At 43.9% G+C, this 68,095-nt stretch overlaps 2 long non-coding RNA genes across 2 annotated transcripts; both read right to left on the reverse strand.

Moving 5' to 3' along the window:
* Nucleotides 1–29,944: 29,944 nt before the first annotated feature.
* LOC131384342 (uncharacterized) lies at nt 29,945–36,221 on the reverse strand. Its single transcript, XR_009215088.1, has 3 exons — nt 36,176–36,221; nt 34,570–34,647; nt 29,945–30,020 (listed from the first exon to the last, which is right to left on the reverse strand). It is a non-coding gene; the product is annotated as an uncharacterized LOC131384342 (long non-coding RNA).
* Nucleotides 36,219–40,158, reverse strand: LOC116474270 (uncharacterized). Its single transcript, XR_004249648.2, has 3 exons — nt 40,072–40,158; nt 39,555–39,672; nt 36,219–36,418 (listed from the first exon to the last, which is right to left on the reverse strand). It is a non-coding gene; the product is annotated as an uncharacterized LOC116474270 (long non-coding RNA).
* Between the last annotated feature and the right edge of the window lie 27,937 nt (nt 40,159–68,095).

Raw genomic sequence — 68,095 nt, forward strand, 5'->3', positions numbered from 1 at the left:
CAACACGTATTGTCTTGATAAACATCTTAAACAACAGAAAACAGAGAACTGGTCTGACCTCAAATTTACCAGGGGAGATCTTTTCCCCACCCTAATAAGCCTGAGGGTACTGCAGGAGACCAGGGCGTATTTCAGTGCTTATCTCAACCGCATAAGACAGACGCTCCCAGAGTGGCCATTTATAGACCTCCCCCCCAGGAATGCAATTCTTTTCCTAGGGTCTTAATATTTAATATTCCTTGCTAGGAGAAGAATTTAGCGATATCTCTCCTACTTGCATGTCCATTTATAGGCTCTCTGTAAGAAGAAAAATATGGCTCTATTCTGGCCGACCCCACAGGCAGTCAGACCTTTGGTTGTCTTCCCTTGTTCCCTGAAATTGCTGTTATTCTGTTCGTTTTCAAGGTGCACTGATTTCATATTGTTCAAACACCCGTGTTTTACAATCAGATTTCATATTGCTCAAACACACATGTTCTAAAATCAGTTTGTACAATAGTGGTCCTAAGATGACATACATTCTCAGCTTATGAAGATAGTAGGATTAAGAGATTAAAGTAAAGACAGGCATAAGGAATTACAGGAGTATTATTTGGGAACTGATAAATGTCCATGAAATCTTCACAATTTATGTTCCTCTGCCGTGGCTCCAGCCAGTCCCTCTGCTCAGGGTCCCTGACTTCCTGCAACACTGTTTCATAGCATTTGTCTCTGAAATTGTCACCTTCTTTCATTTGTCTTCCCATTAAAATGTTAGCATCCAGGAGGGTGGAGAGTTTGTTTGACTTGTACACTGCAGTAGATTCACAGCAGCTACAACAGTACCTGATATATAGTTGGTACTCAATACATGTTTTTGGAATGATTAATGCTGAAGTTAGGGTCACAGGATGGGTAAAGCATGGGTCCCTCTGAGAAGAGGGAACAGAGATATAATGAATAACAGGATCAGGTTCATTGTCTGAAATTTGGGGTCTAGCTTCTTCATTCAGAGTATGAGGATATGGAAAACCACAATGAGACAACCAGTTCCAAATAATCCTTCTCTACCAGCTTCCTGTCCAATAATCTCTACTTTCTAAAATTTCTTGTATCTATCCACTTTCTCCATCACTTCTCTGGTACCAGTCTAGACTGGCATCATCATTGACCCAAACTTCTCTGCAATCTCCTTGTGGACTCTCCTGCCTCAGTACTACTCCTTCCAAGCAGTCCTCCACCAGGCAGCCACAGCCAACCTCTAGTTCTCATCAAGGCTGCTCAAGAACCTTCAGTGGCTCCCAGGTACCTATAGAATAGTTCACACTCCTCCACACATCCTCCAAAGGCATACAAAATCTGGCCTCTGGAAAGTCCTTCTACCTCATCTCTCCCACTCCACCTGCTCCAATCACATTCCTGTTCCTGTCCCACTGAACTTCTCTAATTTCCTCAAGTTCATCAGCCTCCTCCTGGCTTTTGTAGATTCTCTTTCCACTGTACTTACATCCTAAACTCAGGTCTCAGCTTAAAGTTGCTTCCTTGAAGCCACTTCTAGGAGAGTAGATTTAGACACTTCTCCTTTCTTTCTAAGAGATGGGGGTTCTCCCTGTAATCCCAGCACTTTGGGAGGCTGAGGCAGGCGGATCATGAGGTCAGGAGATTGAGACCATGCTGGCTAACATGGTGAAACCCCGTCTCTACCAAAAATACAAAAAATTAGCCGGGCGTGGTGGTGGGCGCCTGTAGTCCCTGCTGCTGGGGAGGCTGAGGCAGGAGAATGGCACGAACCCAGGAGGCAGAGCTTGCAGTGAGCTGAGATTGTGCCACTGCACTCCAGCCTGGGCGACAGAGTGAGGAAGCTCCATCTCAAAAAAAAAAAAAAAAAAAAGATGGGGGTTCTCCATGTAGCCCAGGCTGGAGTGCAGTGGCTATTCACAGGAACTGTCATAATGCACTACAGCCTCGAACTCCTGGCCTCAAGTAATCTCCTGCCTCAGCCTCTCGAGTAGCTGGGATTACAGGCATGCACCACCCACCTGGCTAGACAGTGTTTTTTTTTTAATAGCCACAGAGAGCAAATTGAAACAGAAGTTAAGAACACAGTTTTAGTGTTACATTTGAATCTCAGCTGTGTCTTTCTAGCTGTGTGACCTTGAGTGAATCACTTTATCTCTCTGAGCCACTGTTTTACCACCTGTGAAAAGAGTTGATGATATCCTCTTTACAACATTGTGGAAACTGAGATAAGCTTAAGCAGTGCACCTGGTCACAGTAAGTGCTCAATAGTTGAACACTGTTGCTGGTGAATGGGTTACAAGCTTTAAGCTTGTGTGGCCTTGGATAGGTAACTTTCCTTCTCTGAGCCTTTCCCACTCCCCTCATCTCCAGAATCTCCACTAGACGACTGCCTTTCCCATACACATCACATGGGTCACCAACTTCCCCAGTGAACCTTCCATAAGCCCAAGAAGACCCTGAGGTTGAGACTGCATGACTAAATCACAGAATCCATCCACATCTTCTGCCACATAGCAAAATGTCCCTAAGATGCCCACAGCATTAGTATGTATTGGCAAGCTCAAGGAGAAGGAGCTCTCTGATCTAACTTTCCTATCTTAACTCCAAATCCCATTAATTCAGGTTAACAAACATTCACCAAGCACCTACTCTGTCCCAGGTGCTGTAGTGAGGAATCAGAATGAACAAAACATGATTCTAACAACCCAGAGGCTGGGGGAGGATTAATCCAAAACTGCTTTTTACCCTTTTATCTGGGCTCCTTGAAGGTCTGCTGCATCAGAAGCCCAGTAGGAAACCAGAGGTGTGCTCAAATGTGGCAACTGAAGGAGTTTAACAAAGTGTCTTACTTATAAAGGCCGGGGCAAGGCTGCAGCAAACCAGAGGGTCAGTGCAGTATTCCAGAGCCACCACTTATAGGTGAGGGTTGGGGGTAGAATGGAGACAGACAGCAGTTGCCAAATCCAGACAAGGTGGCTGCAGCTTAGAAGGGGCCTGCCTGAGGATGGAGAAAAGGGCAGGAAAATTAGTCTGACCTCTGTCTCCTTCCACCCTTTGATCTCCTGCTGTTGCTTTCCATTGGCTAAATCCAATAGGAATTTAAAATGCAAGGAAAATGCATTGATGTGCTCTATAAGGGTTGGCCTCCCAGGACACAGAGCAGTAGGGAGGAGGATGGAGAGAGGATCTAGAGGAGCAAACAGAGCTCACCCAGCACACCTCCCCACTACAGAGAACTGGACATGACCTTGGAAAGGTATGACCTTCACCTCTTCCACACATGAAATTCCCTTCTATTAGCATGGGTTGTTATTTCCAGGAATGCATCACAGTGGGAGAGTTCGAGTTACAAAGTGCAGTTATTGAAATGCCCTGAGTGTCTCCAAGGCCCTGTTGAAATTCTCTCCCTCTCCCCAACTCTCCTGGTAGCATTGCAGGATTACTGCAGCTCATATTCATCCGTCTCCAAAAGATTAAACCATCCCCTGGAAAAGGCCACTGTTTCCCGAAGGAGGAGAGCCCATTTCTGCTCATTCCTGCAAGAAACTGACTTTTCAGAAAAAGAAAAAAAAAAAAAAAAAGCATACAAGCTGATTTCTTCCCTGGCCAGGGAGGAAGCAGCTTTTTTTTTTTTTAATCGGGGTTGGTGGGAGTGCACGATTGTGTGTATGCAAAGGAATTTTCTCACCAGTGTCAACCCACTCACAGAGTTCTGTTAGACAAAGCTAACAACAATAATAGCAATAATAATGACATATTTATTTATTGAACACTTACTCTATACTTCACACTATCTTGTCAAGTATTATACATGAATTATCTGATTTGATGGTCACATCTGCATGTTGTCTCTCCTACTAGTAATCCCATTTTATAGGTAAGGGAATAGACCCAAAGATGTTAAGCAACCTATGAAAGATGACACAACCACAAACAGGCAGAGTTGGCACTGGACTCAAGCCTAGGTCTCTCCCTAAAGCAGCGATTCTCAGCTGGGTGTTATTTTGCCCTCAGAAAACATGTGGCAATGTCTGGAGATATTGTACATTATCACAACTGGGGTAGGGGAGGACAGTGCTAATGGTATCTAATGGGTAGAGCCCAGGGGTATTTCTAAACCTCCAATAATGCACAAGACAACTCCCCACAACAAAGAATTTTGTGGCCAAAAATGCCAACAGCACTGAGGTTGAGGAAACTCTGCTCTATCTACAGTCTCCCACTACCTCCTTGCTATGGTGTGGATATTGTTTGTTTGTGCCCAGCTAAGCTCATGTTGAAATTTGGTCCCCTGCATGGTGGTGTGGTGAGGTGGGGCATAGCGGGCAGTCTTTGAGTCATGGGGATGGATTCCTCATGAATGGCTTGGTGCCACTTTCATGTTAGTGAATTCTCACTATGGCAAGGTTAGATTAATTCTCAAGGAAATGGATTAGTTCCCGTGAGAGTGAGTTTTTAGAAAGCCAGGACACCCATCAGGTTTTTCTCCTCTTCACATATGTCTGCTTCCTCTTTGACCTTCTTGGCCATGTTATGATGCAGCATGAAAGTCCTCAACAGAAGCCAGGGCCATGCCCTTAAACTTCTCAGCCTGCAGAACTGTGAGCTGAATAAGCTTCTGTTCTTTATGAATTACTCAACCTCAGGTATTCTGTTGTAACAACATAAAATAGACTAAGACACTCCTACTGCACCCATCCAGTCACAACTGCTCCTTAGCTAGAGAAAAGCTCAACAGGAGAATGGGGTCCTAGATCATGCAATGCCTGGGGTAACCCTTGTTGAAATGTTGATCTTTGGCCTAAGAACATTGGGAAGCCCTGAAGAATTCTCAACAGAGAAGCCATGTAGTGAATTTGAATTTAAAGAAGATAACTCTGGCGGTTGTGTGGAGAGTGTATGGGAAGGTATCAAGGGAGACTAGTGGGAAGTCTATTGAGATAATCCAGACAAAAGATGATGATAGACTGGATGGGGTGATAACAGGTGAGACAGAGACAAGCAGGTGAATTTAGGATCTGTTTAGGAGAAGGCAAATTTGCCAGGACTTGGTGAAAACAAGTGTGAGAGACAAGTTGGATATGGAACCATTTGCTTTGATTTTATAAGCTCATGCTCTTGCTCTTTCTTTCTTTATTTCTATCTCTATCTATTGATTATTTTCCATAAATATCTGTCTACCTAACAAGCAACTGGATGTTTCTGAGGAACGAGCATCTACACAGTTGCTGAGAAGAAGTTGAGACCCATTCTCAAGGCTGCCAGGGACGGTTGTGCAGGATGTCTGCAATACGAATGGTGCCCCCTAAGATTGAACAGACTACATAGCAGCCTGTACATTCTGGTATGTTAGACTTTCTGGCCTTAGCTCTTGACTCTGGATTGACCATTCCTCAGCTTTGGGAGCAAAACAATCAAAAGCAAGTTCAGTTGAAACAAGAGAAGACTCAAGTGAACATGGTAGGTACTACCTCCAGCTCTCTAGCAAGGCTCTCCTGTGCACAGGGAGGAGAGAAAGTCAGTGTGGTACCCACAAGATTGGAGCCCATGAGCCAAAGTGATGGGGAGGCATATTTCAGCTCAGTAAAAGAACTGCTTAACAATGAAAACTGTTGAAGCATTAAATGGTCTACTTGGTAAAGAAATGAGCTCCTTATCACCAGAAGAATCCAAGTTCAGGTATAACAACCTCTAGCCAGAGATACAGCAGAGGGATCCCAGCATCTACCAAGTAGGATGTTAGACCAGACGCCGTCAAGGACACCTTCTGCTCTGAGAGTGGGTAGTGCTAACAAGGCATGCTGATATCTCCATGTTAGCCTTTATAAAGACCAAATGAATTTCTCCAACAAACTCTTAGAGTGTCTGCAGCACCAGCTGAGAAAAATTACACCGACACTTCTGACCACATCACTTATTAAAAAACACTCCCTGCAGGGCAAGGAAAATCTTCGAGACATTTTTTTTGAAATGTATCAGTGATTTGCTTGCAGCCACTGACAGAACTTCAATAAATACTCCCTCAATGTAAACGTGCTTTCTCTCTTTTCCTTCTAACAAGCACTTTCTCAGCTTCCACCCACCTAAACACCTTCATATTTTTTCCTTGGGTAGGAGTCAAAGAGAAAAGAACAGACATGATTAAGGAGATGGAGCAGGGATACCCACACCCACCCCTTACGGTGAGTCATGAACTATCCTGAGGATCCAAACACAGATTCTCCCCAACTCAGAACATTTTCTTGGGTTCCAGACCCACAGAGCCAATTGCTTGTGAAGTGTCTCCTCTAAGATGTCCCACAGGCATCTCAGATTCACCAGGTCTTGAGTGTAGCTCACCACCCTCTCAAAGACATTCCTGCCCCAGAGTTCCAGATTTCAGAGAACATCATTCAAGCTGGACACATAATCTTTCAGCAGTATCTCTGACTCTTATCTCTTCTTCACTCCCCATAACCACTCACTTGTGCCTTAGTTTGGGTTTCCCAGAAGAAGATCCTGAGCTGAGGATTTAAATACAAATAGTTTTTGAGGGGATTTCAGAAAACCCAAGACAAGGGAGTAGGAACATAAGATAAGGAAGAGAATAAAGTCAGCCTGTGATACATATCACATATCAAGCCATCTGTGCTGTGGGCAATTGAAGCTTAATTCCACCTGAAAACTTGAGGAAATAAGGCCAAGCGCGGTGGCTCAAGCCTGTAATCCCAGCACTTTGGGAGGCCGAGGTGGGCAGATCACGAGGTCAGGAGATCGAGACCATCCTGGCTAATACGGTGAAACTCCGTCCCTACAAAATACAAAAAATCAGCCAGGCGTGGTAGCGGGCGCCTGTAGTCCCAGCTACTCGGGAGGCTGAGGCAGGAGAATGGCGCGAACCCGGGAGGCGGAGCTTGCAGTGAGCCGAGATCGCGCCACTGCACTCCAGCCTGGGGGACAGAGAAAGACTCCGTCTCAAAAAAAAAAAAAAACTTGAGGAAATGGTGTAGAAAAAAGCCTCAGAATGATAACATTTATTGCTTGAGGGTACTCTTGGGGGGGTGTTAATTCACTGGCACTTACATCCTGTCTTACCCACAGGCAGTTTCCTGGCTTCAGAGAGAGCCTTCGGGCAAAGAGATGCAGACATTGAAGTTGGAAGTAAGCTGGAAAGTGGTGGAACTCACAGAAGGCAGGCAGGGCATCCACAGAGTCAGCTACAACATCGAGTCCTGTGGTGTCTATCGCCTAAATGATGCTCCGATCATCTATATTCTCCCCATTCTAGATTCCTCTCTCTCTGTCCAGATCACCATCTGACTTTTGCAATCATCACTGACTGGTCTTCTTTCCTCCAGCCTGGCATCCTGCAATCCTTCTCCAAACTGCAGCCTAAGTGAGACGGCATGCATAATGGTTACAGTGCAGGCTCTCATTTTGGACTTCTTGTCTCCTTCTAGGTACACGACTTCAGGCAAAACACTTATCTCTGCACGTACTTAGTTGTTGTTTTTCCCAGTAAAAACCAGGCATGGAAATTGTAACTATCTCATAGGATTACCGAAAACATTAAGTGAGTTGATATATGTAAAAGGCTTAGAACAGCACCTGGCACATGTGGGTGTCCAATAAATATTAGCTATTATAAATTCTGTAGAAAGACTTGATCGTGTTTCTCCTTCAAAGCTCCCCTCTGGGAACCAGACTCTGGAAGGGTAAGCTTTGGTGATTGCTGAAATATTCAAAAGATAGGGAACCCCAGTGATACTCTTGGAGGACAACTCTTTATCCAAGGATCAAAGATTAAAGAGATTATTGATGCAATGAGTACCTCAGCAGAAAGGAGTCAGACAAAGATAACTACTTCATGAGTTTGCTCATCTTGGGGGCTGAATCTAAGAACCCAGGGACATAGAAGTTTCCTATAACTAGATCCTCCCCAAGCAAGGGAGAACTTGTGGTCCAAAAGGTAAAATTAAATAAGGAAAGCATTCTGTGTCCTGCCAGTACAATAGACCTAGTCCTGCAAGTAATGCAGAGACAAACTGATACATGATTAAAACCTGTCTCCAGTACTAACTTACAATGTATCCTTAGGGTGCTGACTTTCTCTCTCCAAATCTCAGTTTCCCAATCTATAAGATGAAAACAGTACCACCCATCTTAATAGAAATGTTGGGAGGATTAAATATTGTCACATACACCAAAACCCCATCATATCATAGGCTGTCAATAGAAGTTATATGTCTCCTTTCTCTTCACCTATAATTACTAGCTCTCCCAGCCTTGATCTCTTCCCATGAGTACGATGGGAATTACAGCATAATCTTAGATATTTCAGATGCCCCATCTCACATCCCCTCAACCCATCTTTTTACTCTAGTCCCTGCTTTTGCAACCACCTGTGTAGTTACAACTATCTCTGGGTGCAGCCTGACTGCACCAGCTCTCTCTCAACTTGCACCCATGACCTCAAGAGAACTTTCTCATGACCAACTAAACTGAGGCCTGGTTCACAGATATTTCAGTGTTCTTCAAAACAAATAGTAATGAATGGCAGTTGCACTACAGCCTTCACCAGGGTAACCCTGAAAGACAGAGGTGAGGGGATTCTTCACAGTTAGCAGAATTTTGAGGAGTACATTTGGTTGCTCACCTTGTATGGAGAGAGAAAGGGGCTGAGGTATGACTATAGATAGATTCCTGGAAATGACAAATGGCTTGGCTGGTGGATCAGAGGCCTGGAAAGACCATAGTCAAAGATTAGGGACAGGGAAACTTGGAGAAGAAGCATGTGAATGTAGCTATGAATGTGGATACAATACACGCAGATCTTTGTGTCTCACTCTATTTCATGCAAAAGATCATCCAGGCGGAAGAAGCATTCAACAATTAGATAGATAGGATGAGCCAACTAGTGGATATCAGCCAGTGTCCTTCCTTGACCACCTGAGCCTGTGTGTTGTGCAAGGGGCCCATGAACAGATGAAGGATATGCATAGTCTTACTAGCATGGGCTCCTTCTCACTAAGGCTAATCTAACTACTGCCACTGATGAATGCCAAAACTAACAGCAGTAGAGACTGAAAATCAGCCTTCAAAATGGTACCATGAGATCAACTAACCACTTCGTGGCAGATTAATTACACCAGGCTTATCTTATTGAACATAGGGCAGAAATTGTCTGTATAAGAATAGATACCCCCTCTAGCTATAGGTTTATCCTCTTTCTGCTTTGCCTGTAGCCAGCACTACGAATTATGGACTTAAAGAATATGTAACTTGCTAAAATGTTATCTACATATCACCTTGGACTAAGAGACTCATGAAAGAGCTGTAACAATGAGTACATGACTTCAGGACATTTGAACATGTAAATAATCTACTAAAGGCTTAATTAAAGGAGCCAACTCCGAAACAATGACCTGCAAGGCTAGGACACTGTCCTACAGGATAAGGTATATGAAACTGGGTCACTGATAGCTAGAATGTACAGGTCCAAGAATCAAGAGTACAAGTAGGATTGGTCTCTCTGACTCTCATTCCATGACACACTCATGATATTTATGCTCCCATTCTTGCATCCTGGTATCCATAGGATGGAGGAGGGAACCTTACTCTGAAGAGAGGGGAAAACAACCCACCAATATTGTCAGGGATAGTTGACCCTGATACTTCTGCTGTGTAATGGTGGTGGAAAGAAGCATATCTGGAACCCAGGGGACATACTGGGTGGGGGGTGGGGGGTGGGGCGGGTATCATTTCTTGGTGGTTTCATAGTGTGTAGTCACTGTAAATGGCAGCTGAAACAACCACAACTGACAACAGTAAGGTAATTAAGAGGTCTGACTTTTCAGGAGTAAGGTTTATGTTTCAGCACAAGGTAAGAAACCTAGATCTGCTGAAATATTTGCCAAACATAAAGGAAATCTAGAATGGTTTCTTGAGGAAAGAAATGATAAAGATCAATTATGGCCTTAGGACCTGCTGTAGTAGCAGGAATTATAATTTGATCTACTAATCTATCTATATTTTTTTTTTGAGAATTTTTTTTAGATGGAGTCTTGCTCTGTCACCCAGGCTGGAGTGCAGTGGTGTGATCTTGGCTCTCTGCAACCTCCACCTCCCAGGTTCAAGCGATTCTCCTGCCCCAGCCTCCTGAGTAGCTGGGACTACAGGCATGCACCACCACGCCTGGCTAATTTTTGTATTTTTAGTAGAAATGGGATTTCACCATGTTGGCCAGGCTAGTCTTGAACTCCTGACTTCAGATGACGCACCCGCCTTGGCCTCCCAAAGTGCTGGAATTACAGGCATGAGCCACTGTGCCAGGCCGATCTACTAATCTGTCTATATAGATTGTTTTGCAGAGATTGCAGCCAACTACTGCCTGCAGACTGTGATAGACTGAAGTTCATGTTGAGCACAGCAGATGGAAAGGGTGGACTGTGTCAGACTTTCTTTTACAACTGTTTCATTTCCTCTTGGTGTACTTTTTCGCCCCAGCTGTTGTGGTGGCAACCTACAGTCAGTTATATCCTGACAGAAACTTATCTCAGCTACATTATCTCTTGCTTTGCATCATGGGCTTTCTCTGCCCCCACAAAATGCTTTGGAAGCCCATTCAACCATTATCGTGCATGCATGTTAGTCAGGGTTCTCCAGAGAAACAGAACCAATACAAGATACATATACATATTAAAGGAGATCTATTATAAGAAATTGGCTCACAATTATTATGGAGGCTGAGAGGTCCCACAAACAGCCATCTACAAGCTGGAGGCCCAGGAGACTAATAGTGTAGCTCCACCCAAACTCCAAAGACCTGAGAACCAGGAAAGTCAATGGTAAGTCCCAGTCTAAGGACAGAAAATCAAAGTTTTAGCTCAAGCAATTAGGCAAAGAGAGGAAACTCTTCCTTCCTCCACTCTTTTGTTCTCTTCCAGATACATCTGATGGATTAGATGATCCCCACCCGCACAGGGGAGGGCCATTGGCTTTACTCGGTCTACCCATTCAAATGCTAATCACTTATGGAAACACTCTCACAAACACAAAGAAATAATGTTTAGCCAGATATCTGGGACCTGTGACTCAGTCAAGTTGACACAAAAAAATTAACATTCACAATGCACAAAACTGGAAGTGTGAGGAAATTATCAACTATGGACCAAAAGGGGACAGAAACTAGAACATAAATATTCCCCCTTCTGTATTTTCAGTAGACAATTTTGATGCCTATTCTACATGACTTCTCAAAGAATCTCCAGTAGAATTGAGCCCTAGTTGCCTCAAGTGCCAACCAGGTCAGTAACACACCCTTGGATGGGCCTCTCCCACCTTCCTTATTTCATTATTTTCAGACCCCCTCCATTCTCTATTCCCCGAGAATCACTCTCCAAAATAAACTACCTCCCTGTAAATTGGCTTGGAAAAATAACCTGCCCTCCCTGAATCTCAGTTTCCTCTGCTGTAAAATGGGAATAATAATCACCCCTCCCTCCCAAGGTTGCTGTAAGCTTTAACTGTGAAGTGCTGTACCTGGTGCCAATAGACAGTGAGGGCTCAGAGAGGTGAAAGAATTGAGATAATGGACAAAACAATGTTTGACAACTTCTTCAACAAACTATTAAAGTGGCTCATTTTCTTCTTATTCCACTTTTCCTTCTACTTTAGTCCCACTGGGTACCCTTCATGCGAATATACCAATTGGTACATTTTTCTCTCCAATGACAACTGGGGGCTCTGGCACTCCTCTGCTGAGGGAGTGGGGGATGAAGATTCAATTATTCTTCAGCTGTTTTCCAAGGGAGGACCCTCAAATGAAGATTCAGTTGCAGATACAGCCCAGGAAAAAGCTGGAGAAGAGTTCCCCAAAGACTGGGTCCGGCAGCAACTTCTTTTTTTTTCAGAGTCACTTGGTTGTGCCTCTGAATTCTTTAGGGATAGAATTTTGTGTTTCATTGGTGCTGGCATCTCTTATCCAGAGCCTTGGATGCTACATTCACAAGGGACTCATGAATAATGCATGGTGACCTAAAAAACTCCAGGCGGGTAAATTAAAGATGAGCATGAGAAACCTGGATGCTCAAGCTGAATTCAGCTGTGACCACAGCAGGCAGTTCTGCTATACATGATCCATCTAGTGGTTCTCCATACTGTACCTCAGATGCATGCCCCGCCTTCCCTAGGTTCTGCAGTGTAGAGTCCTCCACATTGGCCTGCCAACTTCTGCAATGCCTCATTTCTGACCTTGTTCCTCAGCAGCCTTCAAACGTTGCCCTTCTTATGCTCCATTTCCTCTACAGCTTATTAGGAAATTAAACTTAAGCCTAACGACTACTTCATGCAATGCAGGTAATGATGAATGATGCAATGTCAGCAGACTACAGTTTTTTGAGTTTTCCTAAAGGCTATTCCTGGACAAAGGTGTCATCAGGCACCATTGAGGTAGGAAAAAGAAGAGGGGCTATTTATGATATCAACCTGCTGGTCTTGCAAGACCTCACACGGTATGGGGATACAAGGGAGGCCTCGTCTTAGTCTGTTCTCCCTGTTGTCAATGCCTGGCTGAATCACCCAGATCAAGGGCTTCTCCTCTCTGGTTTCAGTTTTCCACTTCAAAGATGGAAGAACTGAGGCCCAGAGTACAGAAACGATTCTCCCATCCAGTTAGTGTCACACAGTCAACCAATAATGGAGCCTGAAAGAGAACCAGAACTTGTTTTTTCCCTCCCAGGGCAACCTTTTTCCTACCACTCTAAAATGCCCACCACTCTGTTCCCAAGTGAGCCATCCAGGGAAAAGGAGGGAGGGAAATATATTTGCAGGTGATTTAAAGCAGAGATGCTTCCAGGACACCCCGCTCCCTCTGGGTAATTTATGGATGTGTGAACAGGATGATGGGCTCATTGCTTACACCGTGTAATTCAAAAAATGCAGCTGCCCTAGAAAGATGGGTGAGAGGTATAAAAATATGTACATTTGATGGAGCATATATATGTGTTTGTAAATACAGTCTGTTATTGCTCAGTGTTATTATATATCCATCATCTTTCTTTGGGTTATTGGAAACATAAAAATCTTAAAGCACTAAAAACACAAAGAACGATAAGTCACCCAGGAAAGTATATCTTCTCAGGGATGATTTTATGTCAGGAACAGTTTGTGCCTTCGGAAAATAAAGTCCTTGCACTGCCAGGGAGGGAAAAAAAAGACAGAGGGTGGGGTGGGAAGATGGTACCTACAAGCCCATGGGCAGAAACAGGTCCCTGAAATGCCAGGACGGCCAGTGGAACAAGGGGTAAAAACAGTGGACCAGGAATCCAACCCAGTCTAGGTTCCACCATTTGCAGCTGTCTGAATTTGGGTGAGTCATGACCTTGACACCTATTTCCTCACCTATAAACTCAGGATGAGAATCCCCACTGGGACACATTGGGGTTCCACAAACACTAGTTCCCTCCTCCTCAAACTACCCTGTTCTGAGCAGGTGTCAAATGTGGCTGCACAAAAAATGACATTGATATATCAGCTCCCCACTTCTGGATTTCCTCCTCGCAGCCCAAGCATCTAAACCACAAAGTGGAAGCATAAACTAAATTCCAAGCAGCAGACATAGTCAATAGTACAGACCTGATTTTTAAGTGAAATTAATGATTTTTCGAATATAGATTTCCTCTCCAGGCCTTTCCCTCCTCAGCTTCGGAGATTCATGCTTCTACATGCATTTGGTAACATTGCTGAAGCCTGGGATTCTGTTACAAGTCAAATGTTAAGGAAGCCTCCAGGGAAGCATGGGGGTGGGAGGCTAGTGGCGTGGGGTCACGTGTGGAGAGGGTCATTTTACAGTCACAATGGAGGACACAATTGCACAGTTGGAGAGCAACCAGCTGGAGTGAACTGGTGATCAGGAGTCCTGGGGTTTGATTCAAGCCCTGCCCCTAAGTCACTCTGTGCCCAGCCACATATCCCCGACCCTATTCTGGGCTTCACTTTGTGCATCTGAAAATAAGGGGGTTGGAGTGGAAGTTCTTGGAGGTCCCCTTTAGGACTTCACTTTCAAGAAGAGGTTGGGATGATACATATAATCTTTCATTTGCCTCTGAATCCCCAGCATGTAAAATAGTAGAAAAGGGTTGGGTACATAGCGGAGGTTCAGTAAATGTTTGTTTCATTAATTAATTTTACTGGTATTCTTCAGAAATTCACGTAAGTGGCTTCAAGGGTAATAGATTGATTGCATTAATGGCCCCAGATAATGGCCTTCCTGTGTCCTCAGCCTTTGCAGTTTGCTCCCACTTGCAGGCTGTACTTGGCCATGTGACTTGTTTCCACCAACGGGAGAGTAGTGACCTGATGCAAGCAGAGGCTGGAAAAAGCGCTGGTATTTTTCCATCTCTCCCACTCCCATGGCCTGGCTGCTGGAGGATGTGAGAGGGATGTGGAGGAAAGACAAAGCATCACAGCCACAGCCATGCCAGACCAGATGTCAAGCTGACACACCAGCTGCCCACAGACATGCAAGCAAGCCCAGCACCACCCAGTCAACCCTGGAAACACGTGAGAAGTAATGTGCTGTTCGTTATGCTGCAGCAGCTAACTGCAACATTAGGTATTGGGCAATTTCAACTAAAAGTGCAATACCTGGAAAAGAATGCAACAGCCAGGCCTCAGAAGGAGCAGCAAACAAGCAGAGACACCACTGGGGCCAAGGTGGGCTTTGATTGTCAGCTGTGAAGTCTGGATCTTTGCTCTCAAGCTCTCAGTTTGCAGGGGTTTGGCTGTTCTCTTGCATCTGCTTGCTCCTTACCTCTCATGCCTCCTGCCAACTTCCACACCCCCTACCCAGATATAGCTTTCTTCCTTTCTCATTCCATCAGCTTACACCGTGGGAAAAGGACCCATCATCCTCATCCTGGCCTTTCTCTCTACATAAGCGCCTTTCTATCTCTGCCTTGCCACTAACTGCCTGAGACAGAGTCAATGCCACAGCCTCACTACACTCCTGTACTCACCGCTCAACTAAATTTACAAATGGGATACCACAGGGATACTATCTGTGTATATGCATTTGTAGATACATGTATATGTAAATACACATATGTATATGTATGTGTGTATATGAATACACATCTACATATGCGCGCACACACACACACACACACACACATATACACATAGAAAGAGAGGAGACAGAGAGGGAGAAGATACTCAGAACAAGGATTAAACTAGATAGTCTACAGGAGCCCAAGATTCTTAAATGCTCTCCTCCGAGGGAAGCACAGAGGGGAATAGTGGCTTTGCCAAGTTCACCCTGCAAGATTTGAATTCAGTTGTTCTGCATCTTCCCCCAACGTCTTTTCCAATACGCTAAATTACGTTTCCTGATGATCCCATTCCCAGTGAAATGCAGGAGCAGCTTCAAATAAAGCCACAGCATTTACGCGAGAGAACCACCCATAGCCCCTCGCATATTCCCTGATGGGCATGCCTGGAGCTCACAGCCTGGAATGAGTTCCAGTTGGTGTCATATTATTTACTAGATTTTCGCGCAGCTCTCAACCTCAGGTCTGCTAGTGATAATAAACTCCATTCCGACACAGCAACAGCTCAGAAATTTCTTGTCACAATTTTCAGGACAAAATGAGAGCTCCTACATGCGTGGGAACTCTGAGACTGTTCAGAGAGGCCTATTTCAAGGAGTTTATCAATAGCAGAAGAAAGATGCTAAGGGAACAGGGGAATTTTTACACCCTGCAGAGGACCAACCGGGCCAATACACACTCAATGGGCTCAGTAAACAGAGAGACCGGATGGAATCTGAATCTGAGAGACAAATTTTCACTCGGTCCCTACTCAGTAGCCAACCCTTGCTGGCCACTGAGGTTGCAAAAATGACTCAGACAGTCTCTGAAGAAGATTCTCACATTTGCTAACCATGTGACCTTGGGAAAGGTACTTTATTTCTGTCTCTGCCTACAAGTTCCTCAGCTGTAAAATGGGAATAAGAATTGTATTTGTCTCTAGGGATTCTTGTGGAGCTCAAATACGAAAATTTATGTTAAGTGCTAGCCCAGGGCCTGGCACATATGGTAGATGCTCAATAAAAGCCAACTACCGTTAAGATTATTTTGTAGAAAAACATTTAGAACATGAAGGAGGGTGGTATGAGAAGGGCAGGGAGACAGGGAAGCTTTTCTGAAAGAGGACATACACCTGAGCTAAATTTGGGGAAAAGAGTAAAAGGCAACCTGGCAGATATGGAGGAAGGGTATTACAGGTAGCTGGTGTAAGCAAAGTCAAGGAGGCATGAAAGATTTTCACATGTAAAGAAGGAAAAACTGGTATATGTATCTGAATGATAAAGTTCAAAGCGGGGGCAAAGTGGCAAGAAGTAATGCCGAAAAGGCAAACAGAGTCCAGAATGTGAAAAATCTTGCATTTCACATTAAGGAGCTTGGGATTGTTCCTTTAGGTACATGGGAGCCATAGAAGGATTTTGAGCTGAGAGATAGCATCATAGATAGACATTCATACTAACATGAGAGTGACTCATATGTCTTCAAATATGACCCGCCACTTTCTTACGAATATTTGCTACTTTATGAAGACTAATTCCTTTGGTGATAACAACAATAAGTGACATTTAGAAAATACTTACCATGTGAAAAGGACACTTTGTTTTTATTAACTCATTTAGACTTATAACAACCCTCTGTGGTAGATTGATATCTTACAAAAATCCTCCTCTTTTTCCCCAATTTACAGATAGGAAAACTGTGGTACTGCAAAGTTTAACTAAGCAGTGGATCTGGATTTTTAAGCCCAGAAAATCTGGCTCCCAAGCCCATGCACCTCAGCATTGCACCACAGTGCTCTTGATAAAAGAAGTCAGTCTAGATCCCTGAGGAATCGCCACACTGACTTCCACAATGGTTGAACTAGTTTACAGTCCCACCAACAGTGTAAAAGTGTTCCTATTTCTCCACATCCTCTCCAGCACTTGTTTCCTGACTTTTTAATGATCGCCATTCTAACTGGTGTGAGATGGTATCTCATTGTGGTTTTGATTTGCATTTCTCTGATGGCCAGTGATGATGAGCATTTTTTCATGTGTCTTTTGGCTGCATAAATGTCTTCTTTTGAGAAGTGTCTGTTCATATCCTTTGCCCACTTGTTAATGGGGTTGTTTTTTTCTTGTAAATTTGTTTGAGTTCATTGTAGATTCTGGATATTAGCCCTTTGAACTAGAAATACCATTTGACCCAGCCATCCCATTACTGGGTAGATACCCTAAGGACTATAAATCATGCTGCTATAAAGACACATGCACACGTATGTTTATTGCGGCACTATTCACAATAGCAAAGACTTGAAACCAATCCAAATGTCCAACAATGATAGACTGGATTAAGAAAATGTGGCACATATACACCATGGAATACTATGCAGCCATAAAAAATGAGTTCATGTCCTTTGTAGGGACACGGATGAAGCTGGAAACCATCATTCTCAGCAAACTATCGCAGGGACAAAAAACCAAACACCGCATGTTCTCACTCATAGGTGGGGAATTGAACGATGAGAACACATGGACACAGGAAGGGGAACATCACACACCGGGGCCTGTTGTGGGGTGGGGGTAGGGGGGAGGGATAGCATTAGGAGATATACCTAATGTAAATGATGAGTTAATGGGTGCAGCACACCAACATGTCACATGTATACATATGTAACAAACCTGCACGTTGTGTACATGTACCCTAAAATTTAAAGTATAATAAAAAAAAAAAAGAAGAAGAAGTCAGTCTTTAATGATGAGCCTCAGGCATGAGCTAGACTCCTAACTGGCAATAAAGGATGCTTGATGATACGGCAGAATGAACTCTGGGCTGAAGTAAATGAGGCCTGAATTCTAGACTCATCTTGATCTCTGAATCTCTGTGCAGCTTGGAGCAAGTTGCTTTCCATCCCTGGACCTGCACTCCCCATCTGAACCACAAAGTCCTTCCAGCTTTGATATGCTGTGGTTCTGGGGCTTTCTAGGAGTTTAGGGAGTAAATGCTCATGTGATGTTAAATTATGCAAATGAGAACTAATTCTCAAAGTTTAGGCAGGAAGGTCTGGGATAGAGAGAAAAGGGAGGGGTCAGGATCCTCTAGAGACTGAATCTGAGGCCAATGTCACAAGAAATGAGTAAGTCACAGGCCAGGGGAGATGCAAATATCTTCACTGGGACCCAATCCTAATTATGTAACAACCAGTATAGCTTCAGGACAATACTGAAGCAAAAAGATCTCTCAGAGGTTATGGTGTAAGTCAATGGTTTTTGCACTTAGCTTAAGCTGTTTTTAAAATCTTTCACAGCGTGCAAATAAAGCTGAGTTTTTAAAGCAATATTTTATTTATGTGAATGCATTTTATACATACAAATTATAACCTTTACTTATTATAAAGTCAATCAATAAGAACAAGGCTCTTTTGATTAAATAAATTGGATGCTCAGGTTGATACAAAACTGCAGTTATCACCCATAACCCCCTGACTTCACGTTTTTTGTGTTTATCAAAACAGCCTGATAATTTTCATTAGTTTGGGTTGTACAGTATCCTGAAAACACTATTTACACAGATGAGTGGCTGCAAATGCTGACAGGTTAAAAAAAAAAAAGGAGAAGAAGAAGAAAAAGTAAAGGTGGTTATACAATCTTCTAATTTTTTTTTAATTATACTTTAGGTTTTAGGGTACATGTGCACAATGTGTAGGTTTGTTACATATGTATCCATGTGCCATGTTGTTTTGCTGCACCCATTAACTCGTCATTTAGCATTAGGTATATCTCCTAATGCTGTCCCTCCCCCCTCCCCCCACCCCACAACAGTCCCCGGAGTGTGATGTTCCCCTTCCTGTGTCCATATTTTTCAAAGTGACTCACAGGTTTTAAAAGGAAGCCAAAGAGACCTACTTGAATTATACAAACTATCCTATTCCAGATCATACCCACAATGCAGAGGTGCATTCATTCACTCATTTATTCAGCAAATACCTCCTGAGTGCCTATGATGGGTTATGTACTGCTCTAAGCACCGGGGATATGGCAGGGAGGAAAACAAAAGCACTCCTCTCCTTTGAAGCTTAAAGCTTTGGCACGTGAGAGATGGAAAATCAGTAAAATAAATACACTAAGTAAAATCTATAGGATGATGGTGATGAGTGTTATGGGAACAAATAAAGCAGAAATGGGGCCTTAGGGACTCCAGGGTTAAGAGTGGGTCAGTTTGAAATAGGTCAAGGAGCCTTCACTTAGAAGGTTTATGCAAAAGTCTGAAGGAGTAAGGGAGCCAGCCCTGAGGCTGGGGCAAGAGCAATCCAGCCAGTGCCAAGGCCCCAGAGAGAGACGGAGAGACACCTGCTGGGCCAGCCCAAGGAAGAGAAAGAAAGCTGAGCAGATGGGGGAGGCTGAGCAAGAGGGAGAGCTGTAGAAAATGAGATCAGAAAGGAGGAGGGTCAATGCTAACAGGACAAATAAGGGGTGGCCTGAGACCAGACTCCAGGCTTTAGCCATACAGAGGTTATGGGTCATGGGTGACCTTGGTAAGTCCAGTTTTGATGGAGTAGTAAGAGCAGAAGCCTAACCAGGCAATTGCAAGAGGGAAATGGAGGAAGAGGGATTGGGATGGTGGTAAGGATGGATCTTTCCAGGATTTTTGTTATAAAGGGGAACAGAGAAATGAAATGACAGCTGAAGGGGGAGGTGAGGTGGGGATGTTTGTTTGTTGTCTGTTTTTGCACAGGGGAAAATCTTAGCATGTTTGTACAGTGATGTCAGGGATCCAGGAGAGAGAGAACATGTTACAATGTAGGCGGGAGGGGGAGAATTGCTGAAGCAGTGCCCTTGGATTCGTGTGGAGAGGGAGGTTGGCCTCTAGGGTGGGACTGTGCATCTGCAGTAACAAGAAGGAAGGCAAGGCACAATACACTAAGGCAAAGCGGCAGCGGATAGTAGGGACCCACAGAAGCTCTCCTGGTTGCTTTTATTATGTCTGTGAAATGAGAAACCAGTCATCAGATAGAAATGAGGGAGGGAGAGGAGGTGCTGAAGGTTCAAGGAGGAAGGAGAAGTCGTGAAAAAAATCATCTAGATGAGAGGGAGGGTGAATGGACCAGGGAAACGAATCATGGTTGCCAGGCAGCGTAACAGCCCACAGAAGACGAGGACTCGTGAATCACAAGGGAGGCAGCCAGCCTGCTGTGTGCTCTTCTCTAGCCTGTTCGACTGCTCTGGAGCAGACACCCAGTAGGCAGAGTATTGGTTATGACCAGCGTTGTGGTTCTGCCATATAACTGAGAAGGACAGGAGGCAAGAGTGTGGACTCCGGAGGCAAGATACCTGGCTACAAATCCTTGATCCACAACTCACTAGCTGTGTGACCTTGGGCAAGTTAGCTACCCTCTCTGCGCTTCAGTTCTTTCACCATGTCCTTAAGTCAAGATTAAATGAGCTTGTGTACGTACAGTGTTTAGAACAGTACCTCGCATATTAAAAGCTCTCAGTAAATGTTAACTTTTATTATTACTAGTACTGTTTGAAAGAGTCAGCAAATGGGTTTCTCCGCCAGTCAAAATCCTCACTGTTTGGCAGAAAACCCTTGTGAAATGTATCTTGTAACATTAGGAGCTGTTAAGCAAAATCATGTTTTAAATCTCATCTTGCCCATTTCCACTGGATACACCTTCAAAATTTCCAGTCTAATTTATCTTTTTCTTTTTTTGTAATGTTAAGGCTGAACATTAAGTTTCAATTTTCCTGCTGACACTTTATCAGCTGTCAGTACTATGACAACTAAAAGTCAGTCAAGTAGCACCCGAAACGTACAATAACATGATATTATCACAACATGATGTGATGTTCACTGCACAACTATTACACTGTGAGGAGAGCAGGTGCCTGACATGCACCCGAGCCTTGCCTGGATTTTCAGCTGACCTTAAAAAAACATTCTTTCTCAGCCTGTGAGTGCTGCACTAGGGTATATACTGAAAAACTTTCACAGAAACAGACATATACAGGAGCAATTTTTAAAGAGACATTGGCAGCTGCAATTTCACTAACTAACTATTCATTTACAAAGATCCGAGTATGTTGACAAAGTAAATGACCCCCAGTGCAGGTCGGAGGTAAGTGGGGAAAATGTGAACGTTCTTTTGTGAGTGCTTCCATTTTCTCCGTAGAATAGGCAGGCAGTCAGCATCATCAGCTGAGAGCGTGGATGAGGAAAACGAGCAGAAGACAGAAGCCCTAATGGAAGCTAAGATAACACCCTAGGGGCCTACAAAATGTTTTAAAGTTCAGAAAACAACACAATGGAATGCGTGTGGTATTTTGTACAGAGATTAAAAGCACCATCCCTGAACCAGCTGTGGGAACTTGGGCCTGTCATCTAACTTTTCTTAGCCTCAATTTCTTCATCTGAAAAATAGGGAATTATTAGAGTCCCTATTTCATAGGATAGGCATGAGAATTAAATATGTAAAGCCCGTGGGCAGCCTGTAGAACGTGCCCTGGAAACAGAATATGATCAAAGTGTTAGCTATGATTCTTACAGTGTTTTTTAAGGACTTAAATTATATTTTTACTCTGAGTTGGATTTCTGGAGCGCCCAAAACACCTCCTTGAACTCTTAGGATTCCTCTGAAAATAGTTTGACGGCCAGTGATCAAATCTAACCCTCTCTTGTTGTAAATAAGAACACCGGGACCCAATGAGATAAGCACACCTATCCACCACAGGGCGAGGAACACAGATCTTACGAGTCTTGACCTCAGGGCTGTTCTTCTGCCCTGGGGCAGGTTTTCTGAGCCATCCCTAGCTCTGGCATCCCTGTGCCTGCCCCAGGAAGAGTAGCCAGAGAATCTTTTAACTGATACATCAGAAAGAAGAGGCAGTAATACCTTGGAGAAACTTCTGGGAAGCTGGGTTCTAAGGCTTTGACCTCTCTCAACCCTCACTCCCATGATCAGACAAATTGAGCTATGGGAGAGTTTGCTAGTCGGGCTCCAGGGAAAAAGAAATAAGCCCTGGGTGGGAAGGTTGCGAGGGGGAGACTAGAGGTTGGGTCTTTCCTGGAGACTCATTCAGAAACAAAATATTCAGGAAGGTTCCAATGGACCAGCATAGGGGAAAGGGAGGGTAAACATATTTGGTGGAATGTATTCAAGAAGTAGTTAATGAACCAGCAGCATCAGTATCACATGGGGGACTGTTCAGACTGCAGGCTCCCAGGCCCCACCCCAGACTTGCTGAACCAGAATCTGCTTTTTGAACAAACTTCCAGGCAATTCCTATGTACCTTAAAATTTGAGAAGTAGCCGGTGCATCACATCATTATCCTGTTTCTTCTTCACAATGATTCTGCCTCAGGGCAGACCCTGTTATTATCCCCGTTTTACAGAAAAGGAAACTCAGGGGCTTAGAAAGGCTAACCTCCTGCTCAGTGACACAAGGACAGTGCACAGCACAGGGTGCGTCTGAACCCAGATTGTCCAACTCCAAAGCCTATGTTGTTTCTATGACCTTGAGCTGCCACCTTCTTGACAGGACCAGATATTGCATGAGCTCAGTTTGGGAAGGCAGGGAGAAAGGGGGAACACTGGACAGGAATCCTATGGAAACTTCTCATAACACAGTACAGGAACCCACCAGCACTACTAATTCATTCACTTATTCATTCAGCAAACATTTCCCCAGAGCATGTGCTAGGAAGTGGGGCACAGAAAAGAATGTCTCCAGGCTTGTGCTGAAGAAACTTAGATCTGGTTGGGAAGACAGAGGAGTAACCAACCATTCCTGTGTCCCACACAAACTCCTTCTTTGATATCTCGGCAGTCCTTCACTTCTTTTCCTTTTCCCCTTTCCTTCTTGTCCTCTCCTCCTGTCCTGTTCTTTCTCTTTCATGAGGACCCCACTGGACACCTCCAAAAGAGAAGCAGCAACAATTGTCACCCCTATGATGGCTAAGATGCGAGAACAAAGCCTGGTCAGAAATGGTGTTTCTAAGTCCTCTCTGAAGGCTAGGTATCTGGCATCCCTGTTGGTTTCAGAGAGCTGAGCCTCTAACTTTTGGCACCAGAAGAGTCATTACCAGATGAGTCTCTTCCAGCTGATTTCAATGTCCTTTCTTTGGCTGAGACTTCCCTGCTCCCAGGAAGCAAGTGGAGACCTGTTCCCAATGTAGAGCCCCCTACAGAAGCTCAGGTGCAAATGAGATCATTGTACTGATTCAGACTAGCCAACACAGAGTAAGGCTGGATTCTGAGTTCTAAAAACAATGGCAATATCAGTTGGAGGGACACAGGGTGGAAGGACTTAGGGGTTGGAATAAAAGAGGTCAAATTTATGACAGCACTGAAAGTATTATTTTTGCAGCATAGCCTCCAGAGACAGCAAGCAAAATGAATCCAAAGAGAGCAAGGCCATGTTCAACTATAGAGTTAAGTGAAAAAGGCAGTTTACAAAGCAGAATGAGCCCACATAAAGATACAGTGAGAATCTGTGTACATATGTGTATATAAAACATGGAAACGTCTGCAAGAAAACAAGTGCTCGTCTGTGTTGAGGATAGAGTGCCTTGGTACTAATTTAGAACAGGATGTGGCTCCAGGCAGGCAGGGGAAAGGATAGCTCTTCCCATTCACCACCAGTGACACAACATGAGCGGTGAACTTGACTAGGCAGACATCTGTCCATGCACTTTCCCTTCACTTTCAGCCTGTTGCTTAAGAAATTCCCATTTCTTTCTATAACTCTCTTCCCTGTGCTTCTTATGACTTCTAACAAGATTGTAAACTTCATCCCCATGCAACTCAAGCTTCTAACTTAACAGTTAGACCATTTGTAGCTGCTAAAACAGGACTCTCTTGGATCTGGAAGGTGGAGGTGGTCTGAAACATCAGAAAACAGCTTTGCTGCACTGTTTTGACCAACCCAAAGAAAATAAGACCCTGGAGGCATGAACCTGCAAAGCTTCCCATTCTGCTATAAATTTATGGAGAAGGAGTATCATAATTTATATAAAACAAACATAATAGCAGACAGGGGGGTTATTACAGGTTGACTAATGAATACAAATATACAGTTTGATCAGAGAAATGAGACCTAGTGTTCAATGGATCAGTAGGATGAGTATAGTTTACAATAATCTGTGTACATTTCAAAATAGCTAGAAGAAAATAATTCAAATGTTCCTAGAATAAAGAAAAGACAAATATTTAAGGTGATCAATATCCCCCATTACACTGATTCCATGCCCCTTAGCCCTCTACACTGGTGAATGAAGGTGACTCAAAATACTTTTCTACCCGAAGCATCCAATTTGTGTTTTCAGACTCATAACCACTTCATGAAGCAAGAGTCAGCAAGTTATTTTTGATTGACTGAAAGTGTTTCTTGATACAATCATTTCTGTTAAGCCATCAAAGTATGTTTTCAAGGGAACTGCATCTCTGGTGAGCCCTGAGGGGGCCTTTTCTCTCCTGGGGGAAGCCTAGCAGGTGACTTTGCTGCAGGCACACACCACTCTCCAGCTGCGGTCTCTCCCTAGCTTGAAGGATCAGCACAGGGGAGGCAGGGAGGGATGGGAGGTCCCCCTGGTGCTGTATGGCTGACACTGCAGTAGACAGGGGCGGAGCAAGTTAGAGTAAGCACTCCATGACTGTTTCACAGCATCCTTGGATGGCTCATCATGTCACCAGGTTGGGCAAAGGACTGCCTTCAGGCCTTCAACCTTGCTGTCTACGGAACGACTACAAGTCTCCAACTCTGTCCAAAGCATCAAAGATCCAGAAAGACAGCATGCAGTGACCAGTGGGAAAGCTGCCCTTGGCTGGCATCAGAGTAGGTGCCTCCCCTGCCTATATTCTAGGCAGGAGACTTGAAACTGAACTAGGGAAAGAGCATTCACATTTGCCTCTGGTTGAATACAGGTGAAAGGTGCATTCTGGGCAGCATTCAAGAGCTGATGGCCCTAACAGAGGTTATGAACCTTTAGCCAATGATTTTCAGGGTTAAGCATTGTCTTCAGTGCTCTCGCAGGTCACCCACTACAGATGGGGTTTTATGCTGGGCAGTAGAATGGCACCATCAGAGCAGCAACATATATGTCTTTGTGTGGTCTCATCCCCCTGCAGATCTTGGGCTATCCAGCCAGATTGCTATTTGCATACATCAATTTAATATTCAGTAGAGGCAAATGGGACCTCTCTTGATTGGCTTAGCCTGATTGAAATCCCATTAAGAATAAAAGGAATATAGAAAAAGGGAAACGCACTCAAAGAATTCAAAGAAACTTGGAGATCATCTCCTATTCTACAACCACTGCAGACTTCACTGACCTAGCATCAAACTCCTTCCCACTGAGCCCAAACCTGGCTTCATAGTCCTCATCAATATCCCAAGTCAGGCTGCAACCACTATCCACTGGAGTTGGCATGCAAAATGAAACTTACTTGACATCGCTGATAAAATCCAAACCTATCTTTTTACAGATGAGAAAAACAGGTTTTGAGAAGGAGAGTGACTTAGCCAGAATCATACAAGAAGTTCCAACCTTGGCAGTTAAAATCTGACTCCTATTCCAGTGTTCTTTCTACTGCACCAGTCAGTGTTCTAAAATCTTAGAATCAAGGTGAACAGGAAATAAGAGGAAGATGACATAAAAAGCTCATCCTATGGAAAGAACAGCAGCTTAGCATGAGGTGACTCTAGGTTCAAATCCTAGCTCCAACACTTAAAAGCTCTGTGTCCTTTGGCAGGTGACTTCACTCACTGGTCCTCAGCTTTCCCACTTACAAAATGGAGACAATAATGCCTCCTTTATAGAGCCATTGTAATGCTCAAATGAGATGATGCCTAGCACAGTGCCCAACACAGACCAAGTAACAGTGTATGCAGAGATTTACCCATGCCAACACCAGGCTCCTCATGGTGGCCACTTCCCTCCCTGCCTCATTCCCAGCCAAACCACCTCCTATTGGCTTGATTGCCATCAGTGATGAATGAGGCTTCAGTTTCCATGGTTGCCCGGACCTATTTATTGGACAGATGACTTTCATAGCCTGCAGGTCTCTGCTTGGAGTTGGCAAAAGCTGGGCCACTGAAGCTGCATTTCCAAAGCACCTGAGCTCTCTCCACTCCTGAGAGTGCCTGGGGATGCTCCCAGAATTGTAAGACTCCCTCTGTGGACTCTTGGTAAAGGTAGTGACATTTTCAGGAAGCTCCACATGGAATCGGTGTCAAGTGCCAGTTGAGCACATTATTAATTGGACTCCAAAAGGCTGTTCTGGTTCTCCCACAAGATCATCAGCTTCCCTAGGCAAGGCCAAGGTCACACTCAGCTCTGCATCTCCCATGTCCATGTCTCCTGGCATGCAGTTAGTGCACATGGTGAATTGCATTCTTGACTACAATTCTCCACCCTACCCTTCTTCCATCCACTTTATCTTGTAGCTTCACAATGCTCTCTTTCTATACACAAATCATAATCACCTACCCCAGACCTGGCCATGCAACTTGCTTTGGCCAAAGGAATGTGCATTAGTTATCTATTGCTGTTAACAAATTACCCCCAAATTTAAAAGCCTAACACTACACACATTTATTATATCATAGTTCCTGCGGACAAGGATCTCAGTATGGTTCACCTGGGTCCTCTGCTTCAGGGTCTCACATTGTACAGGACTGCAATAAAGGAGTCAGCTGACCTGTGTCACGTCAAGGCTCCACCGAGAAAGGTTCCACATCCAAGCTTACGCGCTTTATTGACAGGACTCAGTTCCATCCACGCTGTTGACCGGAGGCTGCCCTCCATTCTTGCTGTGCAGGCCACTTCAACAAAGCACACAAGCCAAGGAGACACTAAAGAGAATCTGCTAGCAAGACAGAAGTCATAATCTCTTGTGACCTAATCACAAAACTGACAGCCCATCACTTTTGCTGTATTCTATCAGTTCAAAGCAAGTCACAGGCTCTGCCCCACTCAAAGGGAGGGGATTACCCAAGGGTATGAATTCAGGAGGCCGGGATTATTGAGGACCATCTTAGAAGACTGCCTACCACAGGATGTTTGCAGATGTAGCAAGCAGTGTCTTGAGAAACACGTGTACAATTGGGCTTTCTTGCCTTGAGTAACCCACTAGTTCAAGAAGGAGCATGAGGGATGCATGGCAAGAACTAAACCCCCCAGGAAAACCCAACCTAGAGCAGAGTCCCCAGTAAAAGCGTGGGCACATGAGTGAGTCCAAATGAGACCAGCACAACTGCCCAGTAGAATCCAACCCACATCAGTCGCCACTGGCAGAAGTCACTGAAGTTTTGAAGTTGTTTGTGAGAAAAAGCTAATTGATACCATGAGCAATAAGTGTTAACACAATGCATAATTATTTATTTCACTTCTCAGTTTCCTCATCTATAGAAAGGGCATAATAATATTTATCCCTCACAAGGTCATTATGAAACATAAATGAGTTAGTTTTTACAAAATATTTAGAACAGTGTCTGATGCATAGTAATTAGGCGTGTTTGTTAAATTAAAATAAATCCATCAATAACAGCTCACCTGTTTTTGAGCGCTTACCACATGTTAAAAACTTTGCACACATTCTCTCATTTACTCTTCACAATAATCCTATGAGGTTGGTACAATTATTACCTTCATTTTTTAAATGGGGATTAGACCCCATTAAAAATGGCAAGACATGAACGGACACTTCCCAAAAGAAAACATACAAGCAGCCAACAAAAAATATGAAAAAAAAATGCTCATCATCACTAATCATCAGAGAAATGCGAATTAAAACCACAGTGAGATACCATCTCATCTCACACCAGTCATAATGATAATTTTTAAAAAGTCAAAAAACAACAGATGTTGGAGTGGCTGTAGAGAAAAGGGAATGCTTATACACTGCTGGTGGGAAAATTAATTAGTTCAGCCACCATAGAAAGTGGTTTGGAAATTCCTAAAAGAACTTAAAACAGAACTACCATTAGACCCAGCAATCCCATTACTTGATATATATCCCAAAAAATCCCAAATCTTTCTACCAAAAAGACACATGCACTCACATGTTCATCGTTGCACTATTCACAATAGCAAAAACATGGAATCAACCCAGGTGCCCATCAACAGTGGACTGGATAAAGAAAATGTGGTACCTATAAGCTACGGAATACTATGCACCATAAAAAAGAACAAAATCATGTTCTTTGCAGCAGTATGGATGCAGCTGGAGGTCATTATCCTAAGCAAGTTAATGCAAGAGCAGAAATCAAATATCACATGTCCTCATTTAGAAGTGAGAGCTAAACATTGGGTACTCACGGACAGAAAGATGGCAACAATAGACACTGGGGACTACTGCGGGGGGCAAGGATTAAAAAGCTAACTGATAGGCACTATGCTCACTTACTGAGGGGCGGGATTATTTGTATCCAAAACCTCAGCATCTATGCAATATATTAATATCATGTAACAAACTTGCACACATGTACCCCCTGAATCTAAGATATAAGGTGAAATTATAAAAGTAAAATAAAATGGGGCTTAGAAAGTTTGAAAAATTTGCACAAATCACACAGCTAGTATATGCGGAAGCCAAGGTTCAAATTAATAATCAGTTAAGTAAAGACCAAGATCAGAAAGATAAGTGGGCAGAGTCAGCAATAAAAAGGTTGAAAGACTAACGAGAGGTACAAGCAAGTGCCTGGGTTGATTCAGAACTAAGTCTGTAGCAGCTGGGCTGGTGCCAGGACAGTCCTTTAGTTTGTGCCCTTATGTGCCTCATGGGGGCTAAAAGAATGACAGGAGGATGATGGAACAGAGATGTTTAACAAGAAAATAGAAGTCTGAAGGGGTACCACGAGAGATGTTTTCAAATAAGAAAAGCCACTGGAAAGGGAAATTCATGTTCAATGTGACTCCAGGGGACAGATATAGGTCATTTAGGTGGAAGTTCAGAAAGAGGTCAATGTAAGGAAGAACTAGGTAGGAGTTCCAGGTACTAAATCATAAATAGAATGCCCGGGGTGGGCAATGAGCTTCCCTAGAAGTGCTCCAGCAGATTCTGGAGGACCACGTGCCAAGCATGTTGTAGACATTTCTGCGTTGGACTAGCAGCCAAATGATTTACCTTGCGAGACCTCTTCCGGCTCATAGTCTGAGCTTCCAAGAAAACAATTGCATAGATGGATGCACAGCCAAAACCTTGCTGATTGGGGAACTGTCACCTGGTTCATTTCTGTTGCCATGGCAGAAAACAAAGAAAATCTACAACAAAGCTCTATTTTTTCAAACAAAGAAATGAGTGAATAATTAATTATAATTCCAATGATTGAAGGTGCTCAATAAAGTTGCTCATCATTATGGTCCTCAACAGACAGCATGGCCATCATTAACCCTCACTTGGGTTGATCATGTTCAGAGACACTTCTCAAGCCCCTACTTAGCCTTAACCAAACTCTACTTCCTGACTTAACCTTCTTTCCTTTCCTTCCCTGCTGCACCTGGCTTCTCCAAAACTCATTCTTCTTGCAACTGAAAGCTGCATTTATTTTTTTCTGGCAGCCCCTTTCTCTCCTGGTTCTCTGCTGTGTCTCCTTCTTTTCCTTCTTGGGGTTCTTCAATGGCCACTGTCTCTGTTGTCCTCTTACATGTTGGTGAATCCTAAAACTCCACCCCTACCTTCCTTTCTTACCAATCCTCACACCTCCCATGGGTAATCTCAGCCACCCTAATGGGGTTTTAGCCACACAAATGCTAGCAACTCTTAAATCTCAGACTCTAGCCCAGATGACTCTGCTGAGCAAAAACATGTATGTCTAACTGCTGCTGGGCATCTCCACCAGAATGTCTCCCAGGCATCTCTGCTTCATCCTCTGTAAAATTTACCCTTTACCTTTCACCAAAATCTGTTCTTCTTTTTAATAGCATCAAACGGTGTCATTGGGTATCCTCCTTTCCCTTCCTGGGCTTCAGTTTTTCCATCTGTAAAATAAGGAAGTGGGAGTGATTTATTTCTAAAGCCCCTTTCTTTCAATTATGACATCTTGAGATTTACCTTAAGATCCCAGGACTTTTAATGATGCTGTGTTCTATTGGCTTGGAAAACAATATACTAATAATAGCTGAACTTTATTGAGCATTTACATGTGCTAGAAATGTTTGTAATCATTACCTATAGATCATCTCCATGAGATGGTCCCACCACCATCATCTTCATTTTGAAGATAAAGAAACAAATGCTAAGGGAGGTTAGGGGATCTGGCCAAAGACACACAGCTGGGGAGTGGTCACACTAAGAGTCAAATCTTCATGGTCTTACTCACATTCCTGGGCTCTAGACCTAGGTAAGAGTCTTGAGTTTCTGTCTTGGCTCCAGATTTTGTTAACTCTGTGTCCTTGGGCAAATCTTTTGCTCTTTTATGGCTTCGTTTCTCTTTCTCTGTCTTTCAGAGTAATACTAGCAGCTAATGTTAACTCTTGCAGACTTGCAAGATTAAATGAAATAACACTGTGAGTTACAATCTAAGGATGTTTCTACCCATATTCCTTTGTTCTCCATGGTGCTTAGCCCTTCTCACCCAGGCAGAAAGGTGGCTACTCTCCCAGGCATTCATTGATGCAGGGAAGGGATATCAGCTAAGAATTCATAGAAAAGACTTGAAAGCTTAGACCTTATGGGAGCTAGGATATTAATATTGATTTGAGGAAAACAATGTGGAGTCAAAACAGGGCTTCCTGTCCCCCAAGCAGAAGAAAAGATTCCTCAGAAGCAAAGAGTAAGTAGATGTTGGGGCTTTCAGAGAAGGAGTTCCCATCCTCCCCAGCAACACACATCTCTGTGTGTGGTAGATTGGAGGGAGGGTGACAGATGTTCTAGATAGACTCAGGAATGTGAAAGCAAAGGGGGCTTCTGTCCCCAACCACAGCTCAGAAATCTTCTCTGTAGAAGTAGCTGAGTCTCAGATCTAGGCAGAAGATCCTGAGACTACCTCCCAGCATTCATGCTCCCAGGACAGTTCAGGCACCACAGAAAGATCCTGGGGGCTAGAGCAGTGGGGACACAACTGAGGGCGTTAGAGGATGCCTTGCAATCAGGGTAAAGGAGAACCCAGCAGCAACCCACAGGACCCACAGGCTGAGAACCAGGATGTCCCAGGAGCTGGCACCATGGATAGATAACATACTTGATAATACATGCCATAGTCTCTCCCAGTACCCAAATGCCTCGATTTCCTGTAATACCCCTGGAACTGGCCAGGATCACACCCGGGATTCCAGAGCTTTGGGAGGCCAAGGTGGGAGGATCACTTGAGCCCAGGAGTTCAAGACCAGCCTGGGCAACAAAGCAAGACCCCATCTCTACAAAAATAAAAATTAGCCAGTAATATAGTTTGGATCTGTGTCCCCACCCAAATCTCATGTTGAATTGTAATCCCCAATTTTGAAGGTAGAGCCTGGCGGGAGGTGATTGGATCATGGTGGTGGAGTTCTCATGAATGGTTTAGTATCATCCCCCTTGGTACTGTATAGTGAGTGAATTCTTGCAAGATCTGCTTGTTTGAAAGTGTATAACATCGGCCAGGTGCGGTGGCTCACGCCTCTAATCCCAGCACTTTGAGAGGCTGAGGCGGGTGGATCACAAGGTCAGGAGATCGAGACCATCCTAGCTAACACAGTGAAACCTCGTCTCTACTAAAAATACAAAAAATTAGCCAGGCAAGGTGGCGGGCACCTGTGGTCCCAGCTACTTGGGAGCCTGAGGCAGGAGAATGGCGTGAACCCCGGGGGGCGGAGCCTGCAGATCACACCACTGCACTCCAGCCTGGGCGATAGCGAGACTCTGTTTCAAAAAAAAAAAAAAAGAAAGTGTATAACATCTTCCCTCTCTCTCTCTTCCTTCTGCTCCAGCCATGTAAGATGTGCCTGATTCCTCTTTGCCTTCCACCATGATTGTAAGTCTCCTGAGGCCTCCCCAGAAGCAGAAGCCACTATGCTGCTTGTACAGCCTTCAGAATCATGAACCTCTTTTTAATAAATTACTCAGTCTCAGGTATTTCTTTATAGCAGTATGAGAACAAACTAATACAGAATTGGTACTGAGGAGTGTGGCATTGCTATAAAGTTATCTGAAAATGTGGCAGCAACTTTGGAACTGGGTAACAGGCACAGATTGGAAGAGTGTAGAGGGCTCAGAAGAAGACAGGAAGATGAGGGAAATTTTGGAGCTTCCTAGAGACTTGTTAAATGGTTGTGGCCAAAATGCTGATAGTAACAGGGACAGTGAAGGCCAGGCTGATGAGATCTCAGATGGAGATGAGGAACTTACTGGGAACTGGAGCAAACATCACTTTTGTTACACTTTAGCAAAGAACTTTGAGGCATTGTGCCCCTGCCCAAGGAATCTGTGGAACTTTGAACTTGAAAGTGATGATTTAGGGTATCTGGTGGAAGAAATTTCTAAGCAGCAAAGTGTTCAAGATTTGGCTGGCTGGCTGCTTCTAACAACCTATGCTTATGTGTGAGCAAATAAATGATCTGAAAATGGAACTTATATTTAAAAGGGAAGGAGCGCATAAATGTTTGGAAAATCTGCAGCACAGCCATGTGGTAGAAAAGAAAAGCCCATTTTCAGGGGAGCAATTCAAGCAGGCTGCAGAAATTTGCATAACTAAAAGGAAAGCAAATGCTGATAGCCAAGACAATGGGAGAAAGCCCTTGGTGGCATTCCAGAGACTTTCATGCAGCCCCTCCCATCACAAGCCCAGAGGTCTAGGAGGACTAAATGGCTTTGTGGGCCAGGTTCAGAGCTCCACTGCCTTGTACAGCCTCAGGACACTGTTCTGCATCCTGGCCTCTCCATGTCCAGCTGTGGCTCAAATGAGCCAAGGTACATCTTGGGCAACTGCTCCAGAGAGAGCAAGCTGTAAGCCACTGCAGCTTCCACATGGTGTTAAGCCTGCAAGTGCACATAATGCAAGAGTTGAGGCTTGGGGTCCTCCAGCTAGATTTCAGAGAAAGTATGGAAAAGCCTGGATGTCCAGGCAGAAGCCTGCTGCAGGGGAGTGTCCCTCATGAAGCACCTCTACTAGGGCAGTGTGGATCATAAATGTGGAATTGGAGCTCCCATACAGAGTTCTCACTGGGGCACTGCCTAGTGGAACTGTGAGAAGACAGCCATCATCCTCCAGACCTCAGAATGGTAGATCTACCAACTGCTTTCACCCTGCACCTGGAAAAGCCACAGGCACTCAGTGCCAGCCTTTGGAAGCAGTAGCAGGGACTGAACCCTGCAAAGCCACAGGCACAGGGCTGCCCAAGGCCTTGGGAGCCCACCCCTCACACCAGTGTGTCCTGGATGTGGGACATAGAGTCAAATGAGATTATTTTGGAACTTTAAGGTTTAATGAATGTCCTGCTGGGTTTTAGACTTGCATGGAGCCTTAAGCCCCTTTCTTCTGGCTGATTTCTCCCTTTTGGAATGGAAGTATAATATGCCTATAACCCCATTGTATCTTGGAAGTAACTAATTTGTTTTCAATTTTACAGGCTCATAGGAGAAAGTGACTAGCCTTGTCTCAAAGAGACTTGGGACTTTGGACTTTTGAGTAATGCTAGAATGAGTTAAGACTTTGGAGGACTGTTGGGAAGGTATGATTGTATTTTAAAATGTGAGAAGGACATGAGATTTGGGAGGGATCAGGGGTAGAATGATATGATTTGAACCTGTGTCCCTACCCAAACCTCTTGTTGAATTGTAATCCCCAGTTTTGGAGGTGGGCCTGATGGGAGGTGATCGGATCATGGGGGAAGAGTTTATACAAATGGTTTAGTATCATATCCCTTGGTACTGTATAGTGAGTGAGTTCTCACTAGATCTGATTGTTTTAAAGTGTGTGGCATCTTTCCCCCCTCTCTCTTTCTCCTGCTCTGGTCACATAAGACGATCTTGCTTGACCTTTGCTTTCTGCCATGATTGAAAGTTTCCTGAGGCCTTCCCAGTAGCAGAAGCTGCCATTCTTCCCTGTACAGCCTGCAGAACATGAGCCAATTAGACCTCTTTTATTTATAAATTACCCAGTCTCAGGTATTTCTTCATAGTAGTGCAAAAATGGACTAATACAGCTGGGCACCAAGCTGCATGCTTATAGTCCCAGCTACTCAGGAGGCTGAGATAAGAGGATCGCTTGAATCTCAGAGTTCTAGGCTGTAATCAACTATGATCATTCCACTGCACCAGCCTGGACCACAGAGTGAGACCCTGTCTCTAAAACATTTAAATTTACATTTTAAAAAGACCCCTGGAACTTAGACATATTCTGAGGCAAGGTAGGACCCAAATGAACTGAGATTAGGTTTCTCCTATTTAGCAAACTGGGGGCTCAAAATGATAAGGAAAAGGAAAGGGAGTTTTATTTTAGTTCTTGTTCATCTGGGTTTATAGACTGAAACCACAGCTATTGCATATGTGAAGCACTTAGCCCAGTGCCTAGCATAAAGTAGACACTTGATGAATGAGAATTGGTTCTCTTACCACCTCCTGGAAGAAACTCCTCTCCACACAGGCTCTCTCCTGTCCCAGCCCTTCATGTCCAGTTGATATCTGTGCTCCCTAGGAGAGAAACAAAATGGAGAGATGAAGTAGATTTGCTCACTACTCTTTGCACCCACCATGATCTTTTATCTAACTCCTGGTGAAGAAATCACTTTCCTCTCCTCCTGACTGCAAATGTTTATTGATACTACTGTGAAAATTAAATGCTTTGCTGAAGATTACTCTTTAACCCTGGAATTCAAGTTGGTATGTGTCTGCTTCTTCATCAGTTAATTAGTTAATCAGTTCATTTATTTAGTAACAGCCAGATTCTATGAAACACAGCAAAGAGAAGGAAAATCCTTTACATTCACACTTCTCAAGCTATAATATGCCCACACATCATCTGTGGATCTTGTTAAAACAGAGATTCTGATCCAAAGTATAGAAAAAGGGCCTGAGTTCTACATATCTAATACACTCCCAGGTGATACTAATCTTGCTGACCCATGGACCACACCTAGAGGATCTAGAGTCAGACACACTGGGTTCAAATCCCAACTCTGTAGCTGTGTGACTTTAAGCAACTTAAATAACCTCTCTGAGCCTTCTTGTCATCTTTTATTAAATGGGACTATATATAACTTCTTACTGAGAGTTTGTATAGGTGAAGATCAAAGATAATTCAACAGAGCCCTGGCATGTCTTGGCCATCCTGCAAGTAGCAGTGTGAATTATGAGGATATTGTGGCCCCATTTATGCTAAATGTGGGGATGCACCTTTCTACTAGAGCCTTAGGATCCCTCTTGTCCTGACATTCTGCTATTCTGGGAGGACCGAATAGCTCTGGAATGAATAAAACTGTCACTGCCTATATGGAAGGGCAGCATCTTGTCTCTACTATCAGAGTGTGGTCATCATTCCAGACCAGCTATGGGGCATCTTGCTCTTGAGATGGGCTGAGAATCAGGATGTCCCAGCAGCCAGCAGCATGGATAGATGATGACATACCTGGTACTAAATGCCCACCTAGTCCCCAAATGTCTCAGTGTCCTGTAAGACCCCTAGAACTGGCTAGGCATGGTGGTTCACACCTGAATCCCAGCACTTTCAGAGACCAAGGTGGGAGGATCACCTGAGCTCAGGAGTTCGAGGGCAACCTGGGCAACACAGAAAGATCCCATCTCTACAAAAATAAAAATTAGCTAGGCATAACGGTGCATGCCTGTAGATCCTGCCCATTGCTGAGGCTGCAGCCTCTTTCCACTCCCCTCTTCAGAGATATTGATCCCCAGCCAGCTGTAGATGCATCTTTATTATTTGTGTGCCATAATCAGCACAGAGATTAGGGCAATTCCCTGGCCTGGGTCTATTTGTCCCCCCATGCTAGTCTGAATCTCTCTCTGAGGTCCCCAGAGTCAGTGACAGCTTTGCAGGACCCAACTCTGGAAATAAAATTTCAGTTACATCTACTGGAAATTAGATTAGATTTTATTACTGGAAGGAAAAAGGAAAGATGACAACAACCAAAGTCTGAGAGGGAAAAGACATGTGTATATCCACACACAAATACGAAATGAAAAGCCATTTTGCAGCCTCACTCACCAACCCAAAGGAGCCAAAGAGCATCTGTCCTGCTTGGGGCGACTAGAAGGCTGCCTCAGCTCCAGCGATGGCCGTGTTGAAATGGAGGTGGCTCTCACCTCTGAGAGGCAAGGCAAGGCTCTGAAAATACGGTGGTTCTCAAGGCGACAATCAGGGCTCACTCAAATCCAGGTTCTCCCACTCCTGAGCTGCATGGACGTGGAGACATGACTTCCCCACTACTGTGAGTCTTCATATTCTCACCTGCATTATGGGATGATGCTAATATCAGTACATAGCTCAGAGGAGAGTGAGATGAAACAGTAAGTGATGTTCTGTACATTCCCCCAAAAAGGCATAAACTGGGTGATCAGAATAAGAAATACACAACTCATGCTAAGAACTGTGTTTTATATCATAGCCCTGTACATGTACATGTATACATAAATAGACAAAAACATTAAGTATTACAAAATAAGTCATGTCAATAATTGCAACCACATATAGCATTTCTTATGTTCTAGGCTCTATTCTAAACCCTTAATAAATATTAATTCATCCCCATGAAGTAACTACTGTTATTATGCCCATTTTATACATGAAGGAAGTGAGACCCAAATTCCCTTGAGTAACTTGCCTGTGGTCCCACAGCCAGAAAATGGCAAGGCCAGGATTCAAAACCAGCTAGTCGGCCTCATCCACTGTGCTACCACACCTGGTAATTCCTCTTCTATTCTAGTCAGAGATCCCCTCCACTGATTTCATGACCACTAAAAAAATCCCAATCTGAAATTTGAAAAATGCAGCTCTAATATGTCCTCTAACTTTGGAATTTCTTCTTTGGAGAAATGTTTATTCAAGTCTTCTGTGTGTTTTTTAACTGGTTTGTTTTATTGTTGTTGAACTATAGGAGCTCTTTACCTATTCTGAGTATTAATTGCTCATCACATATATGATTTTTAAATATTTACTCCATTCTGCTTTTCACTCTGTTGATAGTGTCTTTTGATCCACACGTTTTTAATTTGATGAAGTATAATTCGTCTATTTTTTCTTTTGTTATATGTGCATTCATTGTCATATCAAAGAAATCATTGTTAAATCCAATGTCATGAATATTTTCCTCTATATTTTCTTCCAAGAGTTCTATAGTTTTAGTTCTTATATTTAGGCCTTTCACCTATTCTGGGTTAATTTTTGTATATAATGCAAAGTACAGTTTCAGCTGCCTTCTTTTGCATGTGGATATCAATTTTCCCAGTATCATTTGTTGAAAAGACTGTCCTTTCCCCATTGAATGGTCTTGGCATCCTTGTTGCCAAAATCATTTGGCCATGTATGTGAGTGTTTATTTCTGGGCCCTCTATCTTATTCCATTGGTCTATATGTCTTTCTTTATGCCTTTACCACACAGTTTTTATTATTATAGCTTTGTCATAAGTTATGAAATCTGGAAGTGTGAGTTCTCTGACTTTGTTCTTTTTCAAGATTGGTTGGCTATTTGGGGTCCCTAGTGATTACATATGAATTTTACGATGGATTTTTTCACTTCTGCAAAACACATCATTGGGGTTTTGATAGAAATTGTACTGAACCTGTAGATCACTTTGGGCAGTATTGGCATCTTCACAATATTAAGGCTTATAATCCACAAACAGGGGTTTATTTCCATTTTTGGTGTCTTCTTTCATTACTTTCAGCAACATTTTGTAGATTTCAATGTACAAGTCTTTTACTTCTTGGTTAAATTTATTCCTATATATTTTATTCCTTTTGATGCTATTATAAATAAAATTGTTTTCTTAATTTCCTTTTCAGATTTTTCATTGTTAGTGTATAGAAACACAGCTGATTTTTGTGTGTTGGTTTTCTATCCTGGAGCTTTGATAAATTTGCTTATTTGTTCTAACAGGCTGTTTGTGGAACCTTTAGGTTCTACGTATAAGATTATGTCATTTGAGAACAGATAATTTTACTTCTTCCTTTCCAATGTGAATGGCTTCTTTTCTGTCTTTTTTTTTCTTCAATTATTTAGGGCTGGAATGTCCAGTACTATGTTGAATAGAAGTGGGTGAGTGTTCCTGATCTTAGAGGAAAGACTTCCAGTCTTTCACCATTGAGTATGACACTATATGTGGGATGATAAGGATGTCTTAGAAACAAGTGCATTTCAAAAAACTGTTGATACGGTTTGGCTGTGTCCCCACTCAAATCTCATCTTGCATTGTAGTTTCCATAATCCCCATATGTCATGGGAGGGATCTGGTGGGAGGTAATTGAATCATGGGGGTGGTTACCCCCATGCCGTTCTCGTGATAGTGAGTGAGTTCTCATGAGATCTGACGGTTTTATAAGGGGCTTTTCCCCCTTTGCTCAGCACTTCTCTCTGCTGCCATGTGAAGAAGGACATGTTTGCTTCCCTTTCCATCATGATTGTCCGTTTCCTGAGGCCTCTTCAGCCATGCAGAACTGTGAGTCCATTAAACCTCTTTTCTTTATAAATTACCCAGTCTCGGGTATGTTTTCATAGCAGCATGAACAAACGAATACAACAGTTTTTAGTGATAATAATGAAAGCCCCTATGTGTCAGGATAGAGTTGACTGTTTCCATTTATCAAATTATAGAATCCTCACAGTGACCTGTGAGAGAGGAATTTGAATCCCCTTATCACCAATGCAAGGCTTAGAGAAATGTAGTGACTTCCCCAGGCTCACAGTGACAGCAAATGGTTGTGCTAATATTCAAGCCCAGGGCTGGGTGTGGCAGCTCACACCTGTAATCCCAACACTTTGGGAGGCGAAGGTGGGTGAATCAGTTGAGCTCACGAGTTCAAGGTCAGCCTGGGCAACATAGCAAAACTCCACCTCTACAAGGATTACAAAAATTAGCCAGGCATAGTGGAGCATGCCTATAGTCCCAGCTACTTGGAGTCTGATGTGGGAGGATCGCTTGAGCCTGGGGGCTTGAGGTTGCAGTGAGCGATGATTGCACCACTGCACTCAAGCCTCTGTAACAAAATGAGACTCTGTCTCAAAAAATATAAATACATAAGTATTAATCAAACTCAGAACTATTAGTTCCAACATGCTAGAACTCTCAAATTTCCTCAGCTTAGTAGATATGAGTCCTATAACCCTCCTTGTTAGAGGATAGTCTTATCATCCTTGGAGCCTGAAGGGCAAAGATTCTGTCTTTCTCATCAAAGACCCGGCCTTGAGTGGCCCTGGCTCCATCACTCTCTGATGGGATAACTGGACAAGTCACTGAAATTTTCTGAGTCAATGTCCTCAGCTACAAATCAGGAATCATAATAAAAGCCAAACATAAGTTTCCCCAGGGCAAAGGGGTTCCCCAGGATATAGAACTTTCAGTGCTAAATGCCAAAGTCCCAGGCAAACCTGGTCAAGTTTGGTTTGCCACCAGACATGATGGTTAATATGACCAATCATTCCATTGTTCATTCTTTCAACAAATATTGATTGAGTGTCCATTGTATGCCAGGCAGTGTTCTTGATGCTGGAGATATAGGGGGAAAAAAGAAAAAAGAATTGGCCTTCATGGAGTTTATATCCTAGCTAGGGCAGAACAGCACAAATAAAGAAGTAAGATATTTAGTATGTCAAGTAATGATAAATACAATGAAGAAAAAAAGAAGCAACAAATTATTCAAATAGCCCTAAACTGGAAGCCACCCAAAGTATCCATCAGCAGAACAGTGAATAAACTGAGATCTATTCATGCAATGGAATAGTGCAATGCAACAAAAACAATGAATTACTGATACACAAAATGTGGATGAATCTCAGACATTATGCAGAGAAAAACAAAACAGTACATGCTGGAAGCGTCCATTTACATGAAGTTCAAAAACAGGCAAAACTAAGAAATGGTGATTATAGTCAGAAGAGTAATTACCTGAGGGTGATGCTAACTGGAAAGGGCCTAAGGAAACTTTTGGGGCCCTGCAAATATTCAACGTCTTGGCCTGGATGGTGATCAGATGGAGAACACATAGGTAAACATTCATTTAAGTGGATACTTGACATAGATCCAATAAGTGCACTTTATCATGCATTAGCTGTACCTCAATTATGAAAAAAAATCTTAAATGGATAAATAAATCAACAAAGGTGAAACGGAGGCATGGAAGAGGTAGAATTAGGTTGGCATAGTTCATAGCGTGGAAGAAGAATTCACTACATGTTAGGTACATTTTATTATTATCTGGTGACTGTGAGGAGCCTATGGCCTATGCTTCAAAGAGCAGAAGCCCCTCTGTTGGCTCTTTGGGTTTCCCTCAGCTAAGCTCAGGACCCTGGTACATCTCCAGGAGCTCTTTGGGAAGGCTGTGCTTTAAATGCCTTAACACTGGTTTCTAAACCCAGCTCAACAACAGGCCTGGAAAGTTTCTGGCAGGACCATACTGGTTTGCTCTGCACAGTACATCCTAATCCCATGCCCCTGAGATTGTAGTGACAAAGATTTATAACATTTTCCTATGCAATGGGATTGAATTATCCCAGGGATAATGGAAAGGTATTTTTCATCTTTAGGGTGTTAATGAATATAAATGGGATTTAAAGCCCATTTCTCTGCTTTTTGTTCCCTCTGGGAAGTGAGATCATAGAAAACTTACTGTAGCAAAAGGAGAGTGAGAGACCCTTCATTCAACCCTCCCACCCAGAACACCCCCAAGAATGAGAAAGACCTCAAGAACCCCAATGCCTTCCCCTCCTTCCCAAATGGTCAAAAACTCCTCCAAGTAAAAAGTAATTGATCTATCATGTTACAAGTATTTTTAGCTACAAGGAATTGCTAACCAGCAAACTTCGAATGAACCAGGACCCAGGGAAGTCAAGATGTAAACCTCTTTTCTAGATGGAATACTCTCTCTGCTCATGGCTTTCTTCTGGGAAGTAGGGAAGGTGTTGTCTTGGTCCATATTAGTCCACGTCTCTTAGGGAATAATTCTGTCATCTCCCCACCTCTAATGCTCTATTCTATGCTGGAATAATTATAGGACCCAGAAAGGTCTTCTTCCCCTCTGGTCATTCATATGTTATTCTTTGTGCCTAGAATATGTCTCTCTTCTCTTAGGCAGGTACAGCTGGGATTGGCTGAAAAAGGGGTCATCAGGGACAAAGACAAAATGGCATATATACACAATGGAATACTAGAAGAAAATCCTGTCATAAGCGACAACATGGATGAACCTGCTAAGTGACATAAGCCAGGCAGAGAAAGATGAATACCACTTGGCCTCACTTATACTTGCAATCTAAAAAAGTCAGACTCATAGAAGCAGAGAGTAGGATCATGGTCACAGAGGCTGGGGGGTGTAGGGATTGGGAAGATGTTAGTCAAAGGGTACAAAGTTTCATTTAGATGGAGGAATCAATTCAAGAGATCTCTGTACAACGTGGTGACTACAGTTAATAACAATGTATTGTATATTGAAAATTGCTAAGATAATAGATTTTAAACACTCATCATAGAAAATTATAAATATGAGAGGTAATGCATATTATAATTAGCTTGATTTGGCCATTCCACAATGCATACATGTATCAAAACATCATGTTAAGCACCATGTTTGTCAATGACAATAAATTTAAAGAGGCATCTGTAAGGATCTCTTTGGAGACGGAACTGTTCTACATCTGACTATGTAAAAGTCAATATTCTACTTGTGATCTTTTCCTAATGTATTACAAAATGGTGCCATTGGGGGAAACTGGGTAAAGAATGCACAGGATCTCTCTGTATTATTTCTTATAACTTTATGTGAATCTATAACCATCTCAAATTGAGACCTTTAATTTAAAAGAAAAATCTCCTTGGACAGTATAACATGCAATCAGAGTTCAGAATGGTTACTACAGCTCAACACTAGCCAAGAGAAATTTCTGTGGTGATGGAACTGTTTTCTGTCTTCTTTATAATACAGTAACCACTGGCTGCGTGCAGCTATTGAGCTCTTGAAGGATAACTGGCAGGATTGAGGACCTAAATTTTTAACGCTGATTAATTTAAATTTAAATAGCCACATGTGGTATATTAATTTTCCAGGGCTGCCTTAACAAAGTACCACTCACTAGATGGCTGACACAACAGAAATGTATTGTCTCCCAGTTCTGGAGGCTCGAAGTTCAAGATCAAAGTGTTGGTAGGGCATCTTCCTTCTGAGTTCTATGAGAGACAGTCCGTTCCATGCCTCTCACCTAACTTCTGGTGAGTTGCTGGCAATCTTCAGCATTCCTTGGCTTGTTGAAACATTACCCTGATCTCTGTCTTCATCTTCACATGATGTTCTGTGTGTGTGTCTGTCTCCAAATTTCCCCGTTTTATAAGGATACCAGTCCTATGGGACTGCAAATAAAGTCATATTCCGAGGAAGTGGAGGTTAGGACTTCAACATATGGATTTTGGGAGAAGAGAATTCAACCTATAACTTGTGACTTGTGGCTACCATATTGGACAGTGCAGGTCTAGCTGATCCCCTTCCTCAGTTCTGGTGCCTTAACTACAGACAGGTCACCCTGATAACAACTCCTAGCTACCTTCAATCACTGTCCCTTGTTTCAGCAAATATTTATTGAACAATTACTATGAGTCAGACACAGTGCAAGGATCTGAGAAAGAGTAAATGTAACACAGCCCTGCTCTCTCAAAACCTGCAGCCTCCTGGGGTATACCAGACAAGAGGTCAACCTTTTTTATGTCAAGTTACACATAGTTAATTACTGAATCTGCACAACCCACTACAGTAAACAGAAGAGGCTACTTGTGGCTGAAGGAAGCAGATGGACCCAGGGCCCACCTGGCCACTCCAAGGGCTAAGGAACCCAGTATCTCAGCCTCCTGTTATCCATTCAGAGCCTGCTGGTTGACATGCTCTAAGGGAGCCAGTCAGTTGCTACAAAGTGAGAGCAGTGCTTGGTTGCAGGGGTGTCAGAGAAGCCCAGGAAACTGAAATAGGACAGAAGAGGAGCCCCACCTTAGCTTTCACAGGAGACTCAAAGTCTTTACTGGATGGAGGAGAAGGGATTTGTGGTAGTTATTAATTTGTCATTAGTATTATTTAACAATACCCTATTCCCCTCTCTTTCTAAATACCAGAAACAGCACTTCCCTATACACTTTGAAATAATTTACCAATTAGCTTTTGCTGTGTAACAAACCATTCCAAAACACAGTAGCCTAAAAACAACCATTCACTAGTCTGTGAATTGGCAGTTTGGGCTGGGCTCAGTTGGGCCGTTCTTTGCTGGTCTCACCTACATTCTCACGTGACTTCCACTGACTGGCAGGTTGATAGGGGATGGTGGGCTCTACAATATGGTTTCACACACCTGATGGCTGGTGCTGGCTGTTGGCTGGAGTGACTGTGGGCCATGGGTCTCTGGCAGTCTAGACTGAGCTTATTTACATATTGTTGATTATGGGGTTTTCAGGAGTAGCAAGAGAGGGCAAGCTCTCTGTACAAGCACTTTTCAAGTCTCTGCTTGCATTGAATTTGTTATTTTCCCATTGGCCAAAGCAAATCACAGAGCCACCCAGAGTCACTGTGGGTGGGGACTACCCAAAGGCACAGATACAGGGAGGAAATAACAAGTCACAGGCCATTGCTGCAGCCATCTATGACAGTTAGTGATGGATGGCTGTGTAGATTGCTCAGGTGAAATGTGACCAGAAGTGGTACATGTCACTTTTTGGCAATAGTCTTTAAGAGCCAGTGAGCTACTCACCATATCCTCTTTTCTTGCCTCAGAGATTATAGAAGTCTTGTGTTTCTATATATCTGGGTTCCTGTGTGGCTACAGTGAACAGAGACCTCCTGCCTACCCACATTAGACATGTCACAGAGTGAGAAGCAAGCTTGTAAGCTAGGGAGATCTGGGGTATGTTTGTTACCACAGCATAAACTAGTCTATCCTGACTAATACATAATCCAATGCTGAGTCCTGAAGGGTTACAAGAGTTAGCAACGTGAAGAGTAAGAAGAGAAAAAAGCATGTTGGACATAGATAATAACATATGCTAAATCATGGAAGCAAAAGAGAGCAAGAGCATGGTAAATTTAGGCAACTGGGAGGGAGTTTGATCTGGCTGGAGCATAAAAGGGGAGGAGTAAAGAATTCATCTCAGTTAGCTTGGGTTTCCATAGCAAAATACCATAGAGTAGGTGGCTTAACCAAGAGAAATGTTTTGTTTTTTTTTTTCTTTTTTTTTTTTTTACAATTCTGGAGGCTAGAAGTCTAAGATCAGAGTGCCAGTATGGTCATTTCTGATGAGGGCTCTCTTCCTGGCTTGCAAATAGTCACATTCTTGCTATGTCCTCAGATAGCTGAGAGGGAGAAAGAAACCTCTCTCTTCCTCTTCTTATAAGGTTATAAACCTGTCTGCTTAGGGCCCACACTTATGACATAATTAACCTTAATTACTCCTAAAATATCAGTCTCAAGATAGAGTCCCATTCAGGGTTAGAGCTTCAACATATGGATTTTAGGGGGAAATAATTCAGTCCAAAGCAGTAATGAAACATGAAGCTGGGAAGATTGAGAGGCCAGGTCATTGCAGGTCTTAGAGGTCGTGGTCAGCCCTTAAGATTTTATCCTGAGCAGAAGGGAAGCCTCTGACAGGTTTTAAGGCTATGGACGGTTCTGTTCTCTAGAAAGGTCACTCCAACTGCTGCCCTCACTTCTCACGTTCAGTAGATTCTCAAGCAGCACCACTTTGTGGACCCCTGTATTAATCTGCCCTCAAGCTGCTGATAAGGACATACCAAAGACTGGGTAATTTATAAAGGAAAGAAGTTTAATTGACTCACAGTTTCACATGGCTAGGGAGGCCTCACAATCATGGTGGAAGGCAAACAAGGAGCAAAGTCACATCTTACATGGTGTCAGGCAAGAGAGCATGTGCCTGGGAACTCCACTTTTTAAAACCATCAGATCCCATGAGATTTATTCACTATCATGAGAACAGCGCAGGAAAGACCCCCCCTCATGATTCAATTACCTCCCACCAGGTCCCGCCCACCACACATGGGAATTATGAAAGTTACAATTCCAGATGAGATTTGGGTGGGGACACAGCCAAATTATATCAACCCCCATAGCTAGTCTGTAGCTTTAACATGATTTCTGGGTTCTACCTGTCTGTCCCAGTGACAGGCAGTCCCAGCTCTGCCTCAGTGGGTGGGGAAGTTTCAGAGTCCCTGCCAAGGGGCCTCTTCCTGCCTCCAAGTATGACCTCTCCAAGTAGAAGTCAGGCAAAAGCTCCATTCTCAATCCAGTGGAAAGTCACCTCTAATACAACCACCTTAAATTCCAGCTTTTCCTGCACTCTGTGACAGGCTGAGTCACTAGAAGTCTGGAGAAGAAAAATCAGAGCATGCTTTTGCCTTGATTAGCTAGTTATCCTGTAGGTGCCTTTATTATTAGACCTCAGTTCAAATCTTGGTGGCCGCACTTCAAGCTGGTTTTCTTGAGCAAGCTATTGCACATCACAGAGTCTCAGTTTCCTCATCTAAACATAACCATAAAAATAACAACGTAACAGGGCTGTTGGAAAAATTAACTCTAAGATAGATGTAGAATACAGAGTACAGTGCCTGCCTGTCACAGTATGCATTCTCAGCATGCAATCCACTATTATTATTATTACTGTTATTAACAACAAATCAAGACTTTTTACCAACCATTTCCCATGGATCCAGCTTTGTGTCAAACTAAAAGATACAAAGACATTAATCACTGTGGATAATGGAGAACCATTATCCAATTCTGTCTCCTCCTGCTGAAGTCTGGGTCAGTTTTGAAGCTTCGAGGCACATCATTGGTCCAGAGGAAGCTGCCAGAAATGAGTAAAAGGAGTATGGGGCATGCATTAGTCCGTTTCTATGATGCTGATAAAGACATACCCAAGACTGGTAAGAAAAAGGGGTTTAATGGACTTAACAGTTCCACACTGCTGGGGAGACCTCACAATCATGGCAGAAGGCGAGGAGGAGCAAGTCACATCTTACCTGGGGCAGCAGGCAAAAAGAAGAGAGAACTTGCTCAGGGAAACCCCCATTTTTAAAACCTTCAGATCTTGTGAGACTCATTCACTATCATGAGAACAGCACAGGAAAGATCCACCCCCACAATTCAATCACCTCCAACTAGGTCTTTCCCGTGACAGTGGGAATTGTGGGAGTTACAATTCAAGATGAAGTTTGGGTAAGGACACAGCCAAGCCATATCATTCCACCACTGGCCCCTCCAAATCTCATGTCCTCACATTTCAAAACCAGTCATGCCTTCCCAACAGTCCCCTAAACTCTTAGCTCATTTCAGAATTAACTCAAAAGTCCACAGTCCAAAGTTTTATCTGAGACAAGGCAAGTCCCTTCCAAATATGAGCCTGTAAAATCAAAAGCAAGCTAGTTACTTCCTAGATACAATGAGGTGTTCAGGTATTGGGTAAATACAGCCATTCCAAATGGGAGAAATTGACCAAAATAAAAAGGCTACAGGTCCCACGCAACTCCAAAATCCAGCAGGGCAGTCAAATCTTAAAGCTCCAAAATGATCTCCTTTGACTCTGTGTCTCACATCCAGGTCACGCTGATGCAAGAGGTGGGTCCCCACAGCCTTGGGCAGCTCTGCCCCTGTAGCTTTGCAGGGTATAGCCCCACTCCTTCCTGCTTTCACAGGCTGGCATTGAGTGTCTGTGACTTTTCCAGGCACACAGTACAAGCTGTCAGTGAATCTACCATTCTGGGGTCTGGATGATGGTGACCCTTTTCTCACAGCTCCACTAGGTGATGTCCCAGTAGGCACCCTGCATGGAGGCTCTGACCCACATTTCCCTTCTGAACTGCTCTGGCAGAGGTTCTCCATGAGGGCTCTGCCCTTGCAGCAAACTTCTGCCTGGACATCTAGCAGTTTCCTTACATCTTCTGAAATCTAAATGGAGGTTCTTCAAACATCAATTCTTGACTTCTGTGTACTTGTAGCCTCAACACCACGTGGAAGCTGCCAAGGCTTGGGGTTTGCACCCTCTGAATCCACAGCTCAAGCACTATATTTGTTCCTTTCAGTCACAGCTGGAGTGGCTGGGATGCAGGGCACCAAGTCCCTAGACTGAACACAGCTTGGAGACCCTCAGCCTGGCCCACAAAACCACTTTTTCCTCCTAGGCCTCCAGGCCTGTGATGGGAGGGGCTGCCATGAAGACAATGGAGACATTTTCCCCGTTGTCTTGGTGATTAACATTTGGCTCCTTGTTACTTATGCAAAATTTCTGCAGCTGACTTGAATTTCTCCTCAGAAAATTGGATATTCTTTTCTATTGCATTGTCAGGCTGCAAATTTTCCAAACTTTTATTCTCTGTTTCCCTTTCGAAATGGAAATGCCTTTAACGGCACCAAGTCACTTCTTGAATACCTTGCTGCTTAAAAATGTCTTCTGCCAGATATCCTAAATCATCTCTCAAGTTTGAAGTTCCACAAGTCTCTAGGGCAGGGACAAAAAGCCACCAGTCTCTTTTCTAAAACATAACAAAGAGTCACCTTTGTTCCAGTTCCCAAGAAGTTCCTCAACTCCATCTAAGACCACCTCAGCCTGGATTTCATTGTCCATATCATTATCAACATTTTGGTCAAAGCAATTCAACAAGTCTCTAGGGAGTTCCAAACATTCCCATATTTTTCTGTCTTCTAAGCCCTCCAAACTGTTCCAACCTCTGCCTATTACCCAGTCCCAAAATCGCTTTCACATTTTCAGTTATCTTTTCAGGAGAGCCCCCACTCTCTCTACTGGTACCAGTTTACTGTATTAGTCCATTTTCATGCTGCTGATAAAGACATACCCAAGACTGGGAAGCAAAAGAAGTTTAATGGACTTACAGTTCCATGTGGCTAAGAGGCCTCACAATCATGGCAAAAGGCAAGGAGAAGCAAGCCACCTCTTACATGGAGAGCAGCAGGCAAAGAAAGAGCTTGTGCAGGGAAACTCCCATTTTTAAAACCACCATATCTCATGAGACTCATTCACTGTCACAAGAACAGGAAACACCCACCTCTATAATTCAACCACCTCCAACTAGGTCCCTCCCACAACATGTGGGAATTGTGGGAGTTGCAATTCAAGATGAGATTTGGATGGGACACAGCCAGACCATATCAGGGCATAATAGAGGAACATGAGATTTGACCCAAACAGGCTTCTGTCTGTGATCAAATGCTCCATGTTGTGGTCCCTGCCTCGTTGCCCTGGTATCTTTTCTGTTGAAGCTGACCTTTAGCATTGGTATCCCAGTTCATCCATATCTCCTCCTCATTCCCATTCCCTGCTGTCCATCTTCCAGCCTGCTCTAGGATAGGGTCGAAGATGCCCCTTACAGCAGCCATCTCTGGCTTTGTATTTAGACTTTCTCCCCAGTGGATAGCCTCGATGAATGAAGCCTGTGACCCTGGCTTCATATTCTCCATGACTCCATCTTGGGTGGGAAAGGTCTAGGATATGTGTCCAGTGAAGGACTCTAGGCAAGTTATTGGAGCTCAGTGGGGTGGGAGGAGAGCCCCATGGAGGTATCTCTGAAGACTTGCTGAATGATATGGGTTGAGGTTGGTCTTAAAAGATTAGCTAAGGAGACAAAAAAGGATGGGGTACTGTTTTCCCAAAGGTTTTATAAAGAACACTTGTTCTTTGGGGTATCAATAGATAAGAATTACATAAGAAAGGGGTTCTCAAGTCAAAAAAGATTTTGGAAATATGTATTAGACAAAGTGAAATGGGTACATTAATACAAGATGTCCCACAATCTCTCCCATGCTAACACACACTGTGCTCCTCCAAGAGAAGGGCAAAATGTTTAGTATTCCCCAAATGTTTGGGACCTTGAAACCTTTTCTCATCGGAGAGCATCTCTTGTTGATCAATGTGCCACAAAGCACATTATTTATAGGGATTTTGTAAGAGCAAAAGGCTGGAGGCTGGATTTGGAAATACGTTTCTGAAGAGGGCAGGCAAATTCCTCTAGAGCACAGGGTGAGGAAATGTGAGAAGAGATAAAACTGGAAAGGTAAATAGAGGCTAGACTATTGATCATGCAGGAAGTTGCCTAAAAGATGCCTCTTTTATATGTGTCATGTGCCACCCTGGACCTAAATTCAAGTGAGATTCACTACCACCATTGTCATTGTCATTATCAATAACACCATCATCTTCACCTTCATCATTATCACATCATAATTGTCATCATTATCAACACTATCATTAGCAATACCATTAGCACTGCCATCATCATCATCATTATCATCATCATCATCATTGTAGCACAAGCCTCTTTTGAAGAGCTCGGTGACTCTAGGAGCTGTACTTAAGAAAATAACACTGGGCATGGAGTCAAACACGAATTTGAGTCCCAACTTTATCATTAACTGTTTGTGTATGTTTATGTAGTTTCCAGAAGCCATTTAGTCTCTAGAAGTCTTTGTTTCCTCACCTGGATAATGATGTGTGAAGTTTAAATTGAAAGAATCAATGAGAAAATGCTCTATCAATACTAACTAGTAAGGGGATTCTGTTCTCATTAATATTATTTTGCATCTTGCCTGATCTACTTTGTGCCTGATTTTCCCAGAATATTACCCTAAACTCAGACCTCAGCTCCTGTGGCACAGTTGCTTCATGTTAATTTGATTACATTTGTAAAGTCCCTATCTCCAATATAAGGTCACATTATGAGGTAAGGGGGGTTAAGACTGCAACACAACAACTTTGGTGGACACAATTTAACACCTAACATGTGGCTAGCAGCTATCATCTCAACATCTCAACAACTTACCCAATGTGGTGGGGAAAATGTGGTCTCAAATCCTCCCAAGCTCTGTGACTTGAAATGAGTCATCTTCCCTCTCTAAGCCTGTTTCCTTGTATGGAAAAATAAAATCATAACATTGTTATGAGTGTTCTATGAGATAATGAATGTTAAGTGTTTGACACATAGAGGATACTTCATAGATGTTCATTCTTCTTCCCCCATTATTCCTTTAAGGATACTGTTAACATGGGACAGCTGATACAGCAACAGGGAGGGAGGGAGGGAGATAGAGATAGTCATGACATTTAATCCCTTTGTCTTCCAGATGGGAATACTACAACCTAAAAAACGGAACTGACTTGTGCTGGCTTGCTCAGTGAGGCCCTGGAAAAATTTAGACTCAGTAGGATATAGGTCCTCTGACTTCAGATCAGGGACCTGGACCTTTGAATTTGACCACAGCAGTCCAAGAGAAGAGTAACCCCCTCTTTCCTCATTTGCAGTGTGTGTATCACTAAGAATTCCTGAAAGAAAGCAACTGGTGCAGACAGCTCTAAAATGAGAGAAGGACTGCCAACAGCTGGAGACATGAGAAGGGGGAGAATTAGTGTTATCTACCCAAATACACATAGGAAAGCATCATTTCATCTGCAGTTGCCTCAGTTACAAATAGAACTCTCCTTTCCAGCCACAGTTATTTCAATAGCCGGCCTAATGTCCTGTGGAAGGGACATGTGCCTTGCATGCATGAGCTGTTATTGATTTCCCCACAAAGGCCAATTTGGGGACGCCAGACATCATGCATAGAAAAGTTAAAGCAAAATGCTAGCTAAACTGCTGCACACAAAGGGAACCTGTTCCATCCACTGGTGGGTTAATCTCAGGCAGAGAGGCAGGGTTCCAAGCCAGCCATATAAATTGTGGATTTGGAAGGGCACAGTGGAAGATGGTGCTGTGAGCAGGGCAGACCACCAGACTAGAAATAGGGAGACCCGAATTTCAGTCCCAGATCTGCCAATGGTTCACCCAAATCCTTTAAATCAAACCAATTCCCCAACACATAGTGCAAAGAGCAAAGGAAGGTGTGTAGGATAAAAGTGATCAGAATCACTGCTATTTATTAGTACTTGTTTTTACCCATTCATTAATCTCCTATGTTCTAGGCACTGTGCTAGATACAGACAATGTCCCAGCTCTCCCAATATGTAGAAACTGGTAGAGGAGATTTGGAGTAAACATTTAATAATACCTCCAAAAATTATACCTTTATGTCACTTTGAATTGCTATAAATGTTATAAAGGAGAAATGGTTCTATTCTGGAGTGGGAAAGTAGCAGTCAAGGAAGGAAGGCTTCTTTGAAAAAGTGTTATCTCATATGAATTATAAAGAGTAAACAAGAGAATAAGAGAAAAAAAATGAGATGATAATTTTCAAGTAAAGGGAGCATCAGTCAGGCCCTGTGCTGAGCTTACATAATCACGTTTCATTCTCAAATCAATCCTTTGAGGTTGGTTTTATAATTACCCCCAATGTATAAGACAAGAGTTGCGTCAAAGACAGCTTGACCAATCTGCCCCAAACCACACAATGCACAAGTTGTAGACATGGAAAGCTGGGATGAATCCAGGAATGTTGAACTTTAAAGTTTCATCATCTTGGCTGCTGTAAGCCACTACTTCCAGACTACTCAGATCATCTTCCCACTCTCCCTGGTCTTCATATTCAAACTCTCTGCCACCCTGTATTAGTCAGCAATTGTGGCAATAATGCTGTATAACAAACAACCTCAAAGTGTTGGTGGCTTACAATCCTTGCAGGTTCTCAGGGATTCATATGGGATCACTGGTCTCACCTGGGCTTGACTCCAGGCTGTGGGTAAAGTTCAAGTATGCTCCTTATGTCTTTATTCAGGAGCCAGAGGCTACCCAGTCCATGTTCTTTCCCACAGTGAATTACAGGAGTACAAGAGACCATCCTAAATCACATGAGCACACTTAAAATCTCTGCTCATATAATGTCTTCCAGCATTTCACTGGCCAACACAAGTCACATGAGCAAGACCAAAACCACTGGGAAAGAGAAACATGCTCTGAAAACTAACTACTGCAAGGTCAAATGCCAAAAGACATGCATGCAAAATTAGTTAAAGTTATCCATTCCACCACACTCTCTGACACCTTGTTCCCTGACTTCTACTTCAGATCTTCTATGGCAAAATTCCTCACTAAATTCTTCCTTTTCCTCCTGGGAACACTACTGAACTATAATTTTCAAGCTTCCTTTCTTTTAGGAGGGACCATGTGACTTGCTCTGGCCAATGGGCTGTGGGCAGAATTGTCGCTTACTTCTTCCAGGCCTAGCTCTAAAATCTGCCAAGCAATCCTCTCCTTTGTTTATCCTCAATGTCAGTGGTCTGGAGGCAAATAATCTGATAAAGGACTCCAAGACTCAGCTGGAAGAAGCTTGAATCTTTACTTTTTTTTTTTTTTTTTTTTTGAGACAGGGTCTCACTCTGTCACCCAGACTGGAGTGATCATGGCTCAATGCAGCCTCAACCTCCCAGGCTCAGGTGATTCTCCCATCTCAGCCTCCCAAGTACTGGGACTACAGGCACATGCCACCACATCGAGCTAACTTTTGTATGTTTTGTAGAGGGAAGGTTTCACTATGTTGCCCAGGTTGTTCTTGAACTCCTGGGCTACAGCAATCCACCCACTTTGGCATCCATTTGGCTTGAAGGAGCGAGACCAGGAGAGCCCACCTGACTAACACAAGCCACGTTGGGCTTTTTGGAAACAAGAAATAAACTTTTTGCATCTTGCATTAAGCCTCTGAGACCTAAGGATTGATTTTATGTTAGTCCATTTTTACACTGCTGATAAAGACATACCTGGGACTGGGTAATTTATAAAGAAAAAGAGGTTTAATGGATTCACAGTTCCACATGGCTGTAGAGGCCTTACAATCATGGCAGAAGGTGAAAGGCACTTCTTACATGGTGACAGCAAAGAGGGAATGACAGAGCCAAACGAAAGGGGAAACCCCTTATAAAATCATCAGATCTCATGGGACTTATTCATTACCATGAGAAGAGTATGGAGGAAACTGCCCCCATTATTCAATGATCTCTCACCAGGTCCCTCCTACGACACGTAGGAATTGTGGGAGCTACAATTCAAGATGAGATTTGTGTGGGGACACAGCCAAACCATATCAGATCTCATAACAGCCAATTCTAATACATCCTTCCCCTTTCTGGGTAGGCTGAGCCAGACTCTGGTTTCAACTTTCCCAGCCTCTTCTCTTGGCTCCCATATTGTGAATCCATCAGCCTTCAACTGTGGTTGGTGATTCCTCAGCATCCACATCAGAGAATAGATGAGAACAATTACTATTCATACTTTAGCCTCAGTTTCCTCATCTGTGCAGACACTAAATGACCTCTCAGGGCCCGTCTGACTCTGATATTTCCGCTTTATCAGACCAGAATGGATGATGTGTATACTTAATTAAATGAGTTTGAGGATAGAAGAGAGGTCAACATGTAAGGCTGGAAACTAGAGAAACTCCTGGGAGAGGACTCATCCTAGAGGAAGAAGGAGGAGGATCATCAACTAAACAAAGCCTTAGTTTTCCCTGAGGAAGAGTGATTGCGCATATACCCTGATGGCTGTAGTCTGCCCAGACCAGCCCCTGGGTACATGTTTAAATTCTAAGGTGAGAGAAGGACCATGCTTCATTAAAAACAAATAAAAACCCAAAGAGTTGCTCCGTAAACTCTGTGGTGCACTGGAACCTAAACGGAACTGCCTTGCCCTTTTTCCCACCTCAGCATGTAACCCCCATGAGGAGCAAGCTACCCCCATCCCATCTCACCATAGTCCACTACCAGGATGTCAGCTCTTCTTCTAAAGTTGTTTGGTCCAAGCTCCTTCAAGGAAACCTCTCAAAAGGAGTGAAGAATACTGACCACTGTCCCTGATCATCATAACTCATGTCATTTCCTAATGGAAATTGTTTTGGGTCCTCTCCACTGATCAGCAGTGAGAGAGAATTAGAGAGTAGGGATTTGGGAGAATAGACAAGCTATTCTCCCAAAGAAAGTTGAGAAGCCAGAGAAGCCCAAGCAAGGAGAGAAGGAAGTAGAGCACTCAGGACAGGCATAGAAGAACAGAGGGTAGTGCAAGGAGCCCTTCTGGACCTGAGAAGTGAGTTAGCCAAGCATAGACAGCATCTGCTGAAGGTCATCAGGAGAGCTTTCTTTGGGGACCCAGTCAAGCCTGTTTCAGTTAGGGCCCTTCATTAAATGTCCTGAGTATATCATGGCACTTCCTTGAACCCTTGTGTCCTTATTTACAAAATAATGCACATAAACCTGCTTTGCTGGAGTATCCTGTAGAATGAGATACACTGGATGTGAAGCACCTGGCATAGAGTAAGTTCTCAATAAATTGCAGCAAGTATAAGGATGGTGATGATGATGGTGGTGGTGGTGGTGGTGGCAGTGAGTCATGGTTAACTCCATAGTGCCCGCCTGCTCCCATGAGGATACTTGTGTGTTAGGCCTCACCCATCTTTATGGAATGAAATCTTATTGACCACTGTTGAATTGAGCTGAGTTATCAGGAGCTAAGCAGAGGGAATTTGTATTTTGACTTTGACCCTTGCCCACCTTGAAAGCATGGTGTGCAGACTGCCATTCTAGAGCAGATACATTAATATATATTAATACAGATAAATATGCCATGTAATTAGCACATAGCACACAGCAGTTTAGATTCATCTTACACATCACAACAGACTGCGTTAAGAGTCCCAATTTTTCACCCCCCCTATATCCACACACTCTGATATGCATCTTTGAAACTCCTCTCGCTGAAGAGGTAGAGTCTACTTTCCACCTCTTGAATTTGGGCCCAGTTGTATGAATTTATTAGAAAGCAATTGATGTAACAGTGGGCCAGGTACAAGCTTAGGCCACGAGAAGCCTTGCATGTTTTTGCTCATTCTTGGGCTTCTGCCACTCCCATGAGAACATACTCAGACAAGCCCACTGGTCCCACAGGTGGATGAGAAATCCTGCAAGCAGAAGGCTGGGCATGGTGGCTCACACCTGTAATCCCAGCACTTTGGGAGGCCGAGGCAGGTGGATCACAAGGTCAGGAGATCGAGACCATCCTGGCTAACACGGTGAAACCTCATCTCTGCTAAAAAATACAAAAAATTAGCCGGGTGTGGTGGCAGTCACCTGTATTTCCAGCTACGCGGGAGGCTGAGGCAGGAGAACGGCATGAACCTGGGAGGCGGAGCTTGCAGTGAGCCAAGATCGTGCCACTGCACTCCAGCGTGGGTGACAGAGCAAGATTCCATCTCAAAAAAAAAAAAAAAAAAAAAGAACTGTGACAGCTAAGATGACTCAGCCCAGCCCAGCTAGAGCAGAGCCCCCAGTCAGCCACAGATGCATGAGAGAGTCCAGCCAGTGCCAACCAAGTCCAACCAAGACCAGCCAAGCTCCAACCATCCTGGCACACAAGCAATAAAATCTTATATATGACTGAGGTTTCATAGCTGTTTATTATGCAGCACTATTGCCATAGCAATAAATAACAAGACACACTCTACTATAGATCCATTGGCCGTGACTATCTGGAGTTTTACATTAGGAAAGATTCAGAGTCTACACCCAGGCTAGGCCGAGAAGGGTATCATAATGGATTAGTGATATCAGCCATGAGCAGAGAAATACAGAAGAACAGCATAGAGAAAATATATTTGCTATCTCTGATTGGCATGTAGCAAAGCAGATATTTTGGTTGGAGAAGATTTCACCTTTCTACAGGACAAACCCTTCAGTAAGAATTACAATAAAAATAAAATGTAAAGAATCCATTTATTTCTTTGCAAAGACCCTTGCCTGGAGTCAATTTTCAGATGCATCGATCACACTCTGAAACCATCTCTACCATCTATCTATTGATATCTTTGTCCATAATTTTATTCATTATCTTTATTCTTAATCCATCTCTGTCTCTCTATATATCTCTTTCTATCCATCACTCTCTCTTTCCCCACTCAAATCCTTACAACTGGAGTGTTGGGTTCATTCTGCAATCCACTTTTTGTAACAGACTGAAAAACTGTAATTCCTGCAGGTGAGAGTGGCCAAGGCAGCTCAAGATCCCATAGTCACATCCTGGTAAAATCAAGGAAAAAAATGTTGCCAAAAACCAAGTCACTGACTTCAAATCACTGAAGGGTTTTCTTGGGAAAGAGCAGACCAAGATTGTGTGGCTCCAAAGGGTTTAACCAAGAGGATCAAAGTTATAAGATGACATGTTCTGTTCAACAAGGAAAGACATTTCTAACAACTGCAGTGCTTTGAAATTGGATTGGGTAACCTTGTGAGACAGGGAGCTCTTTTTATGATGCTCATTTGCTCTCCTGAACCATTACTTGTCTCTGGCCCCATATGTCTGCTGGCCCCATTTGGGTTGCTTGGCTTGTTCTTGTGTGGAAAAATGCAGAGCTGAGTTGAGTCTCTACTCATAAAGAAGACTGTGTATCATGAAACCCTACACTCTGAGGCTCAGCCCCCTTATGGTGCTCGCACCACCAACTTTCCCACAGCTCTGTCCATCAGAACAAGACAAGCTTCTTCCAGACAAGGTCCCAAGGCTCTTATACCCAAAGTTAGGACCATCTACTATTGACTTGTTCCTCTTACTTGGGGAAAGACAGTTTGATTATTAGTAGAAATCCAAACATCACTTTGGCCATAATATGCTGACCAGCACAAGGTTGCCTCATTCAACAGATATTCTAAGCCAAAAGCACGCCAATCCTGAACCATAAACGTGGGTAGTGTAACTGTTCCTTCTTGTACTCCAAGGAAACAAAATGATGACTTCTAAGTTAAAGCTCCAGTTTCAGCCTTCTCCTCCAAGAAACAGACCTATATCTCCAGGTGCCTACTCCAGGTTTCCATTGGGACATCTTAATGACACAACATAATCAACAAGTTCAAATCCAGTATGCCATCTTATTAAGAAATATTGGTCCATTTTGATGTTTTTATCCATTGAGGGATATCACTATAAAAATAATAATGACTGTTAATTATATTCCAGACAGCGCTCCAACTATCAACCTATGCCAACTCATTTAATCCATGTCACATGCCTATGGGGCAGGTATTAGAGATGGCTCAATTTTTTTCATAAACGGAATAAGTGCCTTGCCCAAGATCATCCATCTAGTAAGTGGTAAGGGTTGTCTCAGAGCCTGTACACATAACTACTATGCCATACTGCCACCTTCTGCCAATGCTATAAGCCAGAGATCTATGAGGTATCTTGAAACCTCTCCCTCACTCCACAACATGCAGTCCATCACAAGACCTGTCGATTTTACCTCCTTTGATCCATGCATTTCTCAACATGTTCACTGTCACCACCCAAGTCTAAGTTAGCACCATCTGGCATTTTCCAAAGCCTCTAAACTGACCTCCTGAGATCCACACCTGCTTCCCCAACATGTTGTCCATGCTCCAACCAGACTGGCTTCGCAGAATGCCCATATGATCATCTTTACTACTGTCCTGCTTAAACCCCTTCAATATTTATCCACTGCGTTTAAAAGAAAAACAATCTTTTTGCTGCACTGCAGGACTCCTCTGTGCACACCTCTTCAGTCTGGTTCTCACCACTCTGAGCTCCAGGTAAACTGAAATGCTTTCAGGTCTTTTAATATACTATGTACTTTGATACAGGGCCTTAACACATGTCGTTCCCACTCACTGAAATGCTCTTTCCCAGGCTCCCTACCATCTTCAACCACTTAACATCTACTCACCCTTCATGTTTCACTCGAAGGAGACTTCCTCAAGGAAAACTTTATTGAAAGACCCAGGCCAGATCAGAATTCCTTTTTGTAGATTATTATACTTTGCCTTTCCATGGTTTGCAACTGTACATTAGTACATTTACTTAATTAACATCTGTCTACGCATTAGACTGGAGCCTCAGGGCAGAGATCATGTCTGTTTTGCTAGCCACTGTGTCCCCAGCACCAAGCATAGAGTCTAGCACATAGACAGCACTCAGAGTCTCTGAGAACAGGACAAACAAATGCATGCATGTATGTATACACACATGATTGAAAAACTATATTCTATGGGAAAATTCCACTACACAGTCTAACAACTGCTTTACCTTTCCATGTTGTTGAAGAATCAATAATCCTGAAGAAAACCACGTGGGCCTTGCTCTCCAAGGCACTGGCAGCCTCCCTGGAGAAGCAGACAACTATACGATGAGAGTTTAGAGTGTTCAATCTGACACCAGGGTTATGTACCAACATACGAAGAGCACAGGGGATGAGCATCTGCATTCTGCCTGAGCAACCAGGGCAGGCTTCACAGAGGAGGTGACAACACTGAGCTCAGTCTTAGACATGGCGTAAGCATTGTCTACGTGCATTGGTGGAAAGGAGAGGTAAGAGAAGGACATCTCTGGCCAAGGGAACATCACAGGTAAAAGCATGGAGTAAAAAAGCTCCAAGTAACTGAGGTGGAAAGTACAAGGCAGAGGAGCTAGATATGGACCAGAACAGCTTCTAATGTGTATGTGGCTGTACACTCTATCATTTTGTGACTTGTAGCAGCATCTTTACAAGAGTCCAATCACTAATAGAGTTGTTGCACTGTGTCAACCAGAGTCTGAAGAGAGAGTTAGCAAGAAAATCTATACGACCCTGACGAAGTCACATGCAGAATATTGCATTTTGTTTCAGGGGCACCTCATTACCAAGCCAAAGCAGACAAATTGGAGGGAGCTCAAAAGCAAACAAGAAAAAATGATCAGGGGAATGGAGAAATTGATCTAGGCAGAAAGATTAAAAGAAATGTGTATGTGTGTGTGTAAGTGGATGCCAGGGCAGCAGGCTGTAGCACGTGTGCAGGGGAAGTTGGCCAGGGGTGGAGTGGGGAGCCTGGGACACAGTGTGGAGGCTGGACTGGGACCCAAGAAGGAGCAGGGATCAGAGTAAGAAAGGGCACCTGGAGCTTGAAGGTACTGGAGCTGGGGCACCTGTGCTTGTAACAGAGGAGCCCTCTGTCACGGACTGCCAGGGTCTGCCTAGAGATTTTCCCCTATACCAAAGGGTCTAGTGTGGCTCCTTTAAGAAATTCTTCAGTCATCAGAGATGTGCTAAGAGAACATGGAGCTCCAGAGAACAGGCTTACAGGTCAAACAGCCCTGAATTTGGAGCTACCTTTTGCCATGTTCTAGCTGCGTGATGCTAAGCAGAACCCTTAACCTGCCTCGGCCTCAGTTTTCTCTGATGATGCTGAGCACTCATGGACCCATGCCTCTGGCTTTTATCTTCTTATAGAGCTGCACTTGGCCTCATTGCAGCTGTAGTTGAAAGCCTGTTTTCTGTTCTCACCTGACCCAGGGTGAGGCTCTCCTAGCATCTGATAAGAGGTCCTCATTCTTTTCACTGACTTCATCTCTCTTGACTCTAATCATTGACTCCCATTTGAGACCTGAATCTGAAGGGTATTATATACTCCACACACACACAACAGCCTTCAGGCCCTGGATGGCCCCAGGGTGGCCCAGCTCCCTGAGGAGGACTTTGAATTGGGGCCTGGAATCCCATCTAGGATCTACCATCTACTAACCGCAGTAACACAGGCACGTTTCTTAACCCCTCTGGGCCTCAGTTATCCATCTGCACAATAGGCTCAGTAAGATCCACTTCTCTGTGGATCCCCTAGTGTAGGAGAAAACTGTGAAGACTGAATATAGTAATGCACATGGGGCATTGAGCACAGGGCCTGACGCAGAGATAATGCTCTGTAATGCTAACCACTATTATGCTCTTATGAGGTCTCTGTTCCTTTTCTCAACTAATGGCTCACCCAGTCCACCAGGCTCAGGCTGGAAACCTCTGAAGCACCTGAATCCTCCTCTGTGTGCACTGACATCAGTCACGTTATTTTTCACCACCATCTGAGGACTGCGTCTCCACTACCATCTCCTGGGCCTGGACCACTGTTGTAACTCTATGGCACATTTCCACTCAATTTGATCTCTGTGACCACTGCATGTCCACAGGCCACTCTTCCTGGAACATGAGGTCCAACCACATCAGACTATTTCAATGGCTCCTTATCGACAGCAAAAATGTGAATGCTTCAGCCTGGCATTCATTAGCCCTTACTAGGCCCTATGGTCCCTTTTTTCCTGTGTCCTTCCATCTGCTCCTCCAACCCCTGCCTACCCCCTATACATACACATGGCCAGCACGCCAGCCACACTAATTTCCCAATGTTCCCCGAGTATGCCTTGTGCCTTTATACTTTCTGGCTTTAGTTCGCACTATTCCCATTGCCCGGAATGCTCCAACTCCTCATGCAGAATTATTGGCAGGCGACTCCACCTTCCAGTCTTCCCCAGCTCTTTGTTTCATCATAATCATTCATTTCTCACTCAGCAAAAATTATGGAGCATCTACCTTATGCCAGGTATCTACTATACCATTTGGAGGCTGGAAATGATGCATTTCTCAACTAAGCTAGGAGCAACTTGAGATCAGGAATTGATGAATTCTCTTCATTTTTGTGTCCTGGGATGGACACGTCATAAAATAAACCAGGTCATGCTTCATTGATGCAGGAGAGAAGGTGACACAATGCAGGAACTTCACAGAATCCAGTGTGACTATGGTATGGTGGGATGTCAGGAAGTGGCCAGAGGTGAACCTGGAGCAAAACTTGTAGGGCCTTGAATGTCATACTCAGGAGTTCCATTTTTATCCTATAAGCAACAGGGAACCTCACTGAGCTACTTTCTATAAACCAATGGTGCCGTTTTCTCTCTAGGTCTTTGCATGTGCTGTTCCCTCTGGTTGGAATACTTTTCCCCTGTCTCCTCACCTGGATAATTCCTCGTCGTCTCACAGACTCAAAGAAGCATCATTTATTCAGGAGGCCCTTTCTAGATCTTCCCCTGAATTAGCTCCAATGCTCCTGTCTGATCATGGACTGCTGTCATTGTGTGTTTCATGCTGGTGCTGCTGACACTGTGAGATCCAATGAGATGTATGTATCTTGTTTCCTTTCGGACTTTGTTTCCTTTCGGACTTTCTGCCCAGTCAATGCCTGGTCCACGATAAAAGGAAAAAGAAAAGGAATAATGGAAGAAAGGATGAAAAGAAAGAGGGATTTATTAAATCTGTGTTTTAAAAAAAAGTTGGGAGCTATAGAAGGATGGATTTAAGCATGGTAAGACACAGCCTATTAAGGGGAATTTGCAGTAATCCAGGAGAGACATATGTCTGTGGTTGTTATGAGTTGAACTCTGTACCCCCAAAATTTACATGTTGAAGCCCTAACTCTCAGTACTTCAAAATGTGACCTTATACAGAAATAGAGTCATTGCAGATGTAGTTAGCTAAGATGAGGTCGTACTGGAGCAGGGTGGGCCCCAAATCTAATGACTGATGTCCTTATAAAAGGAGAAATTTGGACACACATGCACACACGCACACACACACAGACAGAGAATGCCATGTGAAGATGAAGAGAGGGATCAGGGTGATGCTTCTACAAGCCAAGAAATGGCAAAGATTGCCAGCAAACCACCAGAAACTAGGGGACAGGCAAAGAAAAGATTCTTCCTCACAGCCTTCAGTAGAAAACAACCCTGATAACATCTTGATCTCAGACTTCCAGCCTGCAGAACTGTGAGGCAATACAGTTCTGTTGTTTAAGCCACTCAGTTTGTAGCTGAGTTGTGGTACCAACCAAGTTACAGCAGCTTTAGCAAACTAATAAAGGGGTTCAGCCTGCTTTTTAGCTTTGAATTCATAACCTGACTGCCTCCCGGGAAAATTTCATACCTAGCAGGCCTGTGGCTGGTTTTTAACCTGACGCCTTCATAATGAAGAGAAAGCAGAGTCAGTAAGGTCACCTTCGGCATCTGCGGTGGCTGAGAGGTTAGAGCCTGCATTTGTTTGGGAGACAAGTCCTGCCTGGGTTGTTTGAGCCCTGGCCTCCCTGTGCAGTTTGCCTTTGTGTCCTGAGCTTCATGAGAGAGGAGGAAAGAAACCATCATAGGCAAACTGGCTTTTTCCCATGGGAAATTGGTGGCATCGCCTGAAGAACTCTATCACTCACGATATATTCTAAAGATGCATTTTTTTTCTTCTAACCCTAATGCCTCCTCCTCTCAGGGGCAGCAGTGGGGGGAGATGGCACTACCCCAGGCTGGAAATGCACTTTGGAAATCAGGATGTCAATGAGACCATCCGGATGCCTGCTCAGAGCAGAGCCTGGCCCTAGGAACTGTGGCTGACAACGTGGTTTAGCAGAAAAAGGAAAGGCAGAGGGTGTAGTTCAATTCCTGGCTCTGCAACTTTCTAGTTGTGTGGCTTTCAGCTTTCAAGTCATGCCACTTCTCTGAGCCTTGGTTACTAGCTGTAAAATATACAGTGATCAGCTTTATTTTTTGAGATGGAATCTCTCTGTCACCCAGGCTGTACTGCAGTGGCACAATCTCAGCTCACTGCACCCTCTGCCTCCCAGGTTCAAGTGATTCTCCTGCCTCAGCCTCCTGAGTAGGTGGGATTACAGGCAACTGCCACCATGCCTGGCTAATTTGTTTGTATTTTTTTAGTAGAGACAGGGTCTCACCATGTTGGCCAGGCTGGTCTCAAACTCCTGGCCTCAAGTGATCTGCTCGACTCAGCCTCCCAAAGTGCTGGGATTACATGCATGAGCCACCACGCCCAGCCAAATATCCAGTAATAAGATGGGGATAGTAGTACCAACTGGGCAAACTGTTGAAAAGCAGCAGTATATATAGAAAAGGTGGGAAGAACATGGGCATAGAGGCAGACCGACCCAGACTCAGATTCTGTCTCTTTTCCCCCTTTTAGGCTGTGTGACCTTGAGTTGATGATGCAATGTGAAATCCAATTTCACCTTCTATCCAAAAGAGACCGCTCAAAGTCCAGGGTGAGTATGGGAGATGCTGCATGTTGTGTACTGGCGTAGTACCCACCTTTATCCAGCATTCTGCCAATATTCATTGAAAACTTACTATATCCTGCACCTGTTGCTGGTTGGTGGGGAGATATGCTAGTATCTGCCCTTGACCGGGGGGAGCTCACAGTCTGGCTGGGGAGACCCACAAGCTCAGAGAGATGACTACAAAGCCAGCTGATAAGGTCTCCTCCTTCTCATGGTGGGGCCATGAGCTCAGAGAGCAGCAAGCGGTACCTCCCCCAAGTGCAGGATGAGGAAAGGCTCCTTGGAAAAAGGACATATAGCATGATCAGGAGTTAACCAGGCAAAAAAGGAGGGGAGGTTCCTGCCACACAGACGTGATCTCTCCCTGAGGACAGTAAAGGAACCAAGGAGACTCGGTGTGGGTGAATGGAATGCACACTTGAGTGGGAAAAATGTGGTATCGCAAGGAAAGGGGCCAGAAAAGAGAAACCTGGGGGACCATTAGCAGAAATTAAGACTTTATCCTGAGCACCTCTGAAGTATTTTAAAAGGAAGGTGATAGGATCCGACTTGAGGAGGCAGGCTGGTCTCCATGTGGGGTGATCTAGCGGAGTGCTGATGGAGTCTGGACTCAAGAGGTTTCTGCCATCTCCAAGTATGGGCTGGAGCGTCCCCCTCCCTCCATCTGGCTCTGGCAGTGGGGAAGGATTCAGGATAGATTCTATGGACTGGTGCCTGAGTATGAACAGCGGGATGATATCAAGGACTGAGCACAGCTTCCCAGCCTGGGCAACTGGGGGAACTGAAGTGGGGAGTGTTCAGTTGCTGTTGATGGTTCTTATTTTAGTTGTTGATATAAAACATTCTGGAGAAACAAAGGCCGGTCCAGCCTTCAGAGACTTCTCACTGCATGAGGTCAAGCAGTGCTCACTTGTATTGCGAATACCTAAGGTTGGGGGCTGGCTGCTCAGATGCAGGCTTTCAGACCTAGAGGGACTCTGAAGAGCAGCAGAGTCCACTGTCTCATGGCATTGATGAGGGAACTGAGGCCCAGAGAGGAGAAAGGACTTTACCAGGACCACATGGCAGCCTGCACCCCAGCTACCCCAAACCAGGTCCTAGCCCCCTCAACCCAGAGCCCAAGAGAGAGCAGGCCTTCAGTCCAGCCATCATTTGGGTTTCAGCTGGTCTCTCCAGCATCATAAGATGAAGGCCCCTGCAGTGAGGCAGATGTCCAGCACCTCCCTGCATATGCCACCCTGGAAGTTTATCCCCCCAAGCTCTCAGACTCACCATCCAAAAAAACCATTACAGGAATCCCACTGGACCCCATTATCTGTTATTACAGAAATGGGAGGCTACAGCCTGCAGGCCAAACTCAACCCATCCCTTGTTTTGATAAATAAAGTTTTATTGGAACACGGCCACACCCATGTGCTTTTGTATTGTGCGTGCGTGGCTGTTTTCATGCTGAGTGACAGAGCTGAAAGCTTACAACAGAGACTGTATGACACAAGGAGCCAAAACTATTCACTCCTTGGCTCTTGACAGAAAAAGTTTGCTGAGCCCCAGTCTAGGAGAAAGAAGGCAGCTTGGACTTCCGGGTCAGACCAAGCTTTGAGCCCCATCTCTGCCACCTGCCAGCAATCCAGACAAACCAGTCACTTGTATAACGTGCAGAGAATAGCTGTGTCTACCTCACAGGGCTGTTGTGGAGATTAAATGAAACAACACAGGTAAAGTGCTTAGCTCAGTGCCCAGCAGAGAAAGAGAGCGATGGCGAGACAGAAACAGAGACTGATGAAAGGGAGGAATGAAGAGATCAGTGCATGACAGGCGCCATTGCCTCCCAAGTCTATCATAGCCAGCTCAGTGCTGTAAGGCCCTGGGGGCTGCCACTTTCTTTAGGCTGTCTTTCCTTTTCCTGAGCCGGCATCAGTGCCTCTTCCATCTATTCCCACACCCTCAAACAGCAGCTCATAACCCTGTAGCCATTACGAACACAGCCGCCTCTCCTCGGCCCATCCACAAAAGGTTAAAAGCAGTAGCCGCTGCGTGGAGCTGCGGCTGCCTGGGCTGGGAGCAAGATATTCTGTCAGCACGTCCTGAAATTCTTTTGGAAGTTTGACAGGATTAAGGGGATTAATACATTAAAGCATTATTACAGCATTCACAGGGGATTTTCAAAAGACTTTACACTGTGATCTATTTGTCCTGTTACATAAAACTCGCGTTAATAGGCTGATGGTGAGGGCCAAACAAAATATCTGTGGAATCAATAACCTTATTTTTTGGTAAACACATTTAGCAGGCAGAGCTGGTCATTAAGGCCTGCAGACCCTCCCACGGCGCGCATCAACGAAATTACCCTTGGAGAATCCATTTGCCAATTAAGCTGAGGGCTTGTCTGAGTCCTCAAGCCCGCTGATGGCAGGGGGCAGGACAGAGAGTGTCTGCCTTCCGCCCTCCCTGGCTAACCCCCAAGTCCTGCTAAGCCAGTACACACATCCCTGAGTCCCTGTTGCTGGGCAGAGGGGACAGTGCTGCAGGCAGAGGGAGTGGGATTGGTTCTGTGCCGCAGTGCATTCTGGGTCTCCTGGACGACAGGAGGAGTGGCTTTAGAGTGGGTTGGGTAGGGCATAGCTTAGATCACTCTACGGGTTAGATCACTCTACCCAAGGGTCTCTTTCTTTGTGCTGCTATCCTCTGAGGTTGATAAACAGCCTCCATTCTGCTCCCTCAACAACATGGCTGATTTCTCCTGCTGATGCCTGCCCAACACCCTCTTGCAAACTGCAAAGAATAAGGTAGCATCATAAAAAATAATAGCTTACACTTATGTAGCCCTTGCTGAGTGCCAGGCATTATTCTGAGCACTCCACATATACTAGTTTCTTTAACAAATACAGCAAACTTTTAAGGTAGGTTCCCGTATTATTCCCACTTTGCATAAGAAGAAAGGGAGAGGCAGCAAGAAATTAAACTCTTGCCCAAGATAATAGAGCTGTTAAGCAACAGAATTGGGACTTGAACCTAGCAACCAGGCTTCAGAGTCCTAGCGTGTAACCAGAATGCTATATCCACCAAGTTCTCCTGCTAACAAATAGTCACAAAGATTGCTTCCAACTATTAAACAGTTACCAAATGTCTAAGAACTTGTTATGGTACTTAATTCTTGCAGAAACCCACTAACAGAGATTATAATATTCCCATTTTTTATATAAAGAAACCGAGGCTCACAGAGATGAACACTCAAATGGCCTAAAGTCATGTGACTAGCAAATGCTGAAGGAGAGAGTAAAAGCCAAGAAGTCTGATGTCAGAGCCTAAGACTTGTAACCAGACCCAAGCCTGGTTGCTGGGTTCAAGTCCCAGGTCTATTATCTTGGACAAGAGTCCTTCCGAACTCAAAGTGTAGCCATTAGGTAATGCTCAGCCATGTTAACAATACACTCAATAGTCTGTGCTAGGCCTTGGAGATAAGAAGAGGAAGAAGACATAGCCCCAGAAGAATGCTGGCCAAAGAGCTAGCACAGATCAAGGACATGACACACGCTTGGACCACCCTCAGCTCTATGCTCCTGGCGAGCAAGATTTGCTGTTCTGGTCAACATCATTGTACTCCTAGACTTAGCCCAGAACCTGGATGTAGTAAGACCTTTGTTAAATGTATTATTGAATGGATTCTCATTTTAGAAAGAAGGAGCTATAAAGCTCAGAGAGGTGATGTGACCTGTCCAAAATCACACACCTATGACATGGTAGACAAAGATTTGAATTTGTATTTCTCTTCTTCCACCTGCTTTATCTCTTGTCACAGTCCTCTATGCCTCCCTTTCTCCCCTCCATACACATATGCAAGCGTGTAAACACACATGCATGTGTGCACATACACACACACACACACACACACACACACTCCCACACTCCTAAGCTTTGACTACACCTTAACCAATTTATACTCTGTAAGGCAATGAACTCCCACTCACACAGGGCCTTTGCATGAGCAGTTCTCTCTGCCTGGTGCACTCTTCCCCATGCTTCATCTTCACCCAGCTGGTTCCTACTCATCTTTGGAGTCTCAGAATAGCTGTCATCACCACAAAGACAACTTCCCTCAACACAAAGCTAGGTTGGCTCATGGGCCCCTTTTCCTTGGCTGCCATAGCCATCTGGGTTCTCTAGTCCATCAATGTTCTATATTGTTCTGCCTATTCCCTCTAAACTGAGCCTCCTAGACACTGGGTCTGTAATTCGCCCATCTTCACCTACCCTATGCCTGGCTATGGGTCTTTAATAAATAGGTACTAAATAAGTGAACACAGCCTACCATTTTTGCAGGCTCACACACATACATATTGATGCTTATTGATGCTGTGGTCAGTGGGTCTTGCTGTCTGGTGGTCCTTGAGCTCCCAGGAGGCCCTTCAGGGTCACTTATTGAAATACCGATTTGTGTTTTGGTTTTACTGTTAATTATGTTAATTACCTACTGCTACCTAGTATGTTATTCTCAAAACTTAGTGGGTTAAAACAACAATTTTATTACCTTGTACGGGTTTTGAGAATCAGGAATTGCAAATGGCTTAGCTGAGTGGTTATGGCTTGGGGTCTCTCTTGAAGTTGCAGTCAAGATGTTGGTCTGGGCTGCAGTCATCTGAAGGTTGGACTGGTGCTAATCTGCTTCCAAGATGGCACACTGCATGGTTATTGGTAGAAGGCCTTAGTTCCTCACCATGAGAGCCTGTCCAGAGGACTACTTGAGTGTCCTCATGACACGAAAGCTGCCCTCCCCCACAGAGTGAGTGCTTCAGAGAGAGCAAGGAGAAAGTCAAATACTTTTCATGATCTGCACCATCACACACCACTGCTTCTGTCACATTTTCTTCATTATAATCAAGTCATTAAGTTCAGCTCACATTCAAGTGGAGGAGACTTAGGCTTCACCTGTTGGAGGGAGTAGTATCAACAAATTTGTGGACATACTTTAAAACTCTCACACTACGGAAGGAAGGAAGGAAGGAAGGAAGGAAGGAAGGAAGGAAGGAAGGAAGGAAGGGAGAAAGAAAGAAAGAAAGAAAGAAAGAAAGAAAGAAAGAAAGAAAGA

Source organism: Hylobates moloch, unplaced genomic scaffold (assembly GCF_009828535.3).
Source record: "Hylobates moloch isolate HMO894 unplaced genomic scaffold, HMol_V3 SCAFFOLD_10, whole genome shotgun sequence".
Classification (NCBI taxonomy): Eukaryota; Metazoa; Chordata; class Mammalia; order Primates; family Hylobatidae; genus Hylobates; species Hylobates moloch.